Source organism: Rhipicephalus sanguineus, chromosome 1 (assembly GCF_013339695.2).
Source record: "Rhipicephalus sanguineus isolate Rsan-2018 chromosome 1, BIME_Rsan_1.4, whole genome shotgun sequence".
Lineage (NCBI taxonomy): Eukaryota > Metazoa > Arthropoda > Arachnida > Ixodida > Ixodidae > Rhipicephalus > Rhipicephalus sanguineus.
Window position 1 is genome coordinate 192,607,410 of NC_051176.1, and position 60,948 is coordinate 192,668,357.

At 41.5% G+C, this 60,948-nt stretch overlaps 1 protein-coding gene across 1 annotated transcript; it reads left to right on the forward strand.

Annotated features, from left to right (window-relative positions):
• The first annotated feature begins 3,777 nt into the window (after window positions 1-3,777).
• Window positions 3,778-60,479, forward strand: LOC119404634 (pyruvate dehydrogenase phosphatase regulatory subunit, mitochondrial). Its single transcript, XM_037671212.2, has 19 exons — window positions 3,778-4,028; window positions 8,831-8,958; window positions 10,492-10,619; window positions 20,008-20,089; window positions 21,847-21,928; window positions 25,183-25,264; window positions 26,968-27,089; window positions 30,251-30,365; window positions 30,589-30,741; window positions 33,673-33,797; window positions 36,678-36,902; window positions 40,492-40,621; window positions 41,722-41,855; window positions 43,489-43,637; window positions 46,661-46,859; window positions 47,752-47,841; window positions 49,872-50,051; window positions 51,546-51,836; window positions 55,544-60,479. Exons 2-19 carry the CDS (start codon window positions 8,831-8,833, stop codon window positions 55,661-55,663), a joined length of 2,535 nt encoding a protein of 844 aa, XP_037527140.1. The 5' UTR covers window positions 3,778-4,028; the 3' UTR covers window positions 55,664-60,479.
• The last annotated feature ends 469 nt before the right edge of the window (window positions 60,480-60,948 follow it).

A 60,948-nucleotide genomic window follows, 5' to 3' on the forward strand; every position in this document is an offset into this window, starting at 1 on the left:
AAGCATATTGAAAATCTAGGGACCACTTTTATCCGGACTTTCTTGGCTAAGTTCGACCGTAACGGAGCTTGAAAGGCAGCTTTGCCGCAATACGAGAGTGTAATGAGGTGAAGCATATTAAAAATCTGAAGGGGTCACTTTCAACCGGACGTTGACTGCATTTGTCTTTGGGAAGTTCGAATAGTTCGAATAGTAAAATTTCAGTGCGAATCGAATCGAATAGCAAACACTATTCGAAAAATATTCGAAATTTCGAATATTCGCACACCCCTAGTAAAAACATCTATTTCTGTTTCCAGTTTGCCAACCATCTTCCACCTCCTGACAGAACTTGTGGATGTGTCATGATGTTTGGTGCAACACATTGTAAATAAAAAGAAAATAAATGAAAAATTACAAAAATAAAAGTCTTGGTGAACTTCCGAGTGCAGTCAGATGAGCAGTGCTACCTGGGGGTATGAGCACATTTAGGTCAATAGCATTGTAAAATATGCCAAAGAAAACATTTACTGTGCCAAACCAGTTAGCAACACTGAACCAGTTCACGAACCATTATAAGTTTTTATTTCTCTGAACTGGAATAGAACTTAAGTGTGCTGAACTAGAATTGAACCTGTTTTTTTTTTGTTTTGTTTTTGGTTTGATGCCCTTGTTCAAGCGCTAAGAAATATATTTGGTGCAGCTACTATCCGATAAAGTGCTTATGCTTTTGGAAAGCCTATCAAACTTTTGGTTTTTACACAGCTCAATAACCCTGTACCCTCAATTCAGAATTCTGTATTGTAACTGCCATTGTTGTTCATCTGTCTCTCTGCTTCTGCATGTGTCCTTTCAGTAGCAATCATATCTTTTGGCATGTACCAACTTATATAGATTGGCAAGCCCTCCTATTTATTAATGCAGTGCTAAGTTGCCTGGTAACATGCCCTATGAATGAGCCATTATTTATTGCCCACTGCAATGACAAAGCCCAACTGCTCACAGGAAGTGTCACTAGCATGCAAGTTTAATTGTATTGAAGAATATGGATGGCTGTGCTTTAAGGCATGGTTATTGTTGTACCTGTCAGTTGTCTGCATGACAAGAGGAGCGAAATTCAATTATTTAATTTGTGTGGATGTACATTCAAGAGAGGCACTAAAGTCTAGATTGACAGAGTACAGTTTGAAAATTCTTGCAGCATTTCTTTAGCCACAAAGGACTGCCAAGTAGAGGAGAAAGTAGAACATCATCATCATCAGCCCATCAACTGCAGGATGATGGCCTTTCCCAATGGTCTCCAACCCACCCTCTCCTGTGCAAGCTGATTATATTTTGTGCTTCCAAATTCCCTAATTTTGTCGCTCCACTTCATTCTTTCATTTTAATGGTAAACAATCAATTATGCTTGGATGCATGCCCTGTAATGCAGTGATGAAGTTTGTGGGGAAGTACAAGACACAACTGAGCACATTAGCGAGGTTTAGTATATCATACGTTGTGTCCATAAAGGTATTGTGTACCTAAGAGCATTGCGTTTCAAAAAAAGAGAGTGTACACAGAACTTTTGCTCAAGCACATTGTACGAAGTGTGGTGTTCTTACATATGCAACGTCATTACAGACACAGCGTGCATGCAGTAATAAAACTTGTTATTGAGTAATGCTGTCACAGAGAAGTAGAATTCATCCTGTTTGTTCTTTTTGCACTTTCAAGATTCATTTCTGCCAACACTTGGGTAATCAGTGACTGGAGAAAGTAATCAGCATTTAGAGGAAATAGCCTGTGTTCCAGCTTATAGAGGGGACCTCACTTTCTGCATGGCTTGGCCTAGCCACGCAGAAAGTGAGAGCAAATAATGCCGTCAAATCTCTGAATCAGCTATTGGTGCTAGCTGTTTCTTCAATTCACCGGTCCAACATACAAGCATTGCAGGCCTTGAAGTGAGTTTTCAATGATGGTCAATCATCATAGATAATTGAGCACGAACTCACAGTAAGAAGGATGCTGTCTGCTAAACAGGTTATGAGTATGACAAGTGAAACAGAACTGGCTATTGCACATGGCGCTTACAGCTGGCTACAGCATGCAGGTAGGGGAATGTAGACAAAAACTTGACATAGTACTGCCACATGTTATATGTTGCTGTAAGCAGCTAAAGTGACGATAACAAAACAACTTCACCTGCGACATTCTAACTCAGTAAGCACTTTTCCTGCACATAAATGCACAGGCTACTGAACTCAATCGCGTAATTTATCAATGGTCGCATTACTACAGATTACAGAAGCATTCTATGGTTGACCATCTCACAGCAGCCAGCAATCATATACACCATGCAGGGCCAGTCAACAGTTTTAACCACGGTCATTCTGTCGACGGCAGATGATTTCATAATTTTATAATCATGATTAAGTGATCGAGCAGATAAGCTTGTGCGTGTGGTGTGCACGGTCACATACTTGTGCAGATCAAGGGCGGGATGGTGGGGGTTGTCCGACAACAGAAGGTTACAAGGCAATGGTATCATTGCAGTTTGACATCATGCTACTTCAGCTCTACTCAAAATGAGCAGCACAGTGAAACTGTGTCGAACTGAAGTAAGGTAGAGTACTGAGCGAGTTGTCCTGTGTGTTCTTTACTGTGTCCTGTTTTTCCTCGTGCTACGCTTCGACAGTAAAACTGTGTCTACAGCTCCTCTTATGCTAAAACGCATTCAACGCAGCATTTTTCTCAATTCTTTCATGGCATACAGTACATGAGACAAAGCATCCCATGCACAGAATCTTCATTACCTCCCCCCCAAAAAAAGTTATGGTTGATCCTTCTTTCATAGGTATCATCCATAACACGAAAGCACAAAAGCGAGATGCGTCTTCATAGAAGTAAATGTAGCTGTATTGAGCGTTAAGAAATACAAATTGCACTGTGTGTGTTCTATTGGGCTAGCATGACACCTTTTGACATGGATGCGCCTATGTTGACACCCACTGCCACATCTCTGCTGGGGATTTCAGTCCAACTACATGGTCTTTTTGGCAGTCCGATAAATTGCGACACCCTGATACTCATGAACGCGAGATCCACAGTTTTGTAGTGTGTGCTTCAAACATGTGAAAGCGTTGTGCTTCCCGCTCACGTGTCTCATTGGTCCAAGAGTCACGACTGCTCCGTGCCAAGACGCTCCAGCAGTGCTTTGGCAGAGCACATTGCTGCAGTGCTCCCAGATGGCGGCACCCTTCCTGTTAAATTGGGAAGCGTATATGACGTGTTCGCAGCAGGCAACCTTTTTTCGTTTGTGGCATATGGTGTCAATAAAGAAAAAATTAATTGTGGCACAGTGGTGAGGTTCTGAGCTACCCGCGTGCCTGTATATTGACGTCAGTTCCGTGACGGAAATGACGTGCGTCAATTCTCGGTGGACCCCAACATGAACACTTTCGCGTAAAAAAAAAGGGGCCGCGGGGGAGGGGGGGGGGGTTACGGGGCGTTATGGAGAGATTTCGGCGTTATATCATTATATACGGTTTGTGATGCAGCCAGTAAAAACAACAAGTGTTTACAGCGGTGTCAACGACCTACCAGCATAATTTGAATGATTTGAAGAAGCGCATTGGTTTGAATACACGTTCTTTCCCGCCGCGGCTTTCTTGTTGGAAAGGGGAAGAGGGGGGAGGGTCGGCAAAAGCTACAAAGCTACGCGGTCACGGTGTTATGTGTTATGATGCAACCGCGCAGGCTGGTGCATGTGCACGGCGCTGCCAATACCAACACACCCCACAACCACAGACAATACCTGCCCACTCCGTTGCTGAAGTTGGATTTTCTGGTACACTCGTGCAGGCGCGCCGGGTGGTTGGTTGGATGGTGGTGATATTTACAGCGGTTGTAAACAAGGTGCCCACGGGGTTGCGTGCAATGGGAACACGAACAGTTTAAAGGATCTACTCTACTCTACATCTATAGAGCTTCTTTGCCATTCGTGACCATGTGTCAGAGGACTGTGAGAAAAGCTGTGGTCGGCGAGCCGTCTTATTAAATATCCGAAAGTAAGTCTGCTGTTGTTGAGCGCGGCGCTACGCAACTTGCCGGTTATGACCTTCAATGGAGGTGTGATACACGTCTGCTCGATCCTCTTGCAGCCGTTCACTGAGGTCGAATAGACATAAAACATATTTATTCGATTTGGGAGTCGCTGCGCAGCACCCCAGAGTGACAACTTAAGAATCATTAGCGGTGCAAGGCGAGAACTTGTAGCGTACTGCTGGCAGGGGCAAGGAAAGTAGCAAGCCCCCTTTTCCTGGAAAAAAAATCCCACTGAAGAAACCGTGTAGGTGGCTGCAGGATTATCGGTGGCATACGCTTGCCACTTTCTTTTACAGCGAAGCTGTGTATGGCTAGGGTTTCATGTGTTGTTCTTATTTGTGCTTCAACAATGAAAAAGGTGAGCTTGGCCGGGCCCATAGCGCGCAGGCTTCAAGTACTCCGCAAGGACAGTGCCACCGACTGTGGGGATGTCTGTCCCGTACAAACGAAAGACAGAATTGCGATAACCATTGTATGCATACCTCCAGGCACACTCAACTGTGATATCGAGAAGTTCATGACCACACACTTTGTATGGTTTAGCCATGGTGACGCTCCCACTACGATCATCGTTGGGGACTTTACTGTGGACATGTTAAAACCAGACAAGGAATAGTTCGCTCACTTCGTGCTAGAAAAGATTGCTTTGAAGTGCCACACCAATCCAATTCGCCCAACAACGGTACGGTCGTGTATAGACTTAATTTTGGCCGAAAACCTAAGGTTTGTAACCGTCACTACCATTACCAAATGATGAAAATAAATAAATCTACCCTTGTCAAACCCTAACAAGATACACCTTCAGGTGATGAGAAGTCATTGAACAGGGAATGTCGCTGGAGCCAACGTTGCGACAAGTGGATTGACAAAGACTTGTCAAAATATTGGCTCCAGTGACTTTACATGTTCAACGATTTCTCATCACTTGTCTATCCCTGTGTGGAAACCACAGAGTGGATGGTTTTTGCCTGAACTAGCTAGACATTTCCTATCGGCCTGATTCGGGGTGGAACACTAGGCAGGGGAATATATTTTTGATGAGGGCAGCACTGTTTAAACAAAACTGTGCGAAAACTAAAATTTGTTGCAGCGACCTTTTCAATATTAACAGCTATGTACATAAAATATGTGTGAAATAAAGTGTAAAGTCATAAGTAGCTGTTAATAAAGGCTGTTGTGGCTGTGGTATTAGCCAAGGATCCCGCTGAACTGCTGGCTTCTTGGTACTGAAATCTCGCCCGGGGGTAGGGGGAAGGAGGAGTTCGAACCCTCACCACCCCTGGAAATTTGTTAATTCTGCATATGTATATATATACAAGCCCCCCCCCCCCCCCGAAAAAAAAACTTCTGGCTACACTTCTGCCCACCATGCTTTCTTAGCTGCTGTTGTGTTGTGCTGCTAAGCGTTAGGGTGTGTATTCAATTCCCAGCCGCAATGGCCACATTTTGAGGCGCAAAATACGAAAGCACTCATATTTGGATTTAAGGGCACGATAAAGAACCTCAGTTGGTCTGAATTAATTTGGAGCCCCTCACTACAGTGTGCCTCATAATCATGTGGTTTTGACACACAAAACTACAGAATTTTATTCGTTAATCATTATCTCTACACATTAAAACTTGCTTGGGCACTATGGTGTTTCTGGTAATGAGTGCAGTCATAGTCATATGTACTTCTATCACCAGGCCTCTAAAGTGATTCTGACAAATCAGTTCAGCTAAAATTCACAAGTTGAAGGAAGTCTTACGAAAAGAAAAGAATCTTCATCTACCTGTAGCATGAAGCTACAAAAGAACTTTTCATCTGGGCATTGTACACAAGGCAATGCCTTGCCATGGTCTGCTATGTGAGCTAACCAGGAGGCTAGCAGATTTTTACCCTTTCACAGACTTCCTTTACCTTGGAGAGCTGAACTTCCACAGAACTGATTTGTTATATTACGCATACCGACATCTTGTATTTGTCAATTTGACATTGCTCTGTGATCTGCAAGCCCCCTTTAGCTTAGACTGTAGAGCTACTGCCCTAGAAAGGCCTGAGACTAATAGGACTTTTTCAAATGCAAAGATGTCCAAGAAACCTGTATGTGTTTCATTTGTAGATCCATGCTACTCTGAGGTCGGTGATAACTTTCCTCTTTTATGAATGAGTCTGCTGGTACCTGAACCCCTATCTTTGTTGTTTTCTTCCTACCTGGCTACCTCTGCCCCATACAGCAATGCTCTACCGCACCATACCTGTTCCTCTCTTGCCAATAGGTTGTTGTATGACAGAATTCAAAACTCACACTTTACCCCTTAAGAAATTATGATGATCACATCTCATCATGAGGGATCATCACTTTTGGCTTATGACAAGCTCTTCACAATGTCTTTCATGATATACAGTTTATCATCATTGATCTTATTGAAATTGATTTTCCATAAGGAAATAGCTGCAGAGGGCCGAAAAAATCAAGTTAGGTTTTCTGCCCATTTTTGCAAGCACTTTTTTGTGTTCAAACCGTGTTTTTGAAGTATACCATGCCAGAAAATGAGTCTATAGTGGTCAAAAAAAAGGAAGCCCTTAAAGGGAAGCTGAAGCACTTATTATAAAAATGACTTTGGAATTGGTAATCACAGGTTGATCCCTGCTGAATTCGAAAACCAATGTGAGAGTTCTCAAAAGTGAATGCAAATAGCATTTTTTGGCAAAAAACAGCCACTGCAGCTGCAGGGTTTCTTGAGATGCTGAGTGAACGCGGTGATGTATCTTCAGTGTGCCATGTCGCCTGCAATAGCAGCACTGTTAAAGTATGGCCTCTACAATTAGTTCCGGCAACGTGCACCTCCGGAGTTAGTAACGAGGCCTGGTTGAAGATATGAGAAATGTTTGTTCACATTGCGCTCAGCTGTTTGTCGTTATGGCAGATATTGTAATCCAGCTGCAGAAATTTCAGCGTCTCTGTACTTACTTGAGCCTTGGGTACATAAACAGCACTCTCGCAGTTAGTTTGAATTAGTGAGTGGTGGGAGCCTTCCGTTGGAGTGCAGTGCGGCTTTGCCAAAGGTACCAAAGATGACGTAGTTCTGGTTAGTTCATTTCCATGCCCGCACTTTTAGTGTGTTTGCGTAGATGTAGCAAGACAAACTTCTATTTCGCGTATTTTAAAGCTCCTGCTGCAAAACCACACAAAAAAAAAATGACATCATTGACAATAAGGTCGGTCCTTGTTAACCACTAAGTTTTACCAAATTCTAAAAACCACTTCAGCTTCCCTTTAAGGTGTTAAGTACTGCCTCCTTCTGCCTCTGTGCAGTCTGTAACCTGGAACTTTCTTCTCACATAATTCTAACTATGTGTGTTTATGGGCAAGTTGGTTCATTGTGCTTGAACATGTAACAGCATGCAAAGATGACGTGGGCAAGGAGAGGACAGGGAGAGTGTTTGTCCTGTCCTTATCTTGCGTCACTTTTCGCACTCTGTTATATCATTAACTTATGCTCATGCCTTACCTCTGGTCCCCAACACCACTACCTGGGCAGAATACCTAATTTAAGCCACAGCCACGAGCCAACAATGACTAATGGAGGTAACAATAGTATAATTGCAATGCATGGAACCTGGGACTATAGAATATAAGGGGTCTCCATGTGTTGCTTTTACTATTAAATTTTTGTTCAATTACTTAGATATATTGCCTTTGAACTTAGGATTCTTAGCATTAAGATTGTTTTTTGAGTACTCTGGGACTCTTGGATATAGGCACAGTATGCGTAGGGATGCCAAGCTGAAGTGTATTATTCCAGAGGGCACTAGCCATTGAATAACAGACAAATTTGCAATGCCATCGTGTAGCATTTCATGTGTTTATTTGATATCATTTTTAAATATGTTTCACTACTTATGGCTCATTGCAAATCTCTTAGGATTATAAGGAAAAAATTAAAAGCTGTTACAACCATAGACATCCACACATGGGGGGGGGGGGGCAGGGCAGGGGGGTCAGCCGTCCCCTTTAATCAGCGAAGGGCGGGGGGGGGGGGGGGGGGCGCCGAGACTGCCTCTTAGCTTTACTCAGTCGCACGTGCACTGTCATTGTTTAACCATGTGGGTTTTTGATAATGAGGACCCCGATGCTCCATTCTAAGAACTGTTTAGTTCGCACCCTTACCCCCGGAAATTCGGGGACCAAAGGCAGTCCATTGTGAGAAAACGGTCATTGCTTCATTTTCAATTTTGATCTCCTTGCGAAGCTTGTTGTCTTTCGGAATCGACCAATGCCGGGGGCGGGGTTGTGGGCTGCGGTGAAACTTGGCCCCCTCTAATGGAGAATCCTGCGCATGCCTATGGTTACAACTAATTAATGTTGCCTGCTTCTTTTGTAAGTAGCTAAGAAACTAGTATTTAATGCTATTATGGCAGCTGTGACTATTGTGAGAAAGGGCCTTAATGAGGACCTCAATATTGCCACTCATTTATACATAGCACAAGTGACTTGGGCTTTACAAAAAGTGGGAACTTAAAGGTAACAGGTTATGCAAACAGCGAGCCACTTCTGATGCATGTTCCACTTTTCTGTATATCTTCTCTTTTCTAGAAATATAAGAAGAAAGGGCAGAGCTTAATCAAACATCTTGTAGCCATTTGTTTGAGAACATGATGCTTCTCATAATTATAACGCTATTGTTGTGCCACTGTGCTAACTAACAGAAAGTATGACCTTTATCACAGGAGTGTATTTTCCCTGGCGTATAAATATTTATAAATTGTTTCTTGTATTAGATGTCGGAGCGACTTCTGCCAGCAGTTGCTAAAGTGGTCATTTGTGGTGCTGGTGTGATAGGCAACTCAATTGCTTACAACCTTGTGAAACGTGGATGGACAGACATTGTTGTTCTTGAAAAAGGCCGGTGAGTACTAATTTTTTAATGCAGAGGTGTACTGAGAAAATACCTTTTGTAGACTGTAATTATATTATAAATAAAGAGTTGTCCTCCCATCATATTTGCTGTGTATGTGCACTGTAAGATGCACAAGTGAACTGATTTCTTCTGCTATTGTAAAAGTTAATTTCTTGATGGAACAGTTACGCCACATTAAAATTCACTAATTGTGCAAAGACACCTACCATTCGATTGAACATTTGTAGATCTATCAGAGTGACAATCAGTCTTCATGGTGTGTGGTGTCAAAGCTATGTGTTCCATCTTTCCTGGTCAAAAGGGGCATACATGCAGTGTACCGCCAATCTGCATTGCTGTGAAGGTCCAAAGGACGGGAAAGTAAATGTGAAGTTTTGGATTATATAAATACTTCTTGAAGTGTAAATGTGCAATTCTTACTATAAACAGAGGCTATGTGTGCCAAAAAATATAACAGTGTCATGCAGTGGCTATGCGTTCTTGCAATTATTGCACCAGCATTGTTTTACATGCAGTTTGGCCGCATATGTCCGAGGCTGGTTCATTACTTGTTCATAAAGAAGGGACTACATTTGAAAATGAACAAGAGCTCTATACTGGCAACATTTGCTGGCTTTCCTTTCATGAACTAGACTATAATTTGTAAAAAATGTTATGAAGTAGTAATGCATTACCATTTAAAGCACAATCTATTTACCAGTCTAGAGTTTATATTGGTGGAAACTAGCACAAGTATCCATTTTGTTACAATCTAGAGTGTAGTTTAACATACCATTCTGGAGAGCTTTAATGTTGCTCTATAGAGTCTTCTTAATTCTCTAACTTAAAGGGGTCATGAAGCACCCCTTGGGCTTGTTGAAAAAACACAACCTGCGGAAAGCTGACGCGGCTATGAACTGCTCTGCAAAATATTACAGTCGTGCGCACCACGTAAAGGCCACAAGCGGAGCACGAAGTTGCCATTTCCTCAGGCGCCCTCTTTTCAAACAGAGGCCAGTTCTCACTCTCGTCGGTGGGCGGGTTGTCTGCACGTTGACGTTGCGGAGACTTAGCATGCTTATTGGCCGATAGCCGGATGAGATGCGCTTCTTGCCACGGGGTGCCGCCACTTGCCTGCGCCGCACTCCTCAGTCTGCTAACTTTACACGGTAGCCGCACTCGCGCTGTGAATCACAGCGGGAGAGCGATCGCGTTTCATGACGCGCGCTGACGTAACTTCTTACCCCCGTGCCATCCCTCCCTGTCTAGCTTCCAGTGCGCTCGTCGGCACGAGAAAAGAGAGAAAGCGCTGAAAGCATGCGCCAAACCCCCGTAACTCCGCTGCTTCTTGACGGATTCGAGAAATTTTTGCGGCAATCGATTCGGGAGGCAGTAAACTTCGATACTAAGGTCATTAGATCATTACTTGGAAAAGTGGTTCATGACCCCTTTGAGGTATATCTACATACAACATAACATACCTATGGAAGCATAGTTTTCGTAAGTGTGCTAATTTTGTGAATTTAATTTTCTGCTTGGCAGTATTGGGTGTGGCGCAACATGGCGCAGTAGTGGCTTGGTTGGCCAACTCCAGCCAACAATTGAGGGAATCCTTGCACGCTCCAGTGCCAAGCTTTATCAAGAGCTACACGATGCGGGACACGACATTGGTGAGAAAGATATCTGTTATTACGGCCTGTTATTTCTGGTTATCCTTATCCTCGTAATGCAAAAGTATGAATTTTACTACTATTATGATACTTCCTAATATGTCGTACAGCCAGCTGTAATAACACTTCTTATATAGATATCTTTTGTTTGTGCACGAGGTTGGTGTTTTCTATAGAAAAGGGTACTTCTTTTGTTTTTCTACGAAATACAAAAAGTACTGTATTTACAAAGTCAGCCATTTTTTTTATACTTGTTAGGGAAGTTCAGCTCAATTAGTCTCCTTCACATTTAAAAAATATAGTTTCTTAAAGGTAATTGGAATGTTCTGAAGATATATATATATACACACATATATATATATATATATATATATATATATATATATATATATATATATATATATATATATATATATATATATATATATATATATACAATAAAACCTCGTTAATTCAAAGTCACTGGTACTGTGAAAAATCTTCGAATTAAGTGGGTTTTCGAATTAACCAAACATACAAAAAACATACAATTACTCAAAGTAATTAGAGGTGGTTGTTTGCTGTCCCTGCTAGTTTGCGGCTCCAAGGGTTATGTTCTCCAGCAATCCCCGGTCCCAATTTTGCCGCTAAACCGGCGAAACAGCAAGCCTCTCGGCTGCCAGCGCAAAAAAAAAAAAGGAAAAAGAAAAAAAAATGTCGTGATCAACTGAAATGCGCGCCTGCAGAAAAGAAGACGTGCTTCACTGCAACACAGTAGTGACACGTGGGCAGCATGTCACTTTCTCCTCGCAGCGAGGAGCAGGTGAGGTGACAGCTGCTAACTGCCGGAACAACCGCCAATCGGAGGTTCGCATACATCGTGAATTCCATCAGGCCGTCCTTTAATAACTCCTTTATTTTCCCAGAAAGAATGGGTAAATCATGACGCGCTGACATTGCGAGAAACATGCGACATGCTGCCCGCGTGTCACCGCTGTCTTGCAGTGAAGCACGTCTTCATTTCCACAGGCGCCCATTTTAATTGACCACGAGACCGTTTTTTTGTTTTTTGTTTTTTTTTCCGCTGGCAGCTGCGAGGCTGGGGTGCTTCACCTGTCACTCATTAGTATCGCTACAGTGCATTGCCTTGTGGCTCCCAAAGGCCGTCGTTTCCGCGGATTAGCGGTGAAATCGGGATCGAGAATTGGCAGATGGCACCCAAAGTTTTCGAATTAACCGGGCTAGTACTGACTGCCACTTCAAATTATCCACTCAAATTTACATTTCAAAATACAGGACCACAGAAATCCTTCGAACTAAGCGGGATTTCAAAATAACCGAGTTCGAATTAATGAGGTTTTACTCTGTGTGTGTGTGTGTGTGTGTGTGTGTGTGTGTGTGTGTGTGTGTGTGTGTGTGTGTGTGTGTGTGTGTGTGTGTGTGTGTGTGTGTGTGTGTGTGTGTGTGTGTGTGTGTGTGTGTGTGTGTGTGTGTGTGTGTGTGTGTGTGTGTGTGTGTGTGTGTGTGTGTGTGTGTGTGTGTGTGTGTGTGTGTGTGTGTGTGTTGTGAAAGACTTCGTACTACAATATAGGAAACAAATATTTATTTTGCCCTAACAGTTTCGACTGGAGGACCAGCCTTCTTCAAAGGATGTAAGTGAAATGAAACGGCCATTGCCGAACCCGCTGCACAAGGGCCGCCCACCCAGTTTGGTGGCCAGACAATACTTTCAAAAAAAAAAAAAGAGAGAGAGAGAGAGAAAATAGAAAAAGGAAGCGAGAACTCACGAAGGATTCTACAATCCGGCTTCCAGAACACACGGGAGCGCGAACAGCGGGAGTCATGTTTCATAAACAAATTCAAATCACTCTCCCACGGAATCAACGAGAGCCCTGGGCGATTGACGTGCCTCCGTGACCAGTGGTAGCGCCCAGAAAGGGAATTAATAAATTATTGTATTTATTTATACACACGTTAGTGCAGACGCACGGGACGCTAAGGAAACGATCGAGCGCGTGAAAACAGACCCAGTCGTCACCACATGTATCAGCCGGCTCCACTCTCTTCTTTTCTTTTTTTTTTCCGTTTTTTTTTTCGAAAAGGAAGGGGGGGGGGGGCACATTTAGCCTTGTATCGTGGCCAGAGTCTTCCCACAGCTGGAGCGGGTCGTATGAGTGTACGCGGCCCGGCGCCACGAGCTAACCACCGAGCCATCTGAACTTGTACGCCGCGTGTGTGATGTGTAGAAGCGACATTTGTCTTTTCCCCTTGCTCACGCCGCTTCTTATCTACCGTACGAAGATAAGACGGGCATAGCCCGCCGCCTCTCCTCCCGCTGTTCTTTCCCTCCCTCGTTTTGTCACTGTTGCTTCCTTCGTGAGTTCTCGCTTCCTTTTTCAATTTCTCTCTCTCTCTCTCTCTCTTTTTTTTTTTTTGAAAGTATTGTCTGGCCCCCAAACTGGGTGGGCGGCCCTTGTGCAGCGGGTTCAGCAATGGCCGTTTCATTTCACTTACATCCTTTAAAGAAGGCTGGTCCTCCAGCCGAAACTGTCAGGGCAAAATAAATATTTGTTTCCTATATTGTAGTACGAAGTCTTTCACAATATATATATATATATATATATATATATATACTTTTTAGTTTGTATGAAGTTCGCGCTTGTCCTGTCCCGTTCTACCTTCTTGTACCTTGGTCTTCTTCGCGCTTCAAGTACATCCGCGTATGCTTTCTAGGGAACATTCCTGCATGAAAAGCTGGTGGTTGAGGGAGGCCCTGAAAATCACACAGACGCTCTTGCGCCTGTTACGCAACACACACGAACCTGACGTGCAAACTTCTTCAGCTAAGATAGGCGAAGTTATTTGCTAATTTGCTATTCATACAATCTCTCTCAGGACAATTCGAGATTGGTTTATAGCAGGCATATTCCGCCACGGGGGTGAGTGTAGTGCGAAGTCTTTCACAATTTTTATTACGGTAGCCAGAAGTAGTTCTCGTTATTCATCCTAAATATATATATATATATATATATATATATATATGTGTGTGTGTGTGTGTGTGTGTGTGTGTGTGTGTGTGTGTGTGTGTGTGTGTGTGTGTGAAAAGGGAAAAACAACTGTCCTTCACATAGTGCAAAGGTCATAACATCAATGTTTTTTTTAAGTGTGGTTTCAAAAAATCCTGTTTATTCATAGCTTGTTGCACCTGAGCCAACCAGGTGACAGAGGGTAGCAACTGCACACCCCCACGTTCTCTGTAGGGCACACCCTGGTCAATGATCTGCTTGCCTGTAACCTTAAAAAGTAGTTGCACTATATGCTGTCTAAATACTACCATATGTTTGTTAGGAAAATAACTGAGGAATTTTTATTGGTTTTATTTTACAGCAAATCCCACTCACAATAAGTGATTGATGAAAGCTTGTCACACATCGGTTCATTGGATATGCACTCAAGGCTCAGTATAATCAGGCCCCTTGCACCATAAATGCCATGCCTCTTTATCAATATATAATCAACACCAACGTAAGTTGTTTAATGAGGGAAATCTAAGCTTTAGTTAACTGTGCTTGATTTTTGTGAGTATTCTGCTGCTATAAATAACGAACACACAATTCAAGACAATTTCACGTACAGTGACGTGCATGTTTGTCCATTTGCTGTTGACTGGTAAACCAACATGTTGATTCCATGTCATTGCAGCACCAATTGCATAGTTAAATATTGACAATGCGGAAAAGTGGTTTTTTGACTTGGTATTGTTCAAGGGTTGTGCGTAGGCTGAGTAGTCTTCTGATGAAGCATCAAAATTTACTGGAGACCTTTTTCTGGCCCATTGCAAGCATTGGACCTGCATTCCTTTCACATAGAACTAAACACAAAAGTTGTTGGCATAGGCATGCATGCTTATAATGAATGCTGAATATATTGAAGTGCAAAGTCAAAATGGGAGCTGACAGATGGAAACACGGAGTGGGATAGGTTGAACAAACAGGAGAAAGTGCCTCAGGCAGGCTGGCCAACATTTCGATAGGAGGACCTATCTTTGTCAGACGTCTTTTTGTGTCAGATGCGACTTCATTATCAAAAGTTTTAACTCAATTAAACCTTGGTACTTCCTGCTGTATATTATTGGTGGGTTTGACTGCACTGTAGCGCTGCTGCCAAAGTATTTGCTTTTCATAAGTTTCATAAGTTCATTGATAATTCTAGTAAAAAAGCAGCCAAACAGTGAGACATGAGAAGGACACAAGAGTACATATGGTGGTTGACTAACAACTGCGTTTTATTGTTAGTCAGTTGTCATGTGTCCTCCTTGTGTTTTGTTCTTCAGCTACTTTTAGAAGAAGATTTGGTAGTGAGCTTTACTACTGTCATGACATGTGTGAAGCTTTATGCCCAAGTTCTCGTACCACATTGAATCTGGCAGCCTTTATATGACATTAAATTTCTCTGGATGATGTCATAAGTCATGATGTATTAGGCGTGTTCTTATTTCTGAACTGTTATAGGAACTTGGATGCAATTGCAGTCAAACCTAGTGATAGTTAACCTGTTTATGCATGTAGAATAGTTAAATACAGGGTGCAAGCATCACCACTAAAGACTGCTGGTGCTACCATCATTTGCGTATCAAATGCTGGATCATGTGACGCTGCTTTATTTTGGTAGCACTGGCACGATAGGCAGTGGAATAGCTTATTGTGCAGTTTAGGAGGCATGCTGTAGCATTTTTTATCCAGGAACATTGACACTTATCACGATGCATGGATTTTAAGAATCCATTAATATCATTCCACGAGATCACCTCAGCTCATGAACTAGGGCGCAGGCTCTTCCCCCCTCCACACCCTAAATTGAATAAAGCGCAAGCGGTCACACTACGACAACTACGGACAAACACGTACATCACTCCAGCCATGCTAAACAGAATCGATCCAGACTTATCACCTCACTGTCAGCACTGTAATCACAAGCACTGCAATTTCGAACACATGCTCTGGCTGTGCCCCTTTAATTCGGGGTCAGGATTATCAGACAAACCCGCCTGGGAGGCTGCCATGCGCAGCATGGAACTCAACGACCAACTCCTGGCAGTCCAGAGGGCCCGGGACATCGCGAGAGGCTCCAGCTTCCGGCACCTTCCTGGGTGGAGCCACCTGGCTGAGCTAGCGGGACCTCCAGTCGCATTCAGCTTCTGCCACTTTTGGACCACAATAAAGTTCTCACTCACTCACTATCACAGAAAGTGCATCTTAAGCGTTGGCCAAATTTTCTGCTCACATTCAAAGGTTGGTGGCACTGTAGGGTAGCCACTGGGTCTAATAACTGGTTAACCTCCCTGTCTTTCCATCTATTTCTTCTTTCCTTTGTGGCACTCACAGTGGATGCCCCAATGTCAGTATATCTTGTGTCCAGTTTGTTATGAGATAGTTTATTTACATGAGTATTAGTAAGTTTTCATGTTTGACATAGCAAATAATTTGCATCATTTGGGTTCATTATATATGAGTTCAGCAAGTATAGTATTTCAAATATAAAGAGACATTGGTGACAGTAAGTCTACAGGCCAAGCCTGCAGCCAGGAATATTTTTTTGGGGGGGGTGGGGCCACTTGCTGAAAACCTTAACTATTTGAGGAAAACACCTATTTGTTAGTAATTATTTTCGGTAAAAATCGCACTGTGTAAATTATGTCACTTTTTAAATACTATTTCATGAATAGTTTTATATTAGTTTTGAAATGAATCTTCCTGGTAGCATAATATATTTATATGGACAATTTTTTGGGGGGTGGGGGTGAAGCTAGGGCCCTTACCCATGAAACACAAAACCTCTATAAAACATTTTATAGAGGTTTTAAACGTTTTAAAGACGTTTTATAGAGGTTTCGTGTTTCATGGGTACTCATTACTGGTTCACTAAAAATGAGGAAGTAAACACACCAGCTGCAGACACCAAGTAAGATTTCTGGACAGACATAACCACTTATTGAGAAAGAATTCAGTGAACTGTCAGGATTAACCAAGTGATAAACACCAGGGCCAAGTGTTTCAGCTTCGCTGGTTAACCATCCGTATGGAATGCTTGGATGGTGATCTTAATTATACATTGTCATTAATGAAGATTGTTACTGCAGAGTTATTCTGACATTGTCATCAGGCAGTGTATTTCACAACAGAAATATTGTGCAGAAACTTCACTGCAGTTGTCAAACTTGGTGTACACATTGGACCACTTGCTCATATTCGTTGTCTTTGATGCTGCTGCTATTCTGTTTTGTCATTGCTGTCTTTGTTTTGCTTGTTCAAACTACTATACAATGTCCACATGGAGATGAGCAAGTGCCACAATGCTTACACATACTCCTCTGTGCCTCTAGTATAGTTATCTTTTTGCTGTAGTCACAGTCAATACTCCCGCTGCCATTCAGTGTTCGTATGCCACCGTTGCCACGACAAATGGTTCATATATATTGACCCTCTGTTAGTGGGGCTGTTTAAACCACTTGGATTCTGAGAGTGAGGTGGTAGGCTCAGATGCCATCGCCAGCAACGTTCTTTCCTTTCTTTCTTTATCTGTTTATTTATTTGGACATGCTCATAATGTCAAGGTTTCGAGCCCTGACACACTTGGTAAGTCGTACCACTATAAGTCGTACCACTATGGTATTCACTATGTACCGTTATAAGCCTCTCGTGCATTTTCTGCTCAGCTCTATGCATTTCTATGGGAAAGGCATGATGGACAGATTTGCTGGGAAGTGGCCTAAGAATGCTTACCCATTAAGTTGAGAGGCAAGCTTTATATTTATTTTGTGCAAACAAGCAAACCTTTTGTAGATGATAAAACCCAAGCAAACATTGGTTCAAACAAATGATGGAGGTTTACATAAAATTTCACTTGACATGTTTTTTGCACATTTTGAGTGAGTGGCAGAGGGTCAGCTGCTGTTATTGCTCAGGGTTCACTTTGACAAACAGTAGAAGAAGCCAAATCGTGGTGCTTCATCTTATACTTATTTCAGCAATAAGCAATATTTTAAGATTAGCATATAGAATCATAAAAATCTGGAATGATTAATTGATCAATGATCAACATACCAGTAAAGTGGTTGGATGAATGAATTTGTATGTATTAAGTCGAGCAAGTTTGCTAATAATGAGGTTCATACCATGTTCAAAGCTGTTTTTGAGCAGTTGAGTAGTGTTGTTTTCAGTGCAAATAGTCTGGTTTACACAATTGAATGAAACAAATTGCTGAAAGGAACATACTACAGTAAAGCCTCGGTGATACGAATCTCGCGGGGTTACCAAAAATATTCGTATCACCGGAAAACATGAAAAATTAGTATGCGACAAAAAGAAAGTTCGCATACGTTTTGATTTAGTGTTTCTCAGAGCCGCAGCGACGTCATGAACAGCTCTGTATGATTGCCAGCAAAGTTTTTAGACGTCAACGATCATACTTGCACTCGTAAATATACAGTGCATGCGTGCGTGTGTAATTAATGAATCAGATGTGTTGTGCCCCGTGACCGCTAGTAGCCCCTTCCTAATCTTACTACGATTTTCTGCATGACACCAGAGTACTGTGGCGAAAGTCACTTAAGTGCTTCGCACGCGATAGATAGAGACCAAGCTCCTTCGCCAAGACCGTCCGCTTTGTCTCTTGGGGTATTTGTCCACGTTTCATGGGACTTCATGACGGACCCTCAGCCCAAGTTTGTCTTGTTTAATAGAACGTCTGACTGCGGGGACATGGCTTGCATCGACCTGGCAGGCACGTGTTAACACACTACAAAGACGCTGCTACCTCGAGCACAGGAGCATGCGTCAATGCGTCGAAAAAAAAAAGCGCGACGTCAACGTCATCTGTAATCTAAATGCGAAGGCGCATAAAGGCCTCCAAGATTTGCGCGCATTATCTCGGAGGCAACGACACACCGTTGATGGTCGTGCAGCGTGCATGCCCGTGCCCGCGTGTGAGTGCCGCGTCTTTCGCGACAGCTTGGGCAGCACCTGTTCATACCTGTGCGCTGGCGTACGTTCGTATCAAACGTCGCGGGGTGCAAATCGGTTCACAACAATCGTACTCCAATACATTGCAGCAGTGGCGTAGCCAGGGGGGGGGGGGGCACGCTGGGCCCGTGCCCCCCCCCCCCCGCCCCCCCGAAAAAAATTTCTGCCTATGCCCCTGCTTTGCAGGCTAATGGGCCTTGGCCGGGACCACAGAAAAATTCGTATCACCCCGAAATTCGTACGAGCTGTGATCTTATCATCGAGGTTTTACTGTATTTCTATTTGTTTTCTATGAGTAACGGCTGTGGACCAGATTGCCTTGGTGCCATATGGATACAGCAGCGATTGCCAACTTAGAGCTGTTGTGATGGTCAGGAGCGGAACTCATTAATGCTTGTTCAAGGCTCAGCTGCACTTGTGCACACACAAATGCCAGTGAAACTAGAGGAAAGCCACTACTTCACTACGCTGCTAGCCATGGTGCAGTGCTACACCTAAAAAAAAAATGCTGACAAATGGGGCATAACTGGTTGCTATATTGCTTTTATGTTTTTTTCCCCCCTTTTTCTTCAGCCTAAATGACATTGTAACATTAATGTCCCATGACATTTTAAATGCTGGCTAGTCCTCCATTATTTTCACAGGGACATTTCTCCTCCCTGTTAGCATTACTTAACATGGCCCTCATTTCTTCTAACTCTTCTCACATAAAGAAAATGCCAACAGATTTAGCGCACGCATTAAACTGTGCATAGTTATTGTCTGACTATCACCGATTGTATAGGAGATTTGGCAATTTTATATTCTTAGTCTTTACTGTGTTACAGCAGTTTCTGTGTAGTGCAACCTTACTTTGTTTCTGAGTGCTCTGTTCTGAGTGTCGTGTTTATCATGCTGCAGTCTCCGCCCATTATGTATTCCACAGAGACAAATTTTGTGCAGAAGCAGCCTTTCTTTGATGGTTTAAACCACTGTACAGTAAGTAAGCAAAAATGTATTGACAAATATTAAGACCCTTGGGTCTTTTTTAGACTACATGTAATTATACTTTATGTGGTATATAGTGTAGAGTTACTTTATATACCATATTTAGGAATATGGCCTTGCTTACTAAGGTTGGTTGGGCCTTGTTTTCATTAACCGTGCCTATGATCTTTAAAAAATTATGTAGAGTTTGCATCGCTAGGTAATCTGCACCATGTAAAATTACTATAATTTGAAAATGTACAGATCAAAACTGCAGCCTGAAAAATGTGGTACTGGGACTGCATTGACATGGTTTGTCATTTACCCATTCAATTTCATCACTACATATATTTTCTATGATGATATTACTTGTCATAAATTGCCAACTTGAATTTGCACTTAATCTTTGCTGGTGTCTTTAGGATGGAGAAGATGTGGCTCACTTAGTGTCGCAAGGACAGAAAAGCGGATGACATCACTTCTCAGGCTTGCTGCTGAAGCACGGTAAAATAAATGTTACCCTGTCTATTATAGATTATGTGCCATATAGATCGATCATTTGCTAAAAAAAGTTTTGCTGTGGTCTAGTCAAATACTTTGTCCTGTATAAAAGGCTGTTCAACTTCACATTTAATTAAAACATAATTTTGCTAATGCCATTTTTTTTCTAGAAAATTTTGATTCTCAGCCATGAAGCCTAGCTTATGGAAAATCATTTGCTGATTAAAGGGGCGCTACAACACTTCTTTTCTTGAACATAATCATAAAATGTTGTCTATTTGTAGTCAGGACTCCTGTGAACATGCGAGCCATATAGTATTATTATTGTACTGCATCCAGCAGGGTACTTACAATTTCTTGTCACATACAGCTAAAAAGTGCTTGCTTTTCAACTAAGCTTCAACTGACAGTGCAACCTGGCAGTACCGGCCATGTGGCAGCTAATTCCCGTGCAGGTATTGGCTGATTTCATGATATCAATGATGTCCTCATTAATACTTGTAAAAATGATAAAGAACAGTCTCAGTTTTGCACTTCTTGTTTCGATTGACAGTCATCTGGTTAATACTTCATTTTCTCCTACATTCATGTGAGGCACCACCCGGCGTACTACATGCATACTCTTTCAACCACTATGTGCCTGAGTCAGTCCCTTGTCTCCTACTGAGCTCACTAAGACAGTATATACCCATGTATGCCGTCTACTCCGAACTTACTGGTACACTTGCCAGTGCATGCTGACTCACTTCTACGCACCTTTCGAGCTAGAAACCTTGGCACACATTGCTAGGGATCTGGCTAATTGAAAGCTTTTCAAAATGTGCCATCTGAATTTGTACCTGAAAATCTGAAAATGTGCCATCTACTCTCTACAGTTTAAGCTGACGCAGGACAAGGTTGGTGTGTCCCACATACTTGCATAGCTTGGCCAGACTTGTTTGCTGCATGAATGACATGTGACTTTTGCCAAAGTTTTCTTAATGCATCTATGACTGTTGGGGTGTTTGCACACTTTTCTTTTCTAAATGCTGTTGGCTGCTTCACTGATGGTGTTAAAGTAAGTATTGTTGAAGTGAATGAAAATAGCATTAACCCAGCCCTCATCGCCTTGCTCTTGGTAATGTCTACATAGGTAACTATGTAAGCGAAGGTGCCACACGGCTACAGCTCTACATACACTTCAGGAACAAAGTTGCATGAGTATTGCTGTCAATGAAGAAGCATCAGGTAGCATTTTGGATGCTCCAGATAAGAACTTGGGAGGCTCTCAGTGCCCTTCTAACACAGCATAAATGCATAATGACATTATTTACTCTTTAAGAACAAAATGTAAAGACGATCGGCACCGTTTTTTTGGGCAATAAAAGTATTTTGTCGATTTGGAATATTCTTATTTTTATTGGCATCCACCCAATTTTGTAGCACAAACCTACAAGGAAACTCATACAGATATAAATTGACGGTCTCTGCTGACCTAGTAAAATTACATTACAACTGTATTCCCTACATTGCTGGTCATTGCCTGACTGATGGAAACATTTGTGTTTGTCAGTGCAGGAAATGATGCTTTATGCCGTTATAGTCTCAGGTTAGCACATCTGCTTAGCTATTCTGCAAATACATATAGAAGCGTAGAAGCCGTGGTTGTGCACAGTTCTTTTAAGTATTTTCATTTTATGATATATGCATGTTTTCATGTACATCTTTGTGATTGAATAAATGGAGCTTTGTTAGTGATTACTTGTAGTACCTTTATTCAGGGCAAGGGGGATTGAATGCACAGTCCAGCAGCCATCCACACTTTTGGAGCACCACCCTTATCTTTTGACGAAAGACCTTGTGGTAAGAATTTGTCTTTAGGTGGTGTTTGTTGATACTAAAGGCATCCTCCAGAGCAATGTGATAAAAAATAAGCATTATTATTATTATTATTATTATTATTATTATTATTATTATTATTATTATTATTATTATTATTATTATTATTGATAGAAAATGATAGAAAAATTTTAACATTACGCACGGCTTATACCATGAATGAAGAGCCAGGCATAGCTACTTGGTCGGTGGCGACATGGAGCAAGCATTGGCATCAACAACAGTCTTCTTTCACGCCATTTACTGGCACCTATATTTGGCACTGTAATCACTATGATCAGTAATGAAACGCGTAGAAATGCCAGATGAATATAAGCAACCACAGCAACTGCTTCTCCGTGTTGACCAATATGCAACCAAATAGTCTCACAGGTGTCATTTCACACAAAAGTTCCAATGTAGTTTTAACAGCAGAACTGTTAAATCTTGCGCTTGTGTTCGTGTGGTTCAGTCTTCATCCTCAAAGTGGTGCGCAATAACATAACAATGAATAGATACCAACTGGCCCAAGCAAGTACCCTTATATGTTAAATCTTACAGTAAGGCTGGTGTCGCAGATGGAAAACTCGGCGGGCATACGACACAGAAAGCGGGTATGGGCCAAGCAGCCTCTAGCATAGCATAGCCATGCACAGTATAGTATAGCAAAGGGGAGGGAAAGGGAAGTGGGGTGAGGAGGAAATAAAGGAGGAGGGGAGAGGGTAAAGCATAGCATATCCTTGTATAGTATAGTTTATGCGCCACAGAGAGTGGGTATATGCCAGGCAGCTCCGAGCATTGCATAGCCATGCATAGTATATAATATAGCAAAGGAGTGGGAAAGGGCAGTGATAGTGAGGGGGAGGGATGTGAAGGTGTGGAGGAAGGAAAGGAGAGGGTAAAGCATGGCATAGCCCTGTATGTATAGTTTAGCAAGGGGATGGGAAAGGGCAGTGAGGGTGAGGAGGACTGATGTCAGGGGGAGGAGGAAGGAAAAGAAGGAGGTTAGAGGGTAAACCAGGAGAGAAGGCAATATAGAAAGAGATAAAAAAAAGAAAGATCAAAGAAATAATAAAGAAGATAAAGAAGGTGATGAAGAAAGAACTCTGTCTGCATTCGCCAGGTGGTGGCACTTGCTTGCCAGCTCCACTGTTTACTCATATCATAGGCGTGAAACTGGCTTTAATTGTTTTATGTTTAACCCCCATTGTGCAGTGAGGTCGCCAGAAAAAGCGGGAATGATAAGTTCCGCTGTTTTACGAAGTGTTAAGTTTCTGCGCTTGATTTTAGAAGTTTTGTTGACATTGAACGTTTGTAGCATGCTGAAATTGCTTTATTATAATAACCTCTAAACTGTCTACTGTTGGCTGCATTTCTGAGATTCTCTTCTATATTGCCATTTCTGCATTGTTTATTTTATTTTGGCACCACTTTTGCCAGATTACTTCCACTGCTGTGTTATCACTCGGTACAAGAGACTGTCATAGATCGTGTGGTAGAGTCTGGTGAAGTGCTCAATAAAGTTGGCTACAGATTTCTCTTAAAGGGACATTAAATAAAAGAACAATGTCTCCTTTATTACCCTTCCACATTGCCAAAAGCATTCACTATTGAAGCAAAAAGATGCCTGGCAGGCTGGAAAAAGTGCAGAAATGATGAGTGGCAATGCCTCCTTGAAGTTTCTGTGCCATGACGTCATGGATTTAGCCGGCGTTTGCTGGGGCCTAGTCAACTCGTTATTGGTAAAAATGTGCACATTGTTTTCTAATGGTGCCAAAAACTGAACATGGCGAGTTTTAAGAGATTTTATTGAGCTTAAGCACCCCAAATAACAAAACAGGCTTTATAATCCATGACATCACACTGACGTATTGGTGTTGAGGTTTGGGCACGAAATTTAAAGAATAATATGTTGACTTGGATTTAGTCTTGTAATATATTGTCATGAAACTAACGATAATGAAGTTAAAAAAACATGGCTGATCCCTCTGTCATAGGTATCGGTATAACACGAAAGTGACACGTACGTGTCTTCACAGACGTAGTTGAGCGTTTGTTGTGCATTGTCTCACCACAAGGGCGAAGGAATGAATGCTCTAGCAACAAATTGTAATGTCACGTGAAGAACGGCAAGCAGCTCGAAACTTGCGACGCACTGCTCAAGCAGAAAGAACGCACGGAAGGAACATACACAGGATGAGCGCGAAATAACTGTCACAGTTGTAACTTATTTGTGTGAGCATGGTGCGCTCCTTTCGTAAAAGCGGCCGCTGCAAGGAGCGCAGGGACCTTCGTGTTCTCTGTAACTCCAACGCAAACTTGTGGTGAGAGCACAAGACGTACAAATTACCACCATCACAAGATAAGTGCGCACGCACGAGCAACGACGTCCTGTAGAGGCACATGCTCATCGCAATGCGTGGGGCGACGACCTTTAAAGTGCACCCTTTGAGCCCTTCACGCCATCTCGCTAGTGATAACAAAAACACGCTGAAGTGCTGCTGATCTCTGAGTACCGCCACCGGCAAATGGTGTATATAAATAGCTTGCCGTTAGTATGGTAGAGAACGTGCAGCCTGTGGCCGAGTCATTTCGTGCTGCGCGCTGCGGAGCGAGGAATTGTAAGTTCGACTCCCGGTGACAGAACTTTTTCTTCTAGTTTTTTTCTTTGCCATCTGTTAGTCTATATACTTTACAACGCCATATCCATGACAGAAATACTTTAGTGGAGCCGTGGTGGACCCTGGCATAAAACACTTTCGTGTTAACATTACTTATCAGTTTAAACTCATTTAATGTCCTTTAAAAGTTAAAACTCAAACGCCTTAATGTTGACCCCATTCATTCTAATGGGTCATGAATTTAGTAGCGTTTTCACTACTTTTATAATGCTTCGTGGTAGCCCTGAGGATAAATGAATAAATAAATAGGAGGCAGACATGACAAGTTTTATTAGTCTCAACGACGGCTGACTGTTGTCACATAAATGCTATTCTGATGCCTGGGCAAAAGTTTGCCCATTAAAGAGTTAGCCTTTATTTCACTCTTTCTGGAGTTATTTCTGTCTCAGCTCCATCACTACCTTGTGACAATATGGCAACTGTCTGCATAATACTAAATTAGCCATTTAGGGTACGTAATAAGGTGATGTCACTCCTGCTAGTGTCCTACAGAAGCAGCTGTGTCGGTTTAAAAGACAGGTTATGTGATTAATGACATTGCTGTTTTCTCACCCACAGGGAGGGGTTTTTGTTCCTGGAGATGGTATAGTTGATCCTGTGGCTCTATGCCAGACGATGGCTGACTTAGCCCAGCAAGGAGGTTTGTCTTCTTGGTTGTTTTTTTTTTTGTCTGTCAATTTCTGTGCACATTTTATGTTTTCTTGTTGAAAGGTGAACCTTTTAGTGTCCACCATGAGATGCCTGTAACATTTGCTTTGACTAACTGAATCAAACAAGTCTCTCATAAATGACAACGTAGACTCTTGTATTCACTTAGCTCATGCAGAAAGGAAACAAAGCTTAAGATGTAGGGGAAGCCTTGGCATCACTTCTTTTAAGCCAATTATGAATACTCTGCCAGCTTTGTGGGCTCCCTCCCTTTTATTTTTTTGCTACTCTTTTTGTCATACCCTTCTCACGCGCCCACCAGCTGGACTTGCGTGCATTGCGCTGTTGTGCTGTGCCAGCAGAGGTCAAACTTCTGTTGTGTTAGGCCTCCTGCAGTGGTAGATGTGGCACCAAAGCAGAACTTATGCAAACACAAACTGTGCAATGCATTGAGGTCACATGCTCAGTTGGTCTTAGGTACAGTGTAAGCATAGATGTGCCAGTGACAGAATTTGCTAGTGACGTCTGCGTGTGCTCACCTGAAACAGCAAGCTAAGGAGACTGAGGCACTGTTGCTATGATTGCATTGATTTTGAAATCACCAGTTACGGTCCTCTTTTGTGAAAAAGGCATATGCTCTTTGCCACTTTTACTTTAATACAGCCAGGCAGGATGGGGTCTCTCCTACATGTCCTGACCCGCCACGGTGGTCTAGTGGTTATGGTGCTCGACTGCTGATCTGCAGGCAGCGGGATTGAATCCCGGCAGCGGCGGCTGCATTTTCGATGGAGGCGAAAATACTTGAGGCCCGTGTACTTAGATTTAGGTTCGCGTTAAAGAACCCCAGGTGGTCAAAATTTCGTGGTTTCGGGACGTTAAACCCCAACAATTATTATTATTATCCTACATGTTCTTTCCTTGCTTCTTGAAGTTGTCTGTGCACCTCTGTTTATAATGAAAACGAAAGGTTTTATTTTGAGTTTGAGTGTCAGTGAAGTACATATAGAAAATTCAGTAGAAGAACTGGCATTTGGACGAGTCAGGAATTCACTCACTGGGCTAAATCTTCTTTAGTCATCTCTGTGCTCAGCTAAAGGAAATTGCAATGCTTGATCCCATGTACTTCAATAGTCTTAAGAGAAGACATTTTGTTAATTCATCTGTTGCTTGTTCCCACACCTGCCACGGTCATTCAGTGGCTATGGCATTCCTCTGGACAACTAGGGCATGAGTTCAGTAACCCACCACTGCAGCTGAATTCCAACGAGGCCAGAGTGCAAAAGCACCCATGTAGACTTAGGCACACTTTAGAGAACCTCATATTGTTGAAATTAATCTGGAGCATGATTACATCACAGATAAATTTGTGACATCGCATGATGACGTCATCACATGGCATCGTGGCTTGGTCAAAAGTGCACTGATCCTGTGGTCATGCAGCACCACGTGAGGTGCAGAAAGCTTCAGATGTGGAGGATAACGTCAATGCGTGTCTCTGTACACTGTACGCCCACGTTTCTTAGGCTTACTGCCATTATATCATTGGAAAAATTTCTGTGAAATCGCCTGCACGACAACAGTAAGAGCATTTTTTTTTCTTGAGGTTAAATTTCTATACCTACTGTGTAATATAGCCTGTCCAAAAGATGTGTAACAGGTACACATTCAAAGGAAATATGCTGTTTGTGGCTTCAGGAGCAACATACATTGAGGACTGCCATGTGAATAGAGTTGTCAGCGACCAGGGGATTGTGGTGCAAGCTGAAACAGAACTGGGAAGCATCAGCTGCGAGTATTTCATCCTTGCTGGTGGCATGGTCAGTGTTTACATGTTACATTTGCTTCTTACTGTTTCATTAAGATCTTTTTCAGAGGTGAGTGTTCTGAGGAAAATGAAATGTGTCAAAAAGCCAGCCGCTTTTGTTCTTGTACCCTGTGCATCCCTACTTGTTTTTCTGTAACCAAGAGCTCACTTACAAATATATGCTGTAAGGAGTATACGTAGTTTTTTTTTTTTTTTTGCAAATACTTGTAAGGCTTATATTGAGAAGAAGAAAGAGTGAAAAGCTTTATAGGATTTGTCTGCATGCATAACACTTGTTTCTCTGAGGCGTGTGAGGCCTCTTTTAATTGTCCCTCACCCAGCCTCATTACAAATTCTGGTTATAGGCTGGAAATTGTGAGGCACTGTCTAAGGAGCATGTTACTGATAGAATTTTTCATCTTGGTCTATTATTAGAGGAGTTAGAAATAATTGAACTCTTTTTAAACCATACATCTAGGAGGCAAACATCACTGTCTTCAGACGCATTCCCCTTTTGGTTCCTATAGTGTCTGCAAGTGGCCATTTCCAGTGGAAGCATTGCATGTTACACAGAGCCATTTTTTGAGAGGAAGGGCATGTGGCTTGCTATTTGAAATCAACCATTCTTGTTCCACCTAGCCATTTTATACATTGCAGACATGGTCATCACTGCATGATTCATGCTCCACACTTGTTGATTTGCAATGCTTAAACCTAATGAGCGGCCCTTTCATGTGTAGCTCCGACTTATATGCAGTCTGAAGGCTCAGTTTCATGAAGGCACAATGAATAATGAATCAGATTATGTTTTAATAGGGTCACCTCAATGCATGCACCAAGGAGAGCGTGGCTTCAGGCTTGAAGCAGAACTGCTAGTTTTATCACAGAAATCTGAAAGGGTGGTTTGATGAACCATGGTCACTTGGATCATAAAGCCCTGTGTCAAACCTTGATATCATGAATCCCATAAAAGCAGAAGTAATTTGCATAATCATAATCTACAGTAAAGCAGAAGTAAGTGCAAAGTATCTTTGCCCAGTCCAGAATACAGTGTAATCCACATATAATTATATTGACAAAACCAGAAACTTCGATCATTATAACCAATTATCGTCACATCTGGACCAGTAAAAATATAAAAAGGAATATACCCACATGTTTCCCCATGCATATAGGCCTAGTTATCAATGATAAGTGAATTGGGTCAAAGAACGCAAGTCATGGTAAAGAATACTGAACGCTTTATTAAAGGCTGCATAAATATCCATAAAGTTACTTAAACATGCTGAATAAAGTCATGAACTTGCAAAAATGTCGGAATTCTTGAGGACATCTCCAGCTTTGAGCATTGCTGAAATCGTTGACAGCAAAAGCCCGTATATTTTCATGAGCCTCCCAACCATGAGACCCTGCTGGAAATTTGGATGAATTCACTGCTTGACCTCAAGAGATATGACCTCTAGCACCTCTTCAATTGTTTTTCTTGCCACACCAGCAGTACAGTGTCTCATGTAAGAAAACAAAATCACACTTGACCTCTGTTCCAAGAAGTATTGTGCCTCACATTGTGTTTTCTTTAGCCTTGTCCATAAAAACTCACAATAATGAAAAATTAATTGATGATGAAAGACAGCAGAAGATAGCAAATGAATTTAAAATAGTAAAAGCTGTTCACAATAAATCAGTCATACAAAATTTGCGAAATTTTGATGTTTTTGTGTAAAATTTCTGCAGAATGCATTGCACACCGTCAATGCTAATACAACTTGCATTAAAGTAATCTAGTAACAAACAGTATTGCTAGGTTAAGAGTGTTACGAGAAAGAGACTCTTTATTGAAAAAACAGAATTTTGCCAGCGTCTATATAACCGCTGGCATGCTACTCTGTATAGGGATGGGGAATGGGATTAAAAGATTTCAGAAGAGAGGAAAAATTTAATCGCATTACCAATGCATGCAGGCACCACAGCACCACCATGGACCAAACATATATTCCTGCTGATGCACTTATGACAACTTCAAAAATTTGGCCCCTCAATCCAGCTAGTTTTGTCTTGCTGGCCACAGCAACTACACCTTTGAATGCTATAACAACAGCTTCACTAAAGGCGGCTTCTCAACCACAGCCAGTGTTGTTCCACTGAACTGTAGAATTAGGGCTCAGCATAGCTCGCTTTCATTGAATTATGATACGATTGCATAGGTGCAAATATTTCAGTTGTAAAATTTTTATTCATGGTCAGGTAGAAAAGAGGGTGTTCTGTCATTTATCAATTGGACATGCACTTGTAGAATGCGCTCACAGTAAGTGAACAGCACCATGAAACATCTCAAAGGGGCCCTGCAACATTTTTTGAGCATGGTCAGAAAATGCTGCCGATAGGTAGTTAAGGCTCCCGAGAACACGCGAGCCAAACATTATAGTGCAGCACACGGCCTGGAATTTACAATAAATTCTCAAAGTCAGCTAAAAATCGCTCCCTCTTCTCTCGGCAAATGATGCTATATACTTAAAATCAGTGTATCATATACTCATGTTCCACGCCATTGGCTGATTTGAGCATTTTGAGTGGAATAGTTACCGTGGTCGCCGCGGGATGCTGCCACGTGCCCGCGCGTGTGGTCACGATCACACTGAAAGTCAGTCGTGCGTTCGAAGAAAAAAAAAAACAATAAAACAAAGTGCTCAAGGTCATGACGTGTGCTGACCAAGGGTCGCATCTTCTTGCCCCCTTGTAACCCCACTCCCTGCGTAGCTTTCAGTGCGCTCTCTGGTACGAGAGGAGCGAGAAAGCGCTTGAAGCGTGTGATAAATCCTTGTAACTCCGCTCATACTTGATTGATTCTAAAAATTTTTGCAGCATGCGATTCGAGAAGCATCATGCGCTAATAGTGAGACTATTCCATTATAACTCAGAAAAGTGTTGCAAGGCCCCTTTAGGCACCAGCAGACCAAAAAAGGGCCCGAGGTATACAAACAATACTCATTGCAACAGAAATGTTGCTGCAGAAAAGGCTAAAGGTCGATGTATGTAATTAATGCCTTTTTGTGCCTTCAAGGAATTTAAGCCTTATGCTGTAATTGAAGATTAGGGAGCTATCCAAGACTGGCATGCTCTGCTGTACTTGGTATGATGTACTGTGCTTTGCATTGTTTTTACGTGTGTTTCCAGTGGTCGAGAGAGCTTGGACAAACAAGTCAGCCTAAATTTATGGTTCCAATTCATGCTGCCAAGCATTCATTTGCAATCACTAAAGCTCTGGACCAGCCAAGTGATTGCCTTCCAGGTAAGGTGGCTTTTTTGTAGGAAATTTACTATAAATAGTACAGGTTTATGCAGAGGTGAGCTTATGTTCTGTGAACTAAAAATAAATTAGTAATCTTTCCTGGTTGTTATTTGTATGTCTGTAGCAAGGTAGTGTTTTTGCAGCTTAGGGTTTCTTCTGCTATATTGATCTTTGTAGTACTTATAAGATATTTTATTTCATATCGTGTCCTTTCTACCTACAGTTGTGTGGGACCATGATGGTCGTGTCTACTGTAGAACCTTTGGTGATGGCTTCCTGCTTGGTGGATTTGAGGAGACTGCTAAGCCAGTCTTCCATTATGATGTCCCTGACCGTTTTGAATTCGTGCGCCTACCACCAGACTATGCTCAATTTCGTAAGTTCTGGCTCTTCTCAGGCTCACTGAAAATTGGGAAAGAGTTTGTTTGAATAACTTGTTTACTGAGATGCTGAATTACAGAAATACACTAAGACTTTCCCTGAAAAATGAACATTTATTCTAGTACCTGCAATGACTGGTTCAGTGTACTACTGTACTTCTCTGTAATTCTTGTTATGGGTTGTTACATACGGCCACCAACTTTTTATACCTTGCAAAATTTTATGTGTGCTAATGCTGTCAACATCCAGTAGTTTATTTCATACGTGTTCTCTGTAAATCAGTTGGGGACTTGTAAAACAATTATGAATATTTTGTTTCCTTTTTTTTTTAGTTCTATAGCTTGCCCTTGGCATAATACAGTTTGACACAACACTAAAAGGCACATCTCACGTAAACCGGCAAGTTTGTTTCGGGCATTGTGTTTTCTGATGGTTGAGCGACCTCTAGCTGCACTGCTGAAATCTGATTTGGTGAATACTAATAAGAGTGATTAATTAATTAATTAGTTTACATTTCATGACAGTGACATGGTTTTGTGTATTTTTACATCTAATGCGTTGTTTTCTTTTATCAGGGAAAGCCTTTACATTCCATGGTTTGAATGCATCTTAGAGAACCCCAAGGGGTTGAAAATTATCTGTAGTCCCCCCCATGCTTCCCTTCCAAGTATAGCGACGCTCAAAGTTCATTTGAGACAATGAAGACGAAAGTTTAATTTTTCTATTTTTTGGGTGTCAGACTGCATAACATAAAAAGAAATTTTTAAACGATCATTCTGCAGTGATAGTGTCGTAGGTGCTTATCACAAGTACGTTAATTTCCAGTTGATATTGATTAATTTTTACAGTGAAGTTGTAAATGGCACACCTGCTGCATCCATCCGTGTCCGTCCATGTCTTTCCATGTCTCTCCACATCCATCCACGAACATGAAAAACTCATATGACATTCTCCGAGCAAGTGATGACATTACATAATGATGTCATCATATTACATTGTGATGACATCATAGATCACCAAAATTTGTGACGTCATCATTACATCACATGATGATGTCATCAATTCACCTCATGAATCGGTCAAAGGTGGGCCGATCCCAGAGGCATTGCAATACCAAGTAAGGTGTAGAAAGCTTCGGCAGAGCTGTATACTTTTCTTGCATGTTTCGCCATGTCAGTCAAGTCTAGGCACTGTGCTGCCACGGTCTTGCATGGCAAGTGTGCATCAACCACACATTGCGAGAACACCTGAGGAGCAGCGTGCTCATGAAGAACGCTGACAAGAGCACGTACCTTCACAGAGTGGAATGGCTCCAAATTTCGTCATAACAGACTCAAAATCTTGTGGGGGTATAACCTTTCAAGAATGTGCCTTATCTGATCAAAACCAAAGCTTTCACCTGCTAAATGTGTACAAATGTCTTTTGATAACAAATAATTATGTATGGAGCGAAGTCCACTGCAACAGCATATCTGGAGTGCACCACATACCACCAGTGTTACCATATTTGTTTCAAGTGTTTCACTAAACTAAGACAGAAGAGTTGATAAATTTATGGTAAGTATTGTTCCAGAGTCACTAAATTGTATTGTTGCTAAGACTGTCCATTGAATTTTAAACAACATAGCCATCCTGTAACACTATATGATATGTGACATAAATCACCTTTTGGGATTTATGCCACAGTTTTTCAAAATTCATTCAGTAAATGAAGGCATTTTGATGTTACTAAGCATTTGCTTGGTATTCTCTTGGTACTCTCCATAATTCAACATTCAGTTACTTAAAGACATATTCTTGTGCAAGGGCACAACCACACAGTCTGCAAACAAGTACACGTCACAAGCGCATATTGCACTGCTTTGTACTAGTTTGTATTGCATGTCGTCGTGTCCCTGCACTACAATAGACCCTTTCATAATTGTAAAGCTAGCTTTCCTGCTATGCAGTTTGCCCAACTAATGGCGGCTAGTCACTTACTGCAAACATCGTGTTCAAGCGCAGTTTGCTTGCATTACGACGCAGAAAATGTAGACTCGGCTCTCTTGACTCATACTTCTTCGGCTTACTGGGAGCGCGGTACACACAACAGACGAAGGAAGAACCACAGAACGTCTGTTGTGTGTACCGCGCTCCCAGTAAACTGAAGAAGTATGAATTACCAACTAGCCCACCTTTCGATACTTTTGCAATGTCTCTTGACTCAAACACGCATAATAGACAAGCCCCAGCACGTGTAACTAGGACCTCCTCATCACTTGTAGCACAACATGTGCTGCCATTAGTTGGGCGAATATGCAGCGCAGGGAAGTGCACTTGTGGATTATGAAAATGGTCCATATGGTTCTAAGTAACAACCAAATAGTCAGGAACATTGTGTTAATTTGGAGGTTTTTCACAGTTTAATGAAATCTGAATTGAGGAGGTTTTACCAATTGTTATTTCAACCTGGGTTACCTGCTTCAGATTGTATAGCCATGTTCTTCCATTTTCACTTATACTCTTTCTTTCTGTATTGGTTTGTATGATAAGATCGCCCTTACTAATTGCTTTTGCCATGGCTATAAGTAGGTTTACTGGAAAGTGCTAGTTACAACACCTGAGGCACTTCCTTTTGTTGCCATATTTATTGCCAAGCAAGAATTGTAGCTGGACTTTCACTGATATCTGTTTCTTCCTTTGGATTGCTTTGTGTGTAGATAATAAAGCAAAACCTGGCAATGGGCTAGTCGGTGGTTAAACATGATCAACTTTTTTTGTGCGAAACTACAAAAACTATTAGATGCAGTGACAAAAAGATATGCAGGGGTTTTAAAGCATGCAATTTCATAAATATTAAGGTTTGTAGTTAATTTCATAATTAGAGTGGTCATTGGCATAAATCTGAATGTTTTGTCACTGACTCGGTTCCATTGTTAACCTTCAGAAAGCATCTACAGCCAGTTCCAGCACCGGTTTCCAAGACTTCAGCACTTGGAGCTTGCTGAGTTGGTTACTGCCCCAGAGACCTTTACACCGGACAATCAGTGTATTTTAGGGGAAACTTCAGAGGTGAGAACATTTTCTTCAATTAAAGGTATAGTTACTTCAAATTTTTTACATTCTGTTATTTGGTTATATTTATATATTCTTTTTGTAAAATTTTTTTAATTGCATTATACGGCAATTTATTTTTCAGTGAGCACTTCTTATATTCAACTTTTAAATGCTCATTTTGTGCCAGGCTACATTCTGTGGAGGTTCTTAGGTCTTAGTTTAGCTGGCCCACTGAACTGCGCAAATGGTCTTGGCCCCTAGCGCTATGTGCTTAATCATGGTGCACCAGTGCCTTAGCTTCGTAGATATTCCTTTTTCCCCCGTGTTATAAGCTACTTAGCAGGCCAGCACAAAAAAAAAGGCGTGACAGAAAGCAGGGGACCTGCTGTGTTGGAATGGCGAAACCTTTCTCACTTTTTTTCCCACTGTTGCATTCCACTGCAGCTCACACATTGCAGTTCATAATCATATGTACAATCATATGTATCATGACATGCTGTTACCTTATTCATTACTGTTATTTTCATTGTGTACCACACCTGAAAGCCGCTGTAGTTCATTGACATGCTTACTGATTGATCACAGCATCAAGTTGCGATTGGATTGTAATTTGTCATCAAGTATATAAACCTCATAAAAGAAAGAACACAGTGCAAATAATGATTCACCTTATTTAGAAATGAAAAAAAAAATTGGATATTCAATTCACTATTCTGCGGCCTTCAAAATATACAAAGGTTATTTCAATTAGAAATTTTCAGCGACCTCTGACCTGAAAGATGCACTTTCGATACTGGCCACGGTGGTCACATTTTGATGGAGGTGAAATGCTAGAGTCCCTTGTACTGTGCAATGTCAGTGCACATCAAACAACTCAGGTGGTCATAATTGTCCAGAGCCCTCCACTATGGCATCGCTCATAGCCTGAGTCACTTAGGGACATTAAAGCTCTTAAAACAAATTAGAAAATTTCCATATTCAAGCAGCCCTATTCCTAATTACCATAGGGCCCACAATGATACCTAATTTGAACTGTTCTAATATGAGAAAAACTTAACAGGATACTGAAGTGAAACATTGAATTAGTTTACAGTCATAAATATACTCCGAAAACTCTTGTGTCATTAATTTCACCACCGTAGGTTAATTAATAGATGAGAAAATATATATAGATGTCAAAAGTTTTACTTTTAAGTTTCCAGCCGATATCTCTTATGGTGCCGTCACAGATTTCAAAGTGTTTTTTCGTATTTTGGCCACATTGGGTCAAAAAATTTTTTTGAAACTTAGTACATTAAGTCTCTGGCTCCCTCAGAAGACAACATACTTCATTTTTACCAATTAGGCACTACCTAGGCCTTAGTGGATGCCATCAAAATCTGTGACATTACAGTGACTGGTGCAGGAACCTGAAAGTGATGTCGCCTCCCGCATTTTCTTTCTGCACGTTTTCTCACTTACCAAGCGTCTTCTTGCAGCAAGCGTGGTGTTTTTTTGATATCATGGAAGAGTAATTTATTAATACGGGAAAAATCGTTTTTCTCTTTAGTGTCTCTTTAAGGTAATGTTTAATTAGAAACAGTTGAGTGCAGTGTTTTGGGGAAAGACAAGTTCCATTTTGGCACATGGAAAATCATGCTTTCATTTCATTTTATTTACCTTGAAGGCCCTGAAGGCCCGGATTGAGGCATCATTCGGTGGTAGTGGGAAAGTTATGAGCGAAGCTGCATTTGACAAACCTGGGTTGCGGCTAAATCTTATGGTAAATCTGAAATGCCTCATTGTTCATGTGTAGCAATGTTTAGTTTTAGTGCACATCTAAAAATGTTCGGCATATATACAGTTATTCGTAGGCATGGCCGAAGTTGGCCTTATTTACTGATAAGCCTGAAGGTGACTAACAGCTGCAAATGTAGAAATGGGTTGTGGACACCACCTTGTTCTTAGCTGCTTGCATTGTGTGATTACATGAAAAAGTACTGAAGCATATTGTCAAAGTTTTAGAAACTCTACCACACACTTCTCACATGTATAAAGATGGCACATGGCAAGCATGAAGGTTCAGAATTAAACATCTATGGCATTTTAATTTGACTAAAGTTGGTCTTTAAAGAACGCCAGGTGGTCAAAATTAATCCGGAGTTCCCCCTACTACGGCGCACCTCATAATCTTATCGTTGTTTTCACAGATGACACCCCAGAAATCATTAGTAAAAAAGTTGGCCTTTAAATGCCAGGCCTGGTGTCATTCATAATGTCATAACAATTTATCATAACGTCATGACACAGAGTTTAATTGGCTGATATTGTATCATAGTATGGCTGGGAATAAATGATACTGCTGATTAAAATAACTAAGATTGGTAAGTGCGTTGCTTTTGGCTGTGTTTGCATTATTGGAGCTGCAGTGATCACAATAACAGGTTGATCTCGTTACACGTCCACCTTCTGAGTGCTCAAATTGAATCTTGTTTGTGTAAACAAGTTATATAGTAAATTATGTAGAGCACTCTGACACTTGCCAGCATTTTTTCTAAAGATTAGAAAGGTTGGACGTTCACCTAATTAATAAGATGGAGACAAATAATAAATTTAAGGTCAGAAGTACCTTATATATCATCATAGAATTTTTAACTCATTTAACAAGTTCCTGTGCATATATGTGAAGTGTACAATCAGCAGCATTTCTAGTTTGGCTTGTTGATTATTCATCTCTCAGGAGCAACATAGAAACAGTAAGAAACAGTAAGGCATGAAGAGAAAGTGTGTGGCCTTCATCCTTCACTTTGTTTTTGTCATAGTCAGCTACTGTTCTTGTGTAAGTAAGGCATAATTTATTTGAGATTACTATCTCATCACTGAGAATGATGTCACCTGTATTTGTTGTGCATGCAGGTGGAACGTCTCTTTCTTGCTGTTGGTACCAACGGCGCGCAGACGCAGATGGCTGGCGGAATTGGCCGTGCATTGGCCCTTTGGCTGTGTGATGGGGCGCCTCGTGCATACCTCTTGCCTTGCGACTGTCGTCGCTTCCTGGACCTGCACAACAATGCAAAGTTTCTTCGTGAACGTGTCCAAGAGGCAGTTGGAAGAACATACTTGGCACCTCACCCACTTCAAGTAAGCATCCAACAACTTTCAGCAGAAGAAAGTGCTGCAGGGGCATATAGCTGGTTACAAAAGCTTATGAAGGAAGTAACTCAATAAGATAAATGTTATTTTTGTACTTTAATTCAAGGGTAAAACTTAAATTAACACTTTCATGACCACACCTATTCCTGTTGATTGTGTTTTAATGATGACTTCAAGTTCAAATTTTGGCGCTCTTTGAGCGCTTCTTTACAGCTCACACCATTGGGAGGGTAAAAGAGGTAGTATTTTGTAAGCTTTGCTCTTGAGTTTCTTTTTTCCATGGCAGGAGGATTTTTAAAGCTTCTTTGCAGTCGGGGAGGTGAGCGCTTGTGGTTTCGATTATTGCATCGATGTCGCTTGCGGGTGCTCCACGAAAACGGCGATTTTCGACAGATTCTGATAAGTCTGAGCATCAATCTCTGGATGATGGTAGCAGCACAGACACGGAAGACGACTTCGATTCAGTACGGATGGTGATAGTGCGTCAAACCGCTCTGGAACATCAGCAGGTATCAGCCAGTAAATTTGCCTCTCTCCTCAGGCCGTTTTATCGCTGCCACGCGTTGATGTAAACGTATCCGATGTGCACTAAAGGTCACAGCTCTTACCTGCAAGGTGTCAACTTTTTCGGGGGGGAGCATTTGGCGCCGGCTGCAGAAAGAGCTAAGTTCTCTCTGCAAAGACGACGCGAAGTGGACCTTGACCTAGTGCCCCGAAGTGCTGTGCGGCAGCTTCTTCGTGTTGTTTTTCACCACAGAAGTCATCAGAGAGATATGCAACCACAGAAATAAGTGTGCGCGGATGCATCTTTTCGAAAATCCAATGCACAGTGAGCCAACCTTTGCTTTACTGTGTCGAGAAACTGCTTCGCTCAGTGACATGATAGGCACTAGTGCTTATATTTTTGTATGTCGGTAAATAACCTCTGTACTTACAGAACTTGTATTTGCAGTATTATGCTATCTGGGCTTTGCGTTTGAAACGTATATTTTGATTTTTTTTTAACATGAAACTGTTTTATGCCGGGGTCCTCCAAGACTTAACTGACATATTTCCGTCACAGATATGACGTTGTAAAATGCACACTAACAGATGACAAAGAAAAAACTAGCAGAAAAAGTTCCGTCGCCAGGAATCGAACCCACGACCCTTCGCTCTGTAGCGTGCGGTGTTAAACGATTTGGCCACAGAGCGTGCGTTCTTCAGCATACTAACAACAAACGATTTATATACACCATTTACCATTGGCGGTGCTCAGAGCTCGGTGGCACTTCAGCGTGTTCTCGTTATCACTAGCGAGATGGCGCGAAGGGCACGCTTTAAAGGTCATCGCCTCGCTGGTTACGATGTGCGCTTGTCTCCTGCCTATACCATTTGTACTTTGTACAATTGTACATTTGTACTCCTACAGGGCGTGGTCACTTGTGCACGCGCACTTATCTTGTGATGGAATCGGTATATACACAGTGGTCCACTGTTAAAGGGAACATCGAAGTGTGTGGTGGCAGCTCAGCGCCACCACCGACTGGCGGCTGCAATGAGTTTTGCCCAAGCACAGTGCGTGCTGTGAGCCGTGCTCTTTCGTCGTTTGCTTCCGTGCTTCGAATCATCGCGAAGTGAACTGTTCATGCGATGGAAGAGCACTGGGCATGGTGCTCACTGCACCTGCATGAAACTTGTTGCAGCCGCCGGCCGACGGTGGCACTGAGCTTTCGCCACACGCTCCGATGTTCCCTTTAACAGTGGACCGCTGTATATGTCTTGTGCTTTCACCGTAAAGTTTGCTTTGAAGTTACAGAGTGCACGAAGGTCACTTCGCTTGCTGCAGCGACTGCGTTTGCGAAAGGAGCGCGCTGCTCAAACATAAAGAAGTAACAACTGTGACAGTTGTTAGTTTGCTTTCGTCCTGTGTATACTTATGCATTCGTTTCGTGTGTTCTTCTTTGTGTTTGAGCAGCACGCTTTAAGTGTCAAGCTGTGGCAGTTAGTTCGTGCTCGTCCTGTGTGTGTTCTTTTGGTGTGTCCTTTGTGCTTGAGCAGCGCGCTGCAAATTTTTGAGCTGCTTGCCGTTCTTCGCGTGACATTCGAATTTGTTGCTATCGCATTCATTGCTTCGCCCTTGCGGCGAAACTCTGACTTTTTTATGTGCTTGTTGATGCCATCTTTGCGTGGGGTTCACGATATGCTGTGTCCAGGTATATGTTAATAACTTCAGTTACCACAACAGTTAAATCATGATCATGGGCATTAGTATGCGAGATGGAGATGTACCACTATAGGTGTCAACGTGGGTGCATCCACGTCAAATGGTGCTATAGCTGCCAAACACCAATAGACATTGTTTAAGCTCTCATATATCAATGCACAATAAATGCTCAACTAACTCTGTCAAGACACGTTTCACTTTTGTGTTATACCGATTCCTATGATGGAGGGATCAGCCATGTTTTTTATGTTTACCCTGTGCAGAGTAGCATTGATCTTTTTATGAATTTTTATTGTTTTAGTTGCATTTTTTTGTTTTGATAAGTTTTTTTATAATACTACAAATGATTCTGTTGTTTGCAATTAATACCGTTAGAAAGACCAATCCTTACTCTATCATTTGATACCCTATAAATTAGCATCATTCTATTTCTGTGGCAGGAAAAAAATATTTCCTGGACTACCCAAAAACAACCGATTTTTCCGCGGTCACGAAAGTGTTACTTATCCTATTTTGCTATAGTGGTTGTAAAAACCTTTGCACTCTTAGAAATGTGTTTTGGCGTTTTATTTAAATGTGTTGTTAGGCTACTTTGTAGTATGTGTGTTGTCATATGCAGGCAACAAAAGCGCTGTACAACTTTTTAAAGTGGTGTGCTTTCTTGTGTCCACAATACCTGGTTCAGTCGGACCTTGCCCATCCAATTCTGCCCCCCCCCCCCCTATCCTTCCCCGAGGAAAAAGGAAAAAGTGCAAGCTATTTCAACTTAAAGTATTTTGCAGCAAACGCAGGGCGTTGTGCATTGGCAGGTGTACAATATATTCATCCATTTGCTTTCTTTGTTTTGAAACATTCTTGCACTGTACTTAGGTAAAGTTTCCTTGATTTATGCATTAAGGCTTCGTGATTGCAGGCTTCACACTCAGAGGTGAGACACCGAAAGAACACACAGAGAGCATGGTCCCTGTGTGATGCTTCCTGTGCTTTGTCTCTGGTTGTGCGGTTATTCAATGTGACATCATACCAACTTGCCCAGCTTGCCATCTTGCAATAAAGGAAAGTAACATGTTTCAGAAATAAAAATCAGTTGTGAGTAGTGCACATTCTGTCCTCTTTCTTGGTCCCTGTTTTTTTCAGCACTGTGGCTTCATTGAAGAAAAGGGTGACTGGTTATCATAGGAAGATATCTTCCCACTATAGTTGATGTGTAAATAGGCTGACAGTAATGATGGGTGGTGATGAAAACTACTGCTATTCTTGTAAAGGCTCATGTTTGACAGGGGAAGCTGTTTTTTTTGTCATTGTTCAAGCTACTTCATTTCATAAGATTTTCTTGTATCATAATTAGTCTTTAAAATGCTTTAATTACAGGCTGAATTTCGAACAGGACGTCGCCTTCGTTGTTCACCACTGCTGCCACTTCAGGAACAGCAGGGTGCTGTACTTGGTGAAAGAATGGGCTTTGAACGAGCATTGTTTTTTGATCCTCAGCACATTCTTGGTAGGCTTCTGATTTTAACACTCATTATTTTTCAGGGGAGACATTTTAGATACACTTTGCTGTATTGCTCAAGAAACATCTCAACAAATTTGTAATTCAGGCTAAATTAACTTTTCTGACTTTGTCAACTTGTTCTTTCTTCTAGGTTCCGCTTGTTTAAAGTGCGCAGATATGTAGTGTTTCTTGCAAGTAGTGTTGCAGGGAAAGAATAGCAGTTTCTTTTGAGTGCAGCTGGTCCTATTTCCTTTGTGTGCAGTGTTGCTACACCTATGTCTCTCATTGTTTAGATTAACGCACCATAAGATGGGTTGGTTTGCATGTGGCTTTTCGTTGTACATTAGAGTTGTGGCCGCCAGAATCAACTTCATATTTAGTGGCTTTGAAACACGGAATGTAGTTTTGCAGTTCTTTAAACAGTACTCGTAGCTTGTTGTCATGATATTTCCCTGTTTAGCTAGAATAAATAAAATAAACAAATTTACCGTATTTTCTCGCGTCTAATCCGCACGAAATAGGCAGAATTATCGGAGCTATTTTGGTGTGCAAGTTGATATCACGACACTACTCTATGGTAATGCAGAGATGGCAGCTTATTATGCAGAGATTATTATTTATTTTTTTCAGATTTTTATTTTTCGTGGTTTGCATTTGGGGGTGCGGGTTATATGCTGGGTCGGGTTATACGCTAGAAAATGCAGTATGTGTGCACACACACACCTATGCATGTACACACATCTAGTTGTGACAAACCTGCTTGGACTTGGGAAAATCTCTCTATACTATAAACAAATAAAATATATGAAATTAACCTGCACATGTAATTACTTCATTCAAAGAATTTTCTGATGCATGTTTCACATTTGAAAGGTATATAGGAAAGACTGATGCATCTGCAATCACTTTTGGCACATGCAACTAGCCAAGATACAGCTTTCAAGATCTGTTTCAGTTAGAGAGAATCATTGCTGGGGTGTGGATTTGGACGCCATGTAAATGTTCAGTGCATGTCTGAAACCGCTTGTGTTACATTACTCATATTACGTTATTGTGTATAATGTATAGGGTACAAAAGCTGCAACGAAGGCTTTGTTCATTTGAAGGGGAGAACCACACCAGCCCAGAGCCCACGTATGGGAAGCCCGCATGGTTGGAGCATGTGCATCGAGAGTATGTGGCTTGCCGAGAGAGAGTGGGCCTAAGTGACATGTCATCATTTACCAAATTCTACCTTGAGGTATGTATGGACCTTTCCATTTTGAAGGCTGGTGTTGAGGTATCTTGTCCTTGTGATAGAGGAAGCTAGAAAGTATCTCTTTTTCATCTTTTCACTTTTTCCTCTCTCTCTGTATCTGTCTACTATATCATTTTGCACGAGGCTGTGTTGCATGGACAGCGCATGTACCCTGCCAGTATGACTGGAAAAGCTTAACGTTTGTTCAAACACTTACTCCTCCAGCCACAGATATAATGAGTGTGTGTGTATGTCAGAGCAATACTGGTGCAAGATACTTCAAAAATGCATTTAAGATAACTTACTGAGGGCTGTGTGAAAAGTGTGTTGTACCAAATACAGAATTGTGTTTGAGTAGAGTACAAATACCCAGAAAAAGTATTTCGTTACTTTGAGGGTTTTTCCGTGATGCATTTTCTTGTGAAATTCGAAAAGAATTGCAATGATACGATCTATTGCCAAAAGCTTTATTGACTCGCTAGATTAGTTGTTTCTCGAACTGCTCATCCGAGAGCTTGCCTTTGTTTTTCTTGAAAACATGGTTTCCAGTACTAAAAGGTGCACCTTGTGTGTGCTGGAAGGGATGGCTACGTTATACTGCAGTTCAAGTTTAGGAAGTACAGGGTGTTTTAAAACATCTGTGACTTCCCTATCTCAATTTCTCAAAGGTACACAGATAGCACATGGCCAGCAGCTGAAACTCTTTTGTTCTTGCCAGGTGCTGACTTGGCGGAGCAGAAAAATTCATCCTGATCTGCTGCAGAGTGCTGTTATGTTCTTGTCTCCCTGTGTATATTTTTTCTTGCTTCAGAGAACTTGTGTGTGTTTGTCAAGGATCCAGATTCTTTTGTGTGTGGGTGCATGAGTTGCTTTGCGGGTACCACCACGTCCATCATGTGATCAGGACATAAGGCAGCATGGGCCTTGTCAAGTTTGTGTGTAAGAAAAACTGTGTGAGCTTGAATGTTGGGAGCCCCATGCCTGCTTATGTTGAACAAAGGGATTATGCCTGTAGTGACTAGGTGGGTTGGTCTAGTGCTATCTTGCCAAGGGATTGTATTTTCCTTCCAAGGATTTGAGATACTAATTACAAGATACTCTGAAAGGTATTGAACTAAAAGAATCAATTGTTGGGCTAGTTGCTACATGTCTTGATATATACCAAATATATACTATATACTAAGTTATACTAAGTATAAGTATATAAGTGCCAGTCTATGTTGTTTATGTGTCTTCTCCTGTCCTCGTTTCCTTGCGCTGCACATAGTTAGTATATATCAAGGCATTGAAGTTACATCAAAAATACTTCTCTCTCGGAGTTCTTCCAAGATGCCGAGATACTTTGAAAAGTAACTAATTTGAAATACTTTGAGAAGATACAGTAAGTTGACCAGGATACCTGAATCTGGTCAGAACCTGACTCACTCACAGTTCCTGCATAGATCTCATGTTTATGAATCCCCCTCATGAAACTTTTTCATTTCAGCATGGCTTGGAAGAAAGCAAATTGCTAGCTTTAAAATGAAAATGAGTTTTTTTCTTTGATATTGGTCTAGTACCATCTGCCCACAGTTATGGTAGTTTCATGCATTGTAGCCTCTATGTTGGGTTGTTATCTGAGAATGGCTCTTTGCAGTCTGGTGGACTGGAGGTCGTGGACTTTCTACAGCTTCTCTGCTCAAATGATGTGGATGTTCCAGTGGGGCACATTGTGCAAACAGGCATGCAGAATGATCACGGTGGCTACGAAAATGATTGCATCCTTGTGCGCATGGACATAAATCGGTATGTTTGTCATATTGTATCTGGTTTAATGTAGTAGACCTTGTGTTAATTTTCTTGAATAACCATAGGTGTAAATTCAGGTGCAACTGATATTATATGGTGGCTGTGTATCATTGTGTATTTCATTATGGAGACATCTAGCTGCCTTAAATTTTCCTTTAATCTGCTTGCTCAAAACAATATTCCTAATTCCAACTATGTTTTGTTCTTCTCTTTCGTACTCATTTCTAGCACACATATCCATCCTAGAGCAATTCCCAATTCAAGCTTAACACCTCTACAAGCAATATTCCACCTTTATAAAATATAAGGAATTTTCTTAACTGAGAGGTTATTTTGTGCTGCATGTTCTGTTAAACTGTGTGCGTGCGTGCGTGCGTGTGTGTTTCGTTAAATAATTGACCGTATGATCTGCAAACCAAGCATGTTGCTTTGGGCAGCACAATGCCTGTTGTGTAAGTAGTATTTGTTGTCAGCAACATATAAGTGCATAAGTAAACAGTTGCTAGGTTCTGTGAGCCGACAGTAGCGGCAGTAGATGAACATAATAGAGGGTCGAAAAAAACACAAACACGAGTGGCACTACCAACTGATTTACTTCAGGTGTGAACCCAATAATAAATAGGGTACACATAAACAACATGTGCAAAACATGCCAGATCACACGTATTGGAACAACCCAGCTTTCAGATAATATTACCCCATAATGATATTGTCACATAGTTGTGGCGTGCAGCACTGATTGATAAAATACTGAACTCTTTATTGGATGAACTTGTGTCCAGGGGGGCAAAGCAACTAACACTTACAGTACAGGCAAGTAACTCTCATAATATACAATGATAGCAGCAAACACAGTCGTCAGTTATTCTGCTCTGTGGGTGGAACGTGCTGGCATTTATACATGCGTCACTGCACATTCCAGCATTATTGCTGGTGCTCGCGCAAGTTCTAGAGTGAACTCAGTCACACATGTCATGCACACAAACTGATCAGAACATTCAAAAACACCCAAGAAGGTTCCGCTGCATACAGGCTTGGCCTGCAACTAGTGATAATGTATGTACAAGTTTTAGCCAGTGGAAGTCTCATTTTATGTAAAATGCTTCCAACAGTCACGAGCCATCTGGTGCTTGCTTCTGCTACGAATCTTTATACCATGAAACTGCAAATGAATGAACCAGGGAACAGGACGTAAATTTAAAGAAAAATGAGTTTGTGTCTGTGCCTGCGCACTGCAAGGTCTGCAAATGTGAAGTATGGCTTCATGCTCCCTATTGAGATGCTGTTAGACTGCAACTTTTTCAAGATTGTCCTACATTCTCTAGTACTTTTCTCTAGCAGGTAACACTATGTAGATGCTGTGCAGTATTGTACTGCCTTCAGGGTTAACCTAGGCCATAATGAAACAAGTTGCAACATTTCTTCACCATAGTACACTCAGTCATGTTGTTGCTGACGTCACAACTGCACTCACATCACATATATGTAATTGCTTGCCTTACATGAACATGTTGGTTCATCTGGTAACGATTCCCAGAACCTTAAGTGATGCTGCCCCGCCACAGTGGTCTAGTGGTTATGGCACTCGACTGCTGACCCGAAGGTCGCGGGATCAAATCCCGGCCGCGGCGGCTGCATTTTCGGTGGAGGCGAAAATGTTTGAGGCCCGTGTACTTAGATTTAGGTGCACGTTAAAGAACCCCAGGTGGTCGAAATTTCCGGAGCCCTCCACTACGGCGTCTCTCATAATCATATGGTGGTTTTGGGACGTTAAACCCCAGATATTATTATTATAACCTTAAGTGATGCTGGATACCCAGCTGCCTTCAAGATGTATGTTGCATAACACTGGTTTTTGCATTGTGTTGGATCTACATAGTTTTTAAAAATAAAGACCATTATCTAGGGGTGTGCGAATATTCGAAAGTTTCGAATATTCGTCGAATATAAGTTTCGAAATATTCGTATTCGATTCGAAAATCGTGTATTCGAAAAGTTTCGAATATGCGATAACTTCGAATATTCGAAAAATTCGAATATGCGATTCGATTATCATGCATAAAATAACTCGTCTTCCACATTTCTGCTGCGTTCGTATAGCTAAAAACATTGCCTAGAGGAGCGATAAACATCGTAAGTACACGGAGGCACGATATCTGCCTGCGACGAGCGCCCCAATACGTATGATTTATTGCTGGTGCATCTCCGACGCGCAGCGCTGTTGGCGATCATGTAACCGTACATTTTCAATATTATGCGGCCGTAACGTGCCGCACTACCACTCGTTCACTATGCGGGACCACGTCTGAAGAAAGACAGTGACCCACGTGACTGTTGGCGGACTGTAGGCACCTTCAGATACCCCAGTCTGGCAAAGCTTTGCCCCATGTACCTCCCTATACCAGCCACTTCTGTTCCAAGCGAACATGCCTTTTCAGTGGCAGGGGGGTTGTCTCTGTTAGAAGGGAGCGCCTGCTGCCTGATCATGTGGAGCAACTCATATTTCTTCATGATAACATCTAGTCATTACTTTCATTGTGCCGTGATATTTGATTGTGTTGTGGTGTGCATTGTGCTAGCCTGGACATTGTGTTCTGGAGATAGCAGTGCATGTTGTGTTGGCAGTCAGGCTGTTAATGTTTTTTTTTTTTTTCAAATAGCTACATGTTAAATAAAATGTTGTTACTGTGGAGGCATTTTTCCTTTGATATTCGATATTCGATTCGATATTCGAAGGTGGATATTCGTATTCGATTCGTATTCGAAAAATTTGATATTCGCACACCCCTACCATTATCTCTACTTGCAACACACAGCAAGTTTGATTTTATTCTGTAATAAATTTGTGTTAAATTTAGGAAAGCCTTCTTTCACAGAAGGTGCAGCTTTGTTGTAGTGAGACTCAGGCAATCTTCTTTAGAGTACTGCCTAATTGATGGTTTGTTACTTTTTGCTGAATATGCTTTTATGTAGTTAGAAGGACCTGAAAGTTATTTTGTTCATCCTTCTTTTCTCTACAGTTATTTCATGGTTTCACCTACAGCACAGCAAACCCGCATTGCCAAATGGGTACGGCGGCATCTGCCACGGGATGGTTCAGTGTCGCTGCGAGATGTTACATCTCTTTACACAGTGTTGTACATTCTGGGGCCTAAATCTAGGGCCCTCTTAGAAGAAGTCACTGACCAAGAAATCCAAGTGGAGCCATTTACGTGCCAAGTAGGTAAAATGTTAAATGAAGTGCTTACTAGCGATTATTTATGTATATTTCTGCATGTTATTACTTCATTTATTGAGTTTAGTGTATGAACTTTAATTTGTTTGTGTGCTTAAATTTCACAAATCTGCAGTGGAAACTGTTTCTTGCTTAGCTTCGCTATCATTGTGTTTTATGATTGTTGGTGATAGAATAATTTAAGCTGTCATGGTTGCTGATTCACCTCCTTTCTTTATGCTTCCTGCTTTTTCTTTTTTTTTGCATTTTGTTTCCTTAAGATTCTTTTGCGGTCAACATACCTGTCTATAAGATTTGCATATTGTCTTGATTGAGGACTGCCACATTAAAACATAGACTTAGTAGCGTCTGCTGTCGGGCTAGTTGGTACATAGCTGAAGTTGAATTGACTGGCGCAAATACTTAGACAGGGACGAAGAACACAGGATGTGGACAAGCGCACTCAAAAACATAAGACTGGTGACTTGTGTACTAGTGTAACAGCCGTGCCTTGTGGATTACATATGCACATGGCATATTTGGTACCACAGCCAACCAATCTATAGACTTCGTAGAATTTGCATATTTAGTATATTGACCCTTTATATTTAGCATCTCAACAGAAGGAAAGTCCTTCTCAAACACATATTGCATTTCTGATGAGGTCATTTTAAAAAAGAATGTATGTCACATCTGTGAAAGGACATTCTTGATTGGCAGAGAAATTAAAAAGGCTCATTTAATTTGTTGTGAATGCATGTAAAAATACATATCAAGTTCCTTTTTTTCACTGATGCTCCCCTGACTTTCGTGAATCTCTTTCGTGACTGAATTGTACTGTACTATGTTCAATTATTATTGTACCATATCTAAAAATTGTGAATTTTATTTTTTCAGGAAATGGATTTTGCATATTCTACGAATGTGTTACTCTTGGGTTATAACAATACCTTAGAACCTGGATACTCAATGTATATTCCCTCAGAGGTACTACTGCTACACGTATGTTCTTGTTTAAAAGCATGTGGATACTAGTAAGTTTTACTCCTTAATGTAATGTGAAGAATAGTTGAACCAAATAATGACCTTCAAGCACCATTTTAAAGGTAGGCTTTCCTTTCCGTCTTCTGCAAGGCATTGGTCATCATTTAGCTGTCTCACCCGATAGGCTTAGTGAGGGATTTAGCATAAGCTATCACTAAAAAAATTACTTGTCGAATGGTGGGGTTAAAACCAGGTTCTTCAGGCACGATAGCACCATGCTGTACCCGTATATGCCACACATGCTTCCATGAGATGTGTGAACAACAGCCTCACCTCCATTTTTCGCTCATGGATGATAGTACTTTGAGATACTTCGTTTATTCATCATGTCACATATTGCAACAATTTGGTTACAAATGCAAAAGCGCACCAGTTTCTTCCATCATTCAGATCCAGAAAATATGTGAACTAAATTAAGCAGCTGCAAACCTTGTTTTTCACTGTTAGATGTGTGCAGTGCTCACAGATTGCAATTAGTTAATATAGGGTTAAGTAATGCTCATACTTTCGTTTCCACAGTCTTCAGTTAGTGTCATATCACTGTAATTTTGATATCATCGTAATCATATCACACATATGGTAATATGACACTACAGTAAAAGCTCGTTAAATCGACCCCCGTTAACTCGGAAAATCGAATATAATTCGGGCGCATTGTCTGGTCCCGGCAAGCATATGTGTTGTTTAATGGCATCAAACTCTTGTTAATTTGGCCATGTTCAGCCGCAACCCGGTTAACTCGGATGATGCTAGGAGTGTGCCGAGCACGAACCGCTGCAAATGTGCAACGTAAAGGAGTGAAAACGGCATTCGCTAAGAATCAAAACGGCCGTGGGCCCTCAGAAAGGCGTGGTCGCCATCCACAATCTTACCACAATCACACTTTCGAGACCAAGGCTTCAGTGCCTGTGACAAACATGTTTTGTTTTCGTTTTTACTCGTCACACGCGAACTGCGTGGGTGCTATATATGTATATGATCACGTTGATTGCGAATGGGGTCAAAGCTGCGACAAGCCGTAGTTTCGTTTTCGCCACATCCCTTCAGAATTGCGTAGTCACCATCCATGATAGTGCATTATCGAGCCAGGTTTCCTCAGCAGCAGATGCAGTGCTGAGCAGTTTCGTATCGACTCTGAGTATGCCACGTGCGTGCCTTCAAAACTGCGTGGACGCTATGATCGTGCCGTTAGCAACGACCGTTTCGTCCACAGCGGTCCACAGCACTGAGTAGCTTCGTTTTGACTTCCGGCTATGCGTGCGCAATGTCACAAATTCAAACATGGTGGAATCTGTTGAAGATAAAGAGTTTCAGCCGTGCTCCACAAGATGCCATAAAACTCGCTTGCTACATTGTGATGGACGAACGATCAGTTGCCGGCCATTTTTCCGGAAAAAAAAATTATCGCCACATGCGCGTAGTACGTAATAAGGAAAGGGTTCAGTGCACGTTTCGGCTTAAGAATAGGGGTCTTGAGCCGCGGTGGCATTGTGAACAAAGTCACGAATGACAAAAATTTCGGCTTTTATACTGCTGTTATGGATAATAAGTGCTGAATTTGCATAATCATGAATAGAATGAAAGCGCATTGATGGAATAGCCACTTGTTTATTGTTTTCCTGATACTTTCGATAGTTCGGCATTCGGTTAATTTGGACATTTTTACCAGTCCCGTGAAATCCGGATTAACGAGCTTTTACTGTATTCGTTTCGTATGGTAATCTCCAGCAGTTGTGCACACCGGTCGTTATGCTAAAGGTTTTGATGTCTCGTTTCAATCTGTGAACACTGTACAGTATACACTATTGATTTGATTGGATTGTGTTGAATTTATGCTCAAAATTGAATTGTTTATAACTGAGCTTTGCTCACAGCTATATAGTTAAAAATTGTTGGCTTAGGTTACTGTTTATTGTTGGAATGAAACGCAGTTGTCTTGACAGTACTGTGTTTGTGTATGTTCCTCCCTGCAGTATGCTCAGAATGTCTACAGCAGATTAAAAAAGGCTGGTCGTGACTATGGAATATTGGATGTCGGTTATTACGCATTGAGGATGTTGAGGATTGAAAAATTTATTCCATTTTGGGCTGAAGAACTCGACAGCAGTGTCACGCCCTTGGAGGCTAACCGGAGTGCCCGTGTTAAACTTCAGGTAAGTGCGGGTCTTGCTGTCCTGCTATAAAAGCTGCTTCTTTATTGAACTGCTTGGGGCATTTGGGGAATTGTGCCCTTGCCTATGCAAACACATGCCAGTGAGGTGAATGCAAGTGGGTGGGGTGTCTTCTTAGCGGAAGGACTTCAATCTGACATTGAGACCCAGTGTTAATGGGTACAGGAGGCGGTTCAGATAGTGACCTGCTCCTTGGGTTAGCTCTCAGGCTTCTCCTCGTTGGGGTTAGACTCCTGAGAAGGCTGCCCGATCACTCTCTTCCATGTAAGATGGGAGAAACTGTATGGCAGGCCGAAAGCTTCTTACCTGCAGTGGTGGTGAAATCGCAGAGCATCCGCCTCTATTGCGGGAGGTACTGGGTTTGATACCCAGTGCGTCCAGGAACCAACCGGTTCCTATAATGGGTGGAGGAGCACCCTGATGAGGCACTCCATTGTGTATAGGTCCTTATCTCAAAAGGTGGCCTTATAAAGATCTGTGAATGTCCCTAGGTGCACCTTGTCCCATTAAAGCTTTGGTGAAACAGTTAAGCATCCATCACTGCTGTGGGAGGCAGAGAATCGTTGCCGTTGGGTATTTACTGGCAAAATAGGTACAAGTGCGCTTTCGGCTCAGTGCTAGGCAGAACATAGTTTTGAGTCGCTTCGGAGGACACCTACACTGCGGGAAATTGGCAGTGTGGGGCTGCCAGACCTAAAATAAAGATACCTTTCGTTTTAAAGGAAAACTAGTGTATTTTTTTAACCATATCAAGATATTGCCGTTTTTGAATGGTATTGACAAACCTGTAACTTGTAAGGTGGATCAGTTTGCTTAGAGACTCATCAATAATCTTAAATAACCAAAAAAATGTGTCAAAACCGAAATGGGCGCTCCTTCGTGCATCGTCTAGAATTATTTCATAGAATACCCCACCACAGTGAAAACACACACAGAAGTGTTTTTCCCGGGGGATGAGTTGAGGCTCCGAACAGCACAAAGCCACTTCTCCAAAAGGGCACTGTTGGAGGGGAATGAGTGACAGACTCTCCTGCTCTTCATTGCTCTGGTCTTGGAACCTTCAGCGCTACACAGCTTCCCCCCATCACTTTTTACCGCACACAGTTCAGCCTAGAAAACTGAATAATTTTCTGTGGTGGCTGTGATCGCCATCGTCCTGTTTAAAAAAGCGCCCTCTTTGTCTTTCATCGCTTCATCTACTTGGTGAGACGGAGAAGATAGTGAGGTAGGGTATGTAACTACATCACAAACACAAGGTGGCCAGCATTTAAAGGGGTGATTCAGAAGTTCCCCTTTAATGCCTTCTGCTTGTTTGTGTGTGTATGTGTGTGCACGCATACATGTGTGCGTTGCGTGCCTTTTCATGTCTGTGTGCAGCTCATTCTTCTTTACATGTCTGTGTCATAGAGTGGCATCTGTGCAGTGTGCATCCAAGAATAGGTTTTTAAATTAAAACTATTGCTATATTAAATGCAGAAAGAGCCGCCATTTATTGGCCAAGAAGCATTACAGCAGCAGGCAGTGGAGGGCCTACGTCGGCAACTAGCCTTCTTCCAATTGACTGGCCATGATGCTGAACGAGACCCTTGGGCTTGGGGCCAGGAGCCCATATTTCGAGATGGCCGCTTCATGGGGCTCACCACATCTGGAAGCTATGCTTTCGCCTTGGGGCGTAATGTCTGCCAAGGTTTTGTTCATTGGTTCAACCCAAGCAGCAAGCAGCTTGAACTGTTGCCAGACAACCTCTTCTCCGAAGGGAGTTTTGAGGCAAGTTGCTACTCTAGATTTCCAATTCTGCATTATGTCCCTTTGCACGTAATTTTATCATCTTTGGTATTCATGTTATGGTTTGTAGTATGAGTTGCTCTTGCTTTTATATGTGCTGTGCATGCTTTATCTGGTAAGACCGTGTGCTAGATACCCACAATTAACTGCACCTTGCATGTGCAGCTGCATCCCAGTTCACTGAACCTGATATGAAAGCAGTTGCTTTCACCGAATGCATGCAAATATTCTGAAGATTGAGGAAAATGGCTCATTTTCGTGCACATTGAAGTGGTCACAGCAGCTTAAAGGGACACTAAAGGCAAATAACAATTTATGTCAGAGTGAAAGCCCAATGTATGACAACTTCTAAAATGCCAATATTATCAACAGCAGTGCCCTACTTACCGAGAAATTAAGCTAAATCTATCACATGATGAGCGCCACGAGTGGGACATTTTCGAAGTGATCCCGATGACGTAGGCAAGTCGGCCTACAATAAATCACTAGTAATCAAACTAGCAGCAGTAAAAAGGAACATTCCGAGCATCAAAAGACGTAATAAAATGCTGTTTGTTCGTTTCCGCTTGATTCATGGAAAACAAAACCTCCGTGGCGTTGCCATGGGGAACGGCGCGCATGGTTCAAAGGTTCCGTTTTCGCCGAACTGTGCCTCGCCCGTCTCAGTGGTAGTTTCGGGATCGCGTACTGCCGTGCGTGTTTTGCGCGCTCGTGAAAGTCGCTGTGACAGAAAGTTCGACAAAATGCCGCATGCGTGTGATATTGCCGGATGCCCGAATGGTGCACAACGCCAGTGCTGCAGCAAGGAAACCGGTGTGTCTTTTCACTGGGTGCCGCGGAATGAACCCTTACGCTCGAAGTGGCTTAGTGTCATGCCATTGCGCCAGTGTGCTAAACAGTCAAAACCTCTGCATGTGTGCTCACTGCACTTTCGTACTGAGGATTACGAGACCAACCGCAACTTGGTGACGGCTTTGAATGTGCCCATCCGAGCAAGTCATTGCCGCAGCGCCGTTGTTGCTACTGTGGGCTCCGCTACTTCCGCTCGGCTGCCACTAGTGCCGGCGGCCGCGCAGTAAAAGCGGGCAACGTTGGGCGCAGCAGCAGTGACGTAGGAGAGTCGTATTTTCAGGCGGGAGATTTGAAGCGCGCTAACGCAATGCGGACCACTAAAAACGTGATTTTATTTCAAAATAAGCACTTCCTTGGCACAAAAGCAGCACTACGAGGTTTCTGGACCGCTATTTCAACAATCAACGTCGACTTAATATTTGCCTTTAGTGTCCCTTTAAGTTTGGAACAAAGGCCTGCATATTTCCCCTAGAGTTAATGTCCCTGTAAATGCTTATTTCGGTGCCTTGTCTTATCCTAAAAACAGTATTGAAGCTGGTCGTCTTGAATTGCCTTCACTGTTACTCTTCAGTGGCCACGAGAGTGTGCTGTTTTCTATTTTGGCAGCTCATGGTAAAACAATTGCCCTGATTAAATATAGAGGGGATTTTATATTAAAGAAGCTTGTGACACTCTACACACAATGTCTTGAGACTTCAAATGTGCCATTTAGTATGAAAAATTCCAATACTGTATCAATACAAAAAAAGGGAGATGTAAAGGACTTGAAGACAGACCCTTAAGCTTACTTTCAGTTGTATACAAAATGTTCATGAGGGTAATTTCGAATAGGATAAGAGAAACACTTGACATTAATCAACTCTGAGAGCAAGCTGCACACGGGAGGGCACACTCTATGATGGATCACAGCCATGTCATCAATCAGGTAATTGGGAAATCTGCTGAATACAAGAAACGACTTTATATGGCTTTCATTGACTATGAAAAGGCCTTCAATTCAGTAGAGATGAAGCAGTCCTGGAAACTTTGTGATGCCAAGGAGCACTTAGAACATATGTAAGTACCTTAGCCAAAATCTACAAAGGCTTTTCAGCTACCCTTGCTTCTCCACAAGAAAAGCAAAAAAATTGTGATCGAGAGAGGGGTCAGGCAGGAGAATACAATCACTCCAATGTTTTTTAGGGCATGCTTAGAAGTATTTAGGCAACTAGATTGGGATGAAATAGACAAAGACTAAAAGAGAATACCCCGGTAATTTACATTTTACAGACAGATGCCATTGTGCTCTCCAGCAATGATGGTGATGAGTTGCAAAAGATAGAATATCTAAGCCGGGAAAGTATTTAAAGCAGGGTTGAAGATAAATATGCTAAAGACAAAGGTAGTGTTTGATGGCCTGGCGAGATAGGGAGAGTTCACAATTGACAACTGGGCACTAGAATCTGTACAGGATATATATCTAGGCCATTCACTAACAGGGACTTATGTAAAGCAATACATTGAATAATGAGGATGAGCATACAGCAGGCATCCCCAAATCATGACTGGCAATTTACCACTGTTCCTGAAGTGGGAAGTGTACAACCATTGTATTTTGCCTGTACCAACATATGGGGTAGAAACTTGAAGGATAACAGAAAACTCAAGAAGGTGAAGGGACCGACAATAAATTTTTATGGTACCTGTTCTCTTTAGTGCAACAGAAAGCTTACTGGTCAGAGTGTCTAATCATGGAATGGTAATGCAGAAAACGCCGTGAGCCATTTATTATGAAAAATTTTTAACTGTGCCGACTATGAAGTCGATGAGGGTGGCAGTGTGGGCTTGTTGGTATTGCATGATAATTGACTGCACTACCATCAATTAATTCAGGACACCTTTTTTAATTTCGGTTGCCAGAATTAAGTAATCTCTTGACTGAAATACATGCTTTACATATGGTATACGATGTGTGGGGCGATGTTATTGATTTGGACATTATACCGCAATGGCAACAGCAATGGCAAAAATGTGCCTGGCGTGTCCATATAATTGCTGTTGCAATAAAATGAATCTTGGCAAGTCATGTAACGCGTAGGACAGATAACCAATGATCAGCTAGGGTGATGGAATGGATACCAAAAGATAGCAAACACAGCTGAGGGCAGCAGAAGATTGGTTGGGGTGATGAAATTAAGAAATTTGCAGGTATAAAATGGAATCAGATCATGCTGGACAGTGTAAATTGGAAAACCATTGAGAGAGGCCTTCATCCTGCAGTGGATGTATGGAATGATGATGCTGATAACATCCATGGCCCAATTTTTGTGCAAGATGGCTCACCTCACCATTTGGTGCAGCTTGTCTGTGAGGGGGTTGGTTTCCACTTTCCTGGGACTCTGTATCACTGCCTTGGTTTGCATGACTGACTGCCATGCAGCCCTGATTTATCACCACACACTTTTTTCCTTGTTGGGATGGGCGAAGCAAATGCGTAAGTATATGTTGTACCACTGAACAGTGTACTCTGGAAGAACTGAGGGCATGAATGGGACACTTCCTCACCAATGTCCTGCCAGAGATATGTAAATTCAAAGCTTTTTAGAATGGCATAAACTTGTGAAGAATGCTGGAAGTCATAGAAAATTTTAAGCAATAAGGTATTCAAGCTGTTTGATTTACAAAATAACCTTGTTTCAATAAAATTGGCTTATAGCTTTGTAAGTGATTAGAGGTTTACAATAGGCACTGAGCTTCCAAATGTATGCATAAATATGCTTAGTAGTTGTCTTATAGCAGAGTTGCAGTTTTTGCATTTTCTGTACTGGCTGAGCACCAATATTCTTCAATGCGTGCAGGTGGAGCTTGCTGGTCGCAGGTTTCCAGTTCAAGCATCTGTCACACCACCTGAGCTCTCTGTTGCACCAATGGGTGGCATACGTGACCAGTACAAACCTCAAGCCAGAACTCTGCCTTGACATGTTGGAAAAAGTGTTAACAAAAAATGGCCACATGCCTGGGATTTTGTTAGTGGTTTGACTGTACATTGGAAGCATATCTTCTGCTTAACAGTGACGAGATGTTGTAGTTCTCCATGCTTTCATGTTCGTTGCATTAGGAGTCTTTCATGAAATCAGCATGATGTTTTCTTCCTTACGTGTTCCCGTTGCTATGTTGCCATCGTCCTGTCAAGTTACATGTGCACCAAGGGAAGAAAGTTTATTAGTGACAGTGTTGTTTTTACTACCAGTGTTTTCATGCTGTCAAAACTTTCATGGCAAAGCGACATATCATCATCATCAGCCTGTCTACGCCCACTGCAGGGCAAAGGCCTCTCCCATGTTCCGCCAATCAACCCGGTCCTGTGCTTTCTGCTGCCATGTAATACCTGCAAACTTCTTAATCTCATCTACCCACCTAATTTTCTGTCTCCCCCTCACGCGTTTGCCATCTCTTGGAATCCAGTCAGTTACCCTTAATGACCAAGAGACATATACATGTCACCAAAATTAGACACCAAGCAAGGTTTTATGTTAGTTTTGTACATGCTGTTGTAGAAAAAACTGAGATTTGCCAAAACCAGGAGCAATAGAAAAGAAAACTATTTAATTCAGATTTATTGTAAACGCTTGACAGTAAACTTTCCTTCATAAGTGAGCTCCTATTATTCACTCTATTCTTTCATAAGCAAACGTCTAGAACTTGTCCCATGGGTGTTTGAATAGGTAGAACTTCAGGTTAAAATGTTGCATAAGTCTGACGAGTGTTTGAATGGCTAGAATTTTTAAATAAAGTGAATACAAATATTTTAGCAAAATGGCATATGCAAATGGCAAATGGTAAAATAACATCAGATATTCCCAATGTCTAAATAAAAGGTAAATGAAAAGCTTTATGGAGTCTTTCTCCATGTAGACAGCAAGAAGTGATGTCCCTTACACTAGTGTTTAAGCGAAACAAATATTCAATAACTTCAAATAGTGAATTCCCGAATCAGATATCGATCAAATAGCTTACTGTTCAATTCATGTTTGCATAGCTTCTTAGGATCGCTGGCAATCCATAGAGTTCATAATGTGCTGCTGCATACCGAAGGCCACGATATTGGGACAATGGTACTGTTTTATGCCATTGCCTTACTAGCCGATCAGATTTTTTTTGTTTTGTCAGACTCTTCAGCAGATATTAGTGTGTTTTGGCTTGTTTTTGTTAAGCAAATAGTTACGGTTGCCAGTCATGATGGTTAACACACCAATTACCTATTAGTGCCTCCTCCTTTTTCTTTTCACTTTTTGAGCAAAAACATGGGCCAGTGAAGTGCCACAACATTGGAAATAGCATCTCAGCCTGTGCAGCGATGATTTCACAGTGCTTTTACAAAATTCACAAGTATGCACATAAGAACTGAACCTTGAAAAAGCCAACTTTAATGGTGACTGTTTGTTGAACAGGAGGAGGCAGCACAACTTGAGCAGACAACCATCGCAAAACTAAAAACGCAATAATGAAGTGCTCCATTGAGCTGTTTGAGAAAATTAACATTCACAATTATTATTTAGCGAAGTGGCAACGTTACAGTATGATGTGGCTGGGAGCATTCTTGCCCTTTCCAAAAGCAGTGAATCACCTCAAATCTTGCCAATAGCCATTGAGTTTCATCTCCTGTCTCATGAAAAACAAAAGTTGATTGAGGTTTCAAAGTAGTCTTGAGCAAGTTTGTATGCTCCGTCGTGCACATACATTAAATATCCAGCTTGGGCATTTACATCATTGTAAATGCCCATTGTAAATCATTGGGCAGGTTTATCTACCATGTTCAATAAGTATTGCAGGGCCTCTTTAGCTACGTAACTCTGCAACTTTAATGACATTGAAGTATGCTGTCATTGTACAGCTCCACTGCAAGCTTAACAGCCCCACCTATAAAATTATAAAGTGATAATCTAATCTATGTACACTACAATGGGCCCGTCAAATAAGATTTATTGAACAGTGGTACACCTACTATCAAACCTGAACAGCATCCAGGCATATCTTGGAGGACTTAAATATGCATTATAGTGTGAACTGTAATTGGAGCCTAACTTAACTTTCTAGTCATTTAAACTAATTTATTATCTGTAGAACTTTTTATGTTGCATTTTGCTCCCCAATTACATTTTCATTTCTATATTTGTGACCTGTGTATTGGATTCATTTCATACTAGGCATTGTTGCTGTCATTACTATGTACATGAGGTCACAAAGCTTTTTGCTTGTGCTTATTTAGTGAAGTGTATAGTGAAGTTTGTTTAGACTGTTTTGTAAACATAATCTCAAGTGATATCAATGCAGCTGAGTGTCAAAAATCCTGCCACACCTGGGTGAATGACATGTACAAGTTCTTTTAACCATTTATAAACCATTCGGTATAAGTATAGGTGTGCACCGGGTCCCCCATCAGGGGAGGGGGAGGGGGCAAAGTTTCATCTGAGCGCCCCCCCCCCTCCTCAGTCAGGTAGAACAGACAACATGCTTAACAATGCATGAAAAAATGAAAATGAAACCATGACATGCTTCTCAAATCGGCCTGCTTTGGTCCCTGGTTTCTTGGGAGTAAAGATGGGAAGTAAACAGTTCTTGGAACGCTACATCAGGGGACCTTGGATGCCATTTTTCTCAGAAACCTGCGTGGCCATAACTCTGTTTTTTAAACAATGATGGGACAGGTCCGACTGAGTAATGGTATGAGGGCAGACTTTGCGTTAGGTGATTAGGTGATTACGCCTTAGGTGATTACGGGGGCAGTCGCACCCCCCCTGCCCCCCGTGTGCACGCCTATGGATATAAAGTGGCATGCAATTTTTTATTTTCTTTGTTTTAACAAAGAAGATAACTTTTAAGGGCTCATTTTTCTTTGTTAGACACAATATTAATGAGAACTAACAGACAATAATGCCAAGGAAAGTATAGGGGGTGTATTTGTAGCAATTAGGATATAAATGTGAAGAAAGTAAAGTGGACGAATTCGTCCACTTTACTTTCTTCACATTTATATCCTAATTGCTACAAATAACACCCCCTATATTTTCCTTGGCATTATTGTCTGTTAGTTCTCATTAATATTGTTTTAACAAAAAGGCACTCTCCTCAAACTCACTTTGCGTTGTTTCACAGAGTCTTAACATGACGAGCGACTTTTTAATTTAGTGCCACAAAGGTATTTATATCAGGGTTATGTTACAAGAAAAAAAAAAACATTATTTTTGTGCAAAAACGCTTAATTATGGCGGCCTTAAGCAGTTCTATACACTAACTTCTTTCTTATGAGCAACAGATACAGTTGACTCTCGATAATACAAACTTTGATAATTCAAACTTTCGGTTAATTCAAAGAAATCTTTAATTTTTGGTTTGCCTGCCGTGTTTTCAATGTATTTTAAAGCCACTTAATTCAAATTGCCCTACTGAAAAATTCGATTAATTCAAACATTTTGCTTATCCATGCCTAGAAATATCTGCTGCCATTGTTGCTTGTAGCTGAACTTTCGTGTTTTTATGTCACTAACAGTCGCGAGTTAAGCCGACCAAACCGTGCACACCAACAATCGCATGCGGACTGAAAGGAGGGGAGGGGGACAAATAAAACGAGACAGTCTGGCCTTGGCTGTCGCGTGCTGAACGCTTCTTAAAGTCGCTTTCACAGTATTACATGATTCTCATGCGGGAAAGCGTCCTAAGAATAGGAAGGGGCTACTGTCACGGGACATAACACATTTCGTCCCTTAATTACACACGCATGCACGCGTTGTAGAATAATGAGTACCAGTATGCTCGCCTGCGTCTAAAAACTTTACTGGTACTCATGCAGAGCTGTCTATGACGTTGCTGCACTGAGGAACAATAAACATCACAACACTAGTTGTTATGTTGCCCTGTCATATTTATGAGAACTTCTGATAATTCAAACAAAATCCTGAGGTCCCCTTGAGTTTGAATTATTGAGATTGTACTGTGTTGTGTTTTAAACAATGTGGTAAGAAGATAGCTCTACAGTTCAGCAATTTTGTTTAACCATTTGGGTGAATCTACAAGGCAGCTTATGGTGACATTAAATTGACCAGATGGCAATGTTTTAAAATAATTTCATCATGTTAGGCTTATAGAAAAAAACCCACTAAAGTATACAAACTCTGTATAAAATGTGCCATGCAACCAAGACATCCCCATCTGCCTTTGTTAACCTTTCATTTGTATGCCGGTGTGCTTAGAGATCTGTTTCATATGCCCCCCCCCCCCTCCCCAATGATGAAGTAAAAAAAAGCTATGAACTTGAGCATGGTAGTGAACAAATATCTTACAAAGTGACAAGAACATTTTGGCTTCAATGTGCTGAGGGCAATAATCTGTGATGTGATCATAGGGATAACCACACATTCATTCATCATACTTTGGCTAAATATTTTTTTGCACACTTTTGGCGTACTTTGTAGACTCCTTTTAATCATGTGCTGAGCATGAAACCATTCGCTACACAGTATCGCAATATTTTACAAACGTATTGTTACAAACATAAAGATGTGATGAATGGAGAGTGGACAGGCTAAAGTGATGAAAAGTGGAACTTAATGTCTAGTGTAATAATGTAATATTTAAGCCCTTGTTGGTTGCAGTGTTTTAATAATTTGTGTAGGTCACCTCTGCATTTGTGCATTCCCTGTTCTTTGTGGCATCATGCTTGTGGCAGTTTGTTTCTGGATACAGCTCCTGCTTTCCCTGCTGTCATTTTTGGAGAATAAAGTAAACTTTTATAAATTACGTGACTAAAAGCAATCAATATCATACTTTTTCATCCCACTGATTAAAACTCTTTTTGCTTTATGTGAAGTAAATAAGGGCAAGAAGACTATATTTATTTGACGGAAATTACTAACCAGTTATGTCAGAGTTGTACAAGTGTAAAAAGGATGTCTCATGCTGAAGTACCACACTGCACGTCATTAGGCCTAAAATGGGATCCTATGTGGTTTGTATATAGTAGAGAGAAACGAGAACGTGCAAGAATTTATTGCAGATGATCAATATATACACCATTACACAGGAAGGAGAGAAAAAAGCAAGAATGCAATCATATGAAGTATGAGTGAGAGGCTGCTAGTATGAAAAGAACAAGATTTTCTTTTCTAAAAAAGACACAGATTGGTAGCTCATGCATTATCTCAATCGCTTCTGTAATGTCTAGTTAGCTGATCAGCATTCTTGGTTCACACTTTCAAGTTACGGA

Excerpts from the sequence above, each read along its gene's own strand:
- LOC119404634 (XM_037671212.2), top strand. The coding sequence starts at position 8,831 with ATGTCGGAGCGACTTCTGCCAGCAGTTGCTAAAGTGGTCATTTGTGGT. Across the intron at positions 41,856-43,488 it reads TTACCAAATTCTACCTTGAG|TCTGGTGGACTGGAGGTCGT; the intron begins GTATGTATGGAC and ends GGCTCTTTGCAG. Across the intron at positions 47,842-49,871 it reads CAATGTATATTCCCTCAGAG|TATGCTCAGAATGTCTACAG; the intron begins GTACTACTGCTA and ends TCCTCCCTGCAG.